Below are 72089 nucleotides of genomic sequence, written 5' to 3'. Positions count from 1 at the left end.
CTTTGAACAGTATTATCTGAGAGCGGGACAGTTCCTATTACCTTAGCAGCTGCATCACCTAACATTCTCTTGCAAAGTATTATTGCTGATGGCAGTATACGTTCCTGAGCAATGGTGTGGTTTTCCCCACATGTAGCAACAATCTGAGCCAACTCGTAAGACGCAAGGGTTGCATTTTCATTTACATTTGCACCTCAGTGTTTGGTAATTGTTGTACGAGTAATTTTCAACTCTACTAATTTATTTTTGAAAAATCTAATGACTTACTGTTGTACCCTGTGTGCTTTGTTTCATGGTGGCACCGGAGTTTTGCTGGTTTTATACATTCATTCGAAAGGCTTTCACAGCAAATTACACATTGAGGTTTAGGCTGTTGCTCAGTTCCAATGAACGTAAAACCGATTTCCAAATAATCAGAGTTATACTTTCTAATTTTTCCAATAAGGTTAACACTGATCTTGGAAGGGTTAGGTTCAAGGGACGCCATCGATTTAGGTTCAATGGACACTGTCAACTTCGGTTCGAGAGCCACTGACTTACTCGCTTGAACATCAAATGCATTATCTTGCTCAGCTGCAAATAGGCAGCGCGCGCAGTCTAACGGCATACAGCAGAACTATTTGCCTCTATCTCATTCTAGTTTTGCACTAGAATGTGCTAGTGTCCGTTGACTCTAGGAAGACGCTAGACGCAAAAGTTAGCGTTGCCGAAGCTCTGCTCTAGCAGGAGGCGGCCTAAACAAAAAATCTGTTATGATAAGAAATATATTTAATACATTTTTTATTCTAATAGCATCTTGCGGACCCCTCTGGCATAGCTCGCGGACTCCTGGGGGTCCGCGGAATACCTGTTGGGAGCCACTGGCATAGCCCATTAACGCTGAATTTCGCAGCACAATCCTAACTGATACGTACGTTGTACATCCCACATCGATTTCTGCTGTTATTCCACGCAGTGTTGCTTGTCTGTGAGCCCAGACAACTGTACACAAACACTGGTGCTCTCTGTCGTTAAGTAAAAGTCATCGAGCACTGCATTATCCGAAGTGAGTGTTAAGGCACGACATTTGGTATTCTCGACTCACTCTTGACACTATGGATCTCGGAATATTGAATTCCGTTATGATTTTCGAAATGGAATGTCCCACGCATCCAGCTCCAACTACCATTCCGCGTTCGAAATCTGCAAATTCTCGTCTTGTGACCGTAGTCGTGTTGGGAACCGTTTCACATGAAGCACCTAGGTACAAATAACAGCTCCGTCAAATCTCTGCCGCTTTATACCTTGTGTACGCCATCCTACAGCAATCTGTATACGTGCATTCCGCTATTCAGTGACTTTTGTCACCCCAGTGTAATACTATGCTGTGGATTGTGCAACTCGTTAACGCGTTCCTAAATATCCAAAACTGCGTCCCGCCTAACACCTGTAAGCCTGTAAATTTAAAACTGTGTGACTGAGCCTGTATGAATGCGAATTGTAATTGAATTCCGTTGACAGCCATGTGTAAATTTAAAGGTTTAGTGCTACATGGCAAGATTGCAGCGACTTAAATATTTTCGGGAAACGAGCACCCTTAAGTCTTGGGCAGTGCATAGACTTACCCCGTTAAGATGTGTGTCATTCACTTTCAGTCTCCTTCTAGAACTACAAACATCGACCTTATGAATTTTTATCACAGGAATTTACTTACCATTGGCAAAACAACAGTTCGAAAACTTGTGAATAATGATAAGGTACATAAGATTGCCATAGCGTGGACTTTGTAGGCAATATTTCTTCGAAAACGGAAAAAGTTATTTAAGAAACACGAAGTTAATGGCATCTTCTGTTCACCAACGGAACCGAAAGCTCTTCTGGGCTCAGACTATATTGTTTTCTGAAGGTTTATTGTCTATAATGTTCTATGTAGCTGTGGGAAATCATACTGTGGTGACAAATGTGTCGAACATCGTCGACACACACGTCTGGACCAGCCACAGAAATCTGCAGTGGCCGAGCGTTGTTGCAGTGGGGGCACAATGTGTACTACTAAAATACCAGAATGCTCTTGTCGACTTCTTAGTGCTGGGTCAGTGTGGTTAAGCATGAGGTGAAAATTCATAGTTCGATATCTGATGAAGAGAGGCACAGGATACCAACGAAGAACAACATTGGATCGAAAGCTGGAAAACTGGAAGTCTCATCGATCACAAAGGGGAGCTGATGGTCATACAAGGGATGAGCTACGGTAATTCGGATGACAAAGGCGAGGATAGTCACGTCAGCGCGGATGCGTGTGTCATGCGGCTCACGACAGAGGGAATTGGTTAGTCCGAAAGCAGGGCACAACATGACCAACCACTATTGCGAGTGCGCCCGAGCTCTTGCTTCATCGTCCGACATTTTGGCATAGCTGTCAGTCCTGTACCAACTCATCCACTTCCCAAACTGAGCACTATGGGACTTAACGGCTGAGGTCATCAGTCCCCTGGAACTCAGAACTACTTAAACCTAACTAACCTAAGGACATCACACACATCCATGCCCGAGGCAGGATTCGAACCTGCGACCTTAGCGGTCGCGCCGTTCCAGATGAAGCGCCTAGAACCGCTCGGCCACAAAGGCCGGCATCCACTTCCCACCCTCTCGTCCTAGAACACGTTCGGATCCGCTACATTAACAGCAAAATTGTTTCCAGCACCTAACTTTCCCAGCCATTAATCACAAATCGAGGTACACTGCTGAGCCACTGCACCTCTATGCCACCTTTCACGCACCTTCATGCCTCATCCATCCTGTCCGGACGGAATTTCAACCAACTCTCACGATGAAATCCGTCACGATGTATACCCGTCTTTCCAACCCTACAAACCACGTTCCGCATCTCACCTTTCTTCTACTTTGCTCCCTCCCACTTCCTCCACCTTGCTGATTTTGAGTCGCTTCCTGCGGTACCACAGAGGCCCATCGTCATACTCATCACTCCGTCTCTCCATAACCTTGATCATTTTATATGCATCACCAGCATCATCAATACACAACATAATCGACAGTATCATCGGTGATCTTATTTTCAACGTAATATGAAAACATTTAGAAAGTTTTCGATAAACTTCAATGTTGTCTACCAGTGTTCTCAAAAAATCTTAAAGTATTCATCTTTTTCTCTGTAAGAAACGTACATATTGTCCACCATTTTGTATTTTTTTAAGAAATCATCTCTTAGTGTCATCTGTTCTTATATATTTTAAACCATGTTTTCAATTTGTATTACCTATGGCTGAAGAGCAGTTTTCACGAGTTGCCAGCCCGACCCATTTTGGAAAACTAAAATAACAGTAAAGGAAAGAAACACAGATGAGGAGTGTGTTCGTCGTACCAGGAGGTGTTGGTCCGTTGCGCCGGTGAAATAGTTAGGCGATTTCACAACGACGTCTGACATCTGGTCCAAGAACCATTTCTCAAACGACATAATGTTGGGTGAAGTAAAAATGCTGCACTTGGAGGTCGGCACGCTATCTCTCATTTAGATTGAAGACGAAAGTGTATTTAACACAATCAGATCGGGTGCATTTTAAAAACAAATGTATGAAAACGAGGAGCTGGCAACACTGTCACATAGTACAGTGCATCAGAATGTACAGTGCGATACAGTGCGACGTGCACTATCCCACGTTACGGTACCAGCCGTCGCGGCTCGCTGGGTAGACTGCAGGAACATCAAACCGACATCCACCTTTGAGCTATCGTTCGAATCATCGTCAGGCTGCTTTAGATTCTTTGAATTGCATACATGTGTCTCAATAGGTATGGGAAGAGGAGGCTGGTTAAGCTTATAGGTGACAGTGTAGTGGGTGGTGGTGGTGGTAGTGGTATCACTCATGGAAAAATTCGTGTAGTAGTTGGTGTTTGAGCTGCACATTTTTTAGACTGAAGTCAGCTGATAGGTATACCTCTTAAAGGAAGTGCCTGTAACTAAGGGTTCACCTCCAGAGGCTGTAATGCTTCCAAGTAGAGAAGGATTTAGCATATTTCATCAAAATATGAGAGGTATACGAGATAAAGTTAGTGAACTGTTAATAGATGTTAACTCTGAAATTATTGGTATATCAGAGCACCACTTAAATAATTTGATAATTCAGAGGCTTCCTTTACCAGGCTACAGATTAGCTGGCTGTTTCTCAAGGAGTTCCTTGCGGGGTGGGGGAATGCCTCTGTACGTAAAAAAACAGTATTTCATTTGAGTCCATAGACGTATCACCACACTGTACTGAACAGATATTTGAAAGTTGTGCAGCATTATTTGAATTTAGGGAAACTAAACTTCTAAGTGCTGTTGTTTATATGTCCCCTAACTCTGACTTCAGAGCATTTTTGCTAAAGCTAGAGAGGGTTCTTGATTCACTTTGTAGGAAGTACCAGAAAGTAGTTATATGTGGTGACTTCAATATTAATTTTGTACATGATTGTGTAAGAAAAAGGATGTTGGTAGATCTCCTAAATTCATATGATCTGATGCAAACTGTGGTTCTTCCAACTAGGGTGCAGGGGAACAGTAGCACAGTCATAGACAATATTTTTATTCATTCTTCATTACTAGGTTGGCATTCTGTTAGTAAAAGGGCGAATGGTCTTTCAGACCATGATTCACAAATTTTAACACTAAAAGGTTTTTGTACTCAAACCAATGTATTTAATTACAAACTACGAAGGAAAGTTAATCCAACAGCAAGAGAGAGTTTTTCAAAACTTGTCAAGGAACAAGAGTGGCAAGATGTTTATAGTGTCGATAATATAGATGATAAATACAATGTTTTACATAACACATTTCTGTCGCTCTTTGAGAGTTGCTTTCCATTAGAACATTCTAAACGGGGTACTAGCAGTAATGGACAGCACGTTTGGCTGAGTAGTGGGATAAGGATATCATGTAGAACAAAGCAGGAATTATATAAAAATGTTAGAAGTAGTCACAATCAAGGTACAGTAGCCCATTACAAACAGTATTGTGAGATGCTTAAAAATGTTATTAGCAAGGCAAAAAGTATGTGGTATGCAAATAGAATAGCTAATTCACAGGATAAAATTAAAGCCATATGGTCAGTTGTGAAGGAAGTGTCAGGTCAGCAGCACAAAGTTAATGATATAAAGTCAGTTTGCAGTAATAATATTTCTGTTATTGATAAATCATATTTATGTAAAGTATTTAACAACTATTTTCTGAGCATTGCTGGTGAATTAAATAAAATTTCAGTTTCTACAGGATATCATATAAATTTCTTAGCAAATGCCTTTCCGAGATTGACGTCTGATATACTCCTCTATGATACAGACAAGAGGGAGATTGCGGCGTCAGGGATTTTCACCTGCCTCGAGATGACTGGGTGTTTGTGTTGTCCTCATCATTTCATCATCATCCAGGAAAGTGGCGAAGTTGGACTGAGCAAAGATTGGATAATTGTACGGGCGCTGATAACCACGCAGTTGAGCGCCCCACAGACCAAACATCATCATCATCATCATCATCAAGAGGGAGATTGAGTCAATAATTAAACCACTGAAGACTAAGGACCCTCATGGTTATGATGGAGTGTCTAGTAGAATATTAAAGTACTGTGCTGCACATGTTAGCCCTGTATTTAGCCATATATGTAATTTTTCCCTTAAGAATGGTCAGTTTCCTGAGCGATTAAAGTACTCAGTAGTAAAGCCGCTTTATAAAAACGGAGAGAGGGATAATGCAGATAATTTTAGAGCTATCTCTATGCCATCAGTGTTTGCAAAAGTTATCGAAAAGGCTGTGTATGTAAGGTTAATGGATCATTTAATATCACACGATTTGCTATCAAATGTACAGTTCGGCTTTAGAAGTCGTTTGACAACTGAAAATGCTATATTCTCTTTTCTCTGTGAGGTACTGGATGGAATAAACAAAAAGTTTCGAACGCTTGGCGTATTTTTTGATTTAACAAAGGCATTTGACTGTGTTCATCTCACAATATTGCTCCAGAAGTTGGACCATTACGGAATAAGGGGAGTAGCTCACAATTGGTTCACCTCTTACTTTAGCAACAGGCAGCAAAAGGTCATTATTCACAATACTGATAATTACTGTGATGTGCGATCCAATCGGGTTACTGTCAAGTGGGGGGTGCCCCAGGGATCAGTGTTAGGGCCACTCCTGTTCTTTATTTATGTAAATGATATGCCCTCTAGTATTATGGGGAACTATAAAATATTTCTGTTTGCTGATGACACTAGCTTGGTAGTAAAGGATGTTGTGTGCAACATTGACTCAGTTTCAAGTAGTCCAGTACATGACCTCAGTTCATGGCTTGTAGAAAATAAACTAACGTTAAATCACAGTAAGACTCAGTTTTTACAGTTTCTAACAAACAATTCAACAAAACCTAACGTTTTAATCTCACAGAACGGGCATATGATTAGTGAAACTGAACAGTTCAAATTCGTAGGTGTTCAGATAGATAGTAAGCTGTTGTGGAAAGCCCACGTTCAGGATCTTGTTCAAGGACTTAGTACTGCCATTTTCACTATTCGAACAGTATCGAAAGTGAGTGATCCTTTGACACGTAGATTAGTCTACTTTGATTATTTTCATTCACTTGTGTCGTATGGTATTATGTTTTTGGCCCGCATCTCGTGGTCGTGCGGTAGCGATCGCGCTTCCCACGTCCGGGTTCCCGGGTTCGATTCCCGGCGGAGTCAGGGATTTTCTCTGCCTCGTGATGGCTGGGTGTTGTGTGATGTCCTTAGGTTAGTTAGGTTTAAGTGGTTCTAAGTTCTAGAGGACTGATGACCATAGATGTTAAGTCCCATAGTGCTCAGAGCCATTTGAACCATTTATTATGTTTTGGGTAACTCTTCCCATTCTAGAAGGATATTTTTGGCTCAGAAACGGACGGTTCAGGCAATAAGTGGTGTGAGTTCACGAACCTCTTGTCGACCTCTGTTCACGAGTCTGGGTATTTTGAGATTGGCCTCTCAATATGTATATTCCTTATTGTCGTTTCTTATTACCAATATTAGTTTATTTCCAACAATAAGCAGCTTTCACTCGGTTAATACTCGGCAGAAGTCAAACCTCCATTTGGATCGGACTTCCTTAACTCTTGTGCAAGAAGGTGTGCAATATACTGCTGCAACTATTTTCAATAAGCTGCCACTCGAATTCAAAACTCTAAGCAGTAATCTACGCGCTTTCAAATCAGAACTGAAGAGTTTCATCATGGGTCACTCCTTCTATTCTCTCGAGGAGTTCCTTGAAAAATGAAGCTGATTCTCATTCTATAGCTGATAGCGTTTGTTTAAACTTACGGACAGATTTTCTTGCAGGTTCATGAATATTTATTTTTATCTGTTATTACTTTTATGTTGTAAGTGCATGTACTGACACATTCCATGACCTTGGAGATTTGCTCCTCAATTTGGTCCTACGGAACTTGACGTGTAAATAAATAAATAAATAACCGTACAGTGCGCACCCATAACTGATTGTCTCAAGTTTAGGTAGGGCCGCCTCCCGATGCGGTATGCAAAAAAGACTACGCCGATGTTCATTTGGTGCTAGGTGTACCCGACAACCAAGTAGCTGCTGCTGCTCGTGCGTACGCTGCATAGTACCCGCAAAGGCGCCATCCCATTAAGAATGTTTTTCATCGCCTGGAGCCACTCCTACGGACAACGTAATCTTCGTCCACAAGTAATGGACACTGGTCGTCTGAGGACTAAATGTTAACCACGAACAGTGGACGTCGTTCTTGAAACAGTTCACCAAATCACCTCGGCAAAGTACCCATGACATTGCAAAAATGTTTCAGATCCCTCAGACTCTGGTTGTTGAAGGGTTGTATGAAGAAGAACTGTATCCGTATCATCATACGTTAACTCAACACCAGCTGTACAGTTTTGTGAATGCTTTTGCACCAAGTGGAAGATACGAACATTTTATAAATGACGCGATACGGACTGACGAAGCCAGCTGCACTTGTGTAGATACACTACTGGCCATTAAAATTGCTACACCAAGGAGAAATGCAGATGATATATGGGTATTCATTGGACAAATATATTATACTAGAACTGACATGTGATTACTTTTTCACGCAATTTGGGTGCATAGATCCTGAGAAATCAGTACCCAGAACAGCCACCTCAGGCCGTAATAATGACCTTGATACGCCTGGGCATTGAGTCATACCCAGTTTGGATGGCGTGTACAGGTACAGCTGCCCATGCAGCTTCAACACGATACCACAGTTCATCAAGAGTAGTGACTGGCGTATTGTGACGAGCCAGTTGCTCGGCCACTATTGACCAGACGTTTTCAATTGGTGAGACATCTGGAGAATGTGCTGGCCAGGGCAGCAGTCGAACATTTTCTGCATCCAGGAAAGGCTGTACAGGACCTACAACATGCGGTCGTGCCTTATCCTGCTGAAATGTAGGGTTTCGCAGGGATGGAATCAAGGGTAGAGCACGGGTCGTCACACATCTGAAACGTAACGTCCACTGTTCAAAGGGCCGTCAATGCGAACAAGAGGTGACCGAGACGTGCAACCAGAGGCACCCCATACCATCACGCATTGTGACACGCCAGTATGGCGATGGCGAGTACACGCTTCCAAATTGCGTTCACCGCGATGTCGCCAAACACAGATGCGATCATCATGATGCTGTGAACAGAACCTGGATTCATCCAAAAAAATTACGTTTGGCCATTCGTGCACCCAGTTTCGTCGTTGAGTACGTCATCACAGCCGCTCCTGTCTGTGATGCAGCGTCAAGGGTAACCGCAGCCATGGTCTCCGAGCTGATAGTCCATGCTGCTGCAAACGTCGTCGAACTGTTCGTGCAGATGGTTGTTTTCTTGCAAACGTCCCCATCTGTTGACTCAGATATCGAGACGTGGCTACACAATCCGTTACAGCCATGCGGATAAGATGCCTGTCATCTCGAGTTCTAGTGATACGAGGCCGTTAGGATACAGCATGGCGTTCCGTATTACCCTCCTGAACCCACCGATTCCATATTCTGCTAACAGTCATTGGATCTCGACCAATGCGAGCAGCAATGTCGCGATACGATAAGCCGCAATCGCGATAGGCTACAATCCGACCTTTATCAAAGTCGGAAACGTGATGGTACGCATTTCTCCTCCTTACACGAGGCATCACAACAACGTTTCACCAGACAACGCCGGTCAACTGCTGTCTGTGTATGAGAAATCGGTTGGAAACTTTCCTCATGTCAGCACGTCGTAGGGGTCGCCACCGTCGCCAACGTTGTGTGAATGCTCGGGAAAGCTAATCATTTGCATATCACAGCATCTTCTTCCTGTCTGTTAAATTTCGTGTCTGTAGCACGTCATCTTCATGGTGTAGCAATTTGAATGGCTAGTAGTGTATTTTCTACCTCGTCAGCAGCCATTATAGATGAAAACTAAACCCGCATGTAAGCCATGAATGTGGCTTAGAGGCTCGTTTTCACGTAAACCCTTGTACTGGAATCATGGGACGAGTACTTTTGCGCCTTTACATTCTGCTGGACAAAGTTGAAAGCGCTCCCGTATCTTACTTTTCTATGCGATACTATGCCTAACGCATTAGAAAACGTCCCACTCGGTGTCGCGCTAGAACGCCCAGTGGGTAACGCAAAGTACCTAGAACACCGCACATAGTACACTAGCATATCTAAGCAACTGGCAGCGACGCCTTCTCCGTATCGAAGTACTGATTCACCAACAAACACTCACATCTCAGAGGGGGAAACCATGGCAATTTGGGGAGCTGCCAGTTGCTATGATATATATGTTCGATATGTGCGGCGTTCTACGTACTTTGCGTTGCCCACTAGACGTTCTATCGCGAAGCTACTAGTATTACTTATCGCCGTGCGCTAAAAACGCCAGAGCGGAAGTAGATAAGGGACTCAGCTCGCTGCTGACGGCCGGAAGTTGCGGTCTGATAACTGGCAGCTATGTAAGTGACGTTTCTGGTAAGACAGCGTCAGTCGTCGATCAGCCGCACGAGCGGCAGCGTCGACACAGACTATTTCAAATGGTTCAAATGGCTCTGAGCACTATGGGACTTAACATCTGTGGTCATCAGTCCCCTAGAACTTAGAACTACTTAAACCTAACTAACCTAAGGACATCACACACACCCATGCCCGAGGCAGGATTCGATACTTCGACCGTAGCAGTCGCGCGCACAGACTATTTATGCCGTGTTATTTTAGGAGCAGAAGGCAAGGCACGTGAGTTTATTATTTAGACGTTCGTTCCGTATTTCTCTTTATAAGCAGGACATCAATTTGTCGCATGTCAATAGCCCATCACATGACTCTGGGATCCATTAGTCTGCCTATAGCCCAGCAAAGAATAATCTTGCGACTGACGATTTTTCTGCAAACAAAGTGGTCATTTAAGTCTGTAAGAAGTTCACGATATTCTTAATGTTTAACTAAGGCAACAGTAACAGAAAGAAATACACAATATATCGGATTGTCGAGATGTAATTTGGATACAATTTGATGCTTGGACAAAAAAAAAAGTTTGGTGCGAACATGACTCGCACATCAGCAAGTATGCATATCCACTCGCCATGGCATTGTTGCTGTTATAGTCACGATGTAGCAGTAAAATTAATCTACTACAAACACCATGGTAGTCACTTGCAACAGATATTAACATCCGTCTCGTTTTGTACCTACATTTGTAGAAATTTCTAGATACCATGTATGTGTACTGTTATTCATCATTTGGACTTACAGCTCCTTGTGTTGACCGAGTTTTCAGTTAAAATTGTAGGATGTGAGGTCCGCTAGTACCGCAAAACACCGTTTCTTCTCAGTACCAAAACTGGTTTCAACAATACTGTGCCATCATCATTTGGTTTCCCACTTTATTTGTTCTGTAATGTGAACATTTTTATTAAACCATTACAAAACTATATATATGCTTAATTCAAACAATAGTTCGTTTCTTTTTGTTAATGCTTTTACACTTGGTGTGCATCATTTTTCCGGATCACTTGTGAGTTATTTACTACAAGTAACCTGTCATCTGCAACAAACGTTGATGACTTTACAAAACCACACACACACACACACACACACACACAAACAGGAAAAATGGATACACTACAGTCTGCAAAGACATTACAAACAGCTTAGAAGCGTACATGAAACACACACACACACAAAATTAAAATGTAAACAATATTCAGATTTGGCCCCGAAATCTCCGGTGAACAAATGAACACTGACTGGGCTGGGAAACACAACAAGCACTAACACACTGTGTTTTGGTGAATTAAAAAGTTCTTTTATGACTTTATTTGTGGAAAATACGTTTTATATTTACGTATGCATCACGACACCTCACGATGATGCGTAGAATAAAAGGGCTTGCCACACGAAAACCTAAGTAGAATCGAAAATAGGCGCGAAATGTCGCGACAAACTAAATTACGTTCTAGATGACAGGTTAACTCCCAGCAAAATTTATCATCAACTTCGTTTGGTTGCAGATGACAAGCCTGTGGTAAGTAATACACAAGTGATCTGTAAAAATTAAGCACACCAAGTGTTAAGGTATTAACGAAAGGTTAGGAACTATTGTTTGAACTAAGCATCAACACAAATTTGTAATCATTTAATAAAAATGTTAACATTATAGAATAAATAAAACGGAAACCCACTGATGATGGCACAATGGTACTGAAACCTGTTCCAGCACTGAGAAAAACGGTGTTTTGCATAATTGGCGGACCTCACATCCTACAATTTTATGTGTAGTGTGTTTAGATGCAGATTGAGTCACAAAACTGAAACAGAAAGAAGGTATATGCATTGCCATCTATGAGAAAGTCTCGGTGTGTGTCTCAGACACGTTCCAAATCAATTTTTCGACCTGAAACAACCTGGTGTTTTCCTAAAATATTTCGATGAGTGGTGTATAACTTGAATGTACAAACCTATAGACAGTGAATAACTGAAAGTCTTTCCCAGAGTAAACCCTAAACTAAAAGATAGTGATCTGCCCACAATATTTTCAAACACACCATTTTGTTTTTAGAGATATGTGTCTATTGTAAAAAGTCTTGCAGATGTAGAAGAAGACAACATGCAAACGGCTATTAGGGATACCATTGAAATCTATATCATCTGCAGCTGGACTAACTGGAAAGTCTGAGTACCGTAAGATTAGTTTTGGAAAACAGAACCATGAACGCAAATATGTCTGTGACGAAGGTAATATATGCTACACTTTCGTATTCAGCCAAGCGACTCTGACTCTTTGTTCCTCATTCACAAAAACATTTTGTAAGATTGATAAGTGTACTAGTAACTAAAAGTATAGCTTTTCCCTCGCTGCAGCACTGTTTACGTTTTTATGCGTCATGTATCACCAGGTGGTACCTTAATGTGATCCTGAAGTGCTATTACGTTAGGTAGTTTCTTATTTTGTGGTTATCAAACTAGTAGCTAATGGTATACCATGTTACGCTGAAACAGCTGTAATGTTGTCAAAGGCTCTTCCAGTCAGTTATCAGGTAGGTGCTAGCCAGAGTTGATATATTATACAGAAGTCTCAAATTCTCAAAGCACGGGCCTGCAGGTCTTTGGTTGCATATGTCTGTTCATTAGTGATGAAAAAACTTGAAGACTCACATGAGACATTTTAATATTTCTTCCTTTTCAATTAATCAGGTGTAAGCAACGAATGTTTCCTTATGTTTTGTATAATTGTATTAGCCAACCATTTCATTCGGTAGTTGCCTCACGAATCTGGTAAAGCTTACGTAGTGGTCTATTTCTGCAGTAAAGCGCTTCTCCAACTGGAATTCTTTCTTCATGTAGCCGTGGTTGGCTGCCACACTGGTATACAGTTACTTTGACTCTCCCCTATGAGTTCTTTCTCTTCCTACATCTCTCACTTGCTTTCCAGTTATGATTATGCCAGAGTTTATAGTCATTCTCAGAAACTGTTTTATTTATGATATCCACAGACGAAAGATGTTAAACTAAACTAAACTCCGTCCGAACAGGCCATGAAGGTCCAACGGTACTGACCGGCCGCCGTGTCATCCTTAGCCTATGGCGTCACTGGGTGCGGATGTGGAGGGGCATGTACTCAACATACCGCTCTCCCGACCGTATGTCAGTTTACGACACCGGAGGCGCTACTTCTCAATCAAGTAGCTCCTCAGTTTGCATCACAAGGGTTGAATGCATCCCGCTTGCCAACAGCAATCGGAAGACCGGATGGTCACCCATCCAAGTGGTAGACCAGCCCAAAAGCGCTCAACTTCGGTGATCTGCCGGGAATCGGTGTTACCACTGCGGCAAGGCTGTTGACAAGATGCACGCTACAAAGACCTCTGTACACACTCTGTATCATGATTAATATTTTTCAAAGCCTAAAATAATAAGCAACAAATGTGAGACTCCCATAAATGTAATGATTAAATTATCATAATAATTATCTTAAATGAGAAAGAGCAAATAATGACGAAAGAAAAGGAAAATCGCCATCCATTGAGCATCTCGTATAAAATGAAGATTGCGTAGCAGAAAAGTTCCTCTCCAACTAAAGCCTAGGTAAAATGGGCATTTGTCTGTTTTATCGAACTTTCATCACCAGTTTTAATATAATAAGCTACATTAAAGTATGATTCATCTGAAAATTTATTTTGGCACCAATGCACGCGATCCAGTCGAAGACGCACCTCGTACACGTATATTAATTCGTGATTACCTATTGTCGAAGCACTCAGAAATGCCGTCAGTATTGTAAGAGGTCCGCAGGACCGGTAGCTTAGGCACAGAACTGTAAATTGACACTTCCTGGTCACGTGATGTTCAGCAGGTGACGTATGCCTTCCGTCACGTCTCTTTCGTTGGTCCTGGTAAATTTAGGAATGACGTTATCGTTTGCTCAAAGCTTCACATGAGTGGAAATATTTTTCCAGTGAGGGATTGTTCAACAAATAATTTTTCACTCATCAGGGAAATGCAGTAGTCATGACCCGCACTAGTGATCAGTGAATGATTGCTTATACGAATCAGTAAGGCAGTGGAACTTGTAGTCAATCCTGCAACTTTGTCCGCTATTCGTTACAGCGCCATAGAAATTTGCTAGTCGTAAGAGTCTGCCAGTTTCTCCTCAAACTTCAAGTAGGTTAATTCACTAGGGTGTCACCTGAATTACCTCGTTATAGATCTGTACAGAAGCGCCCCAGCACAGGCCACTAATATGCCTGCACTCACTTGACCAGAAATCCTGTTCTTCCTAACACCGAAATACTACTTATTCCGCTATATCTAATTTCAATACATCCACTTCCCTTTTTTAAATTCTCTAGCCTACCTATCCGATTAATGGGTCCAACACACCACAATCCGACACGCTGAATGTCACTTTTGTTTTATCCTGATCACGACATCCTCCTGAGAAATCCTAGCGCGGATACCTGAATGGGGTACTATTTTACCTCAGGAATATTTTCCGCAACACGATGCCATCACCATTTAACGATAAGGTAAAGCTGCATGCTCTTGTCAGAAATAACCACTGTACTTTCCCCATGCTCTGAGACGTTCGCAGTGTCACCATAGGATAGCAGTGTTGGCTAGTTTTACAAGGTCAGATGAGTCACTCATCCAGACTGTGGCCCTTACATTATCATCCAGACTGCTGTGCCTGCATATGTAAGAAATTTGAAAGTAGGCATTGTGGGTAAACAAATAAGAGTTGTGGGTGATATAAATAGGTGTGTCGTCAGATAGCAAATTTAAATTTATGGCACATTTTGTGTTATTTACACTCGGGTGCTAGGGAGCGCAAGTGCTGCATATAATAATACATGAAATACTGCTACTGATTCGTAAAATACGTTAAATGCGTTGTCTCATTATAAATAATTTTCGCTCGGTAAGTAGTAAAATTAACCGCGCGCTGGACGAGCACGTCTACCGATCATTACTGGACTGCATGTACCACAGTGATTTGTTGTTTTAAACACAAATGGTCTACATCTTTGGTAGAACTGCAGTATTCGAGAAAGTAATTACATTAAATGATTAAATAAAGGTAAAAGTTATAATTTAAGTACAAAGTACTTTTTTGACAAGTTGCAACATTGTTGAGGAAACGAACATCTCTGAAATGGCTGGGCTAGCAGGAGAGAGCAGATTAGATTGTAGAAAGGGACAAAAATAAGTTGCTGTCAGTTGTACTCAACGTACAAATTCTATTTATCAACACACAATATTACACGGGTGCAAAACACTCAAAATTTTAAACGAACTCCTTTGATTATCTTTAGATCTGCTAAAGGCCAAACTCAAAATCCAAGACGCAAGGCCTAAGCAAGAAACTGAAATACACGGTTCTTCTGGAGGTTTCACCCAAAATTATTTTCTAAATCCTCAATCTCGTAAACAGGCTGAAGGCCTTAGCAATTTAATTTTAATGGAACTGTGCTGGACGCTGCATATTAAGCAATAAGAAGAGTATTAATCAAAAGGCAGAAGGCCTTATATTAAACCATTAAATGCTAAATTCGGCTGAAGGCGCCATACAAAAGCATATCAATCTGATGCCTTAAGGGCAAGACAACAATGCTAATTTAAGAGACGTTAAATCTGGGCTGAAGGGCGCACAAGAGCAAATAATTTAACGGCTTAAGCCCCAGAAAGAAGAGTCTCAATTTTGAAAAGCAGATGGCCGTATCTTAAAACATCTCATGTAAAATTCGGGTGAAGGTCCCATATAAAAGAATAACAATCTCATGCCTTAAGGCAAAGACAAGAACATTAATATAAGAGATATTGATACTCGGCTAAAGGCCACACTTCAGTCAAATAACTAAAACCCAGACAGGGAAATTACTATGTATCACACAAGGAACGGCGCTCAGACGTTTCAGGGGTTGGGCTGAGAGTGTAACACTAACGCCCGTTTAGGTGAGACAGGCAGCCTGTCCAACGACTTCTTAATCTGAAGGCAACCCACTCGGTAGACAGCCAAGCGACCAATCAACAAGATCAGTTCCGATCCACGCAAGCTGCAACACGACCACAAGATTTCAATACAATGAAACACAGAATACTGGTGCCCACAACGACCAACAACAACTCAGCAGTTGAACTACACGCCACACTGGACAGCAGCAACAAGACGAGGAAAATACACTGCCGAAAATGACGTCAATGACCATGGCAGGTAACCGGAACGTCAACGGCCACAAGGCTGAAAATACCACTGGTCAACATCAATAACATGGAATAAATTAGCTTAAGTTAAACTCCACTGGAAGACAGCTGGAATCTTGACCGACTCGAATACACACACGTTGTTGTTCGTGGGAATTTCAAAAAACCGAAAACCAGGATCAAACGAAGAAATGTAAACAGTTGAGGCTGTATAGTAGGTTAAATGAGGACTCAACTTTCATGTCCAAGATCGGTGGGCGACGAACTTCGTAGCACTCGCAAGCAGCACCTCATACTCCAACCGCGCGTGCACACCGCCAGCAGCCCCGGTCAGACTTGCTTGCTGCTCCACGCGAACCGACCGACTGGTCACGCACCGCCCAACCGCAAACTATATCTTCCACACCAAAGAGAGTACAGCAGTATTAGTATCGATACACGCTGCTGCTGTCACTCATGGAGAGGTCAGCAACATAACCACGGGAGAAATAAATCCACAGGACTGCAACCAAGGTTTAAGCCAAGACAAGGATGACTCGAGCCAGCCACGGCTCAGCCTCTTTAGCTGAAGTGAATAAATATTAACACTTAAAATTGGACCTCGTTTCATTCTATTTCTTGGTCAAAATGATGATAATACATAAACTGTAGTATGTAAATTTCACAGCCTATGCCAGTGTACGGTTTAGACTATCGTGATGTATACAATGCGACTGTAATTAATGCTCCAGTTCCAGAACGCTATAAAAGACGATCCACTGCTCAGAATTACGTAACATTTGTGCTAAATAATATCAAAAAACGGGAAACGTTATGCAAGCAACAAAAGAACGAAAATAAAGCAACAAAACTTTCACTAATAGATGCTGCAGCAAGCAGAACACTATGAAAAATAAAAGGAGTGGAATACAAGATTATTTCTCAGTTTGCGACTGATTGTGAGACTGTCTCAATGCAGGATCGCGCGCAAGAAGTGCGACAGAGCACCAGTAGCTCTGCGGAAGATCTGGGTCCTGAAGGGTAAGAGAAATAGCGTTGATCTGATGTCTGCCAAGGGTCTGGAGGAAATTATTGCGAAATTCAGAAAGGAAGGTTCTATTAAAGTTCAGTATGTCAGATGGAGGAAAACAATTGATCTGGATTCAGTAGAAGAAATGGCCACAGCACTGTAGGGGGGATCGAGTGGTGACGTGCAAACATGCAGTGTACGTGTAACACTTATATCGATTAGAAGTAGGCTTAGATTATGTAACTGTGTATCTGCAATTATGAAGTGTGTATTCTGTGTTATTTAAACTCCTTGATCTTTGGCAAGAAAATTAAAGTTTTGTCATGTATAAATGGAAAAAAAATATGTTAAAATGATAAATTATTACAGTATATGTATGGCTCTAGAATTTCTTGCTCGCATGGAGGTGGAAAATGAATGGTCAAGGAACATTCGGCGGAAAGACCAAGCTCATATCCATTTCCAAGGAGATGTAAATACTTTGTGTTGCCTTAGTAGAGCTCAGCTTTGCGCCTTGAAGCAAATATTAAAACATTATGGTAACACCTTAGGATATACCAGCATAGTACGAACTCAATTATAAAATATGGACAGTGGAAAATCCGCTCTCTCATAAACCGGTACCCTTTCATTCTACTGAGGTAGCTGTGTAGAGCGGGTTGACGGGATCGTTTATTGTGGAGGAGATGGGTATGATTACATGTACCGTCATTAATAAACACTGAGAGACATTCTGTAAATGTTATAATCAAGAACAGATGCCAACAGGTGTAGCTTAGTAGTAGATATCCTCACAGTAGTGAAGCAACTTAATCATTTAGGAAAAACAAGTCTTTCTGTGAAGACTATATACTAATTGGATTCCTTTCAGAATAGCTGATGAAATAGCTCCATTCCTAACGATCACATATAACAGCTCGCTCGACGAAGATCCCTACCCAAAGACTGAAAAGTTGCACAGGTCACACTAATATTCAAAAACGGCAGTAGAAGAAACCCACTAAAATACATATTGTTAACGTCAATATGCAGCAGGATTTTGGAACATATATTGTGCTCCAACATCATGAACGGGTTATTGACACACAGTCAACATGAAATTAGAAAACATCGATCTATTAAACTCAAACAGCCCTCTACTCTCACCAAGTGTTGAGTGCTACTGGCAAGGTATTTCAAATTGATTCCGTATTTCTGGATTTTCAGAAGTATTTGCACACTGTACCTCAGAAGCGCTTTGTGGTGAAGCAGCGTGTTGTGGAATATCGTCTCACTTATGTGCCTGTATTCGTGATTTCCTGTCAGACAGATCACAGTTCGTAGTAATTGACGGAAAGTCGTCAAGTAAAACAGAAGTGATTTCTGGCGTTTCAAAGGTAGTGTTACAGCCCCTACAGTGTTAGTTATCTATATAAATGATATAGGAAACAATCTGAGCACCAGTCTTAGGTCTTTACAAAAGGTATTTATGTGTGCGGTGCGAAAATTGGTGATTGACTCCAAATAATGAAAAGTGTGAGGTAACCCACACAATTGCTATGAGGAATCCGTTAAACTTCGGTTACTCGTTATATCAGTGAAACCTAAAGGCCATAAATTCCTAGGGATTATAATTACGAACAAGTTAAATTGGAGAGAACACGTTAAAAGTGGTAGTGGTGTGAGGAAGGCGTTTTATTGGCAGAACCACTGGAACATGCAACAGAGCTATTAAAGAGACTGCCTACATTACGCTTGTCCGTCCTCTTTTGGAGTACTGCTGTTCGGTAAAAAATGGAAATGAGCGTTTGGCGTCATTGGCCGAGAGGCCCCTTGCGTGGCAGGTCCGGCCGCCTTTGTGCCGTCTTGTTACATTCGACATCACACTGGGTGATCTGCGTGCCGGATAGGGATGAAACGATGATCAAGACAGCACAACACCCAGTCCTTGAGAGGAGAAAATCCCCGGCCCAGCCGAGAATCGAACCCAGGCCCGTAGGACTGTAATCCGTCACGCTGACCACTTTTTTTTTATTTGTCGTGTTGGGACGCACATAACTAAAAACGTGCTTATGGTTGTAGCAAAAGTCATAAAGAAAGAGAGCAAAGTGTGGGGCTAAGGATGTCATGAAACAAACCCTGAGGGTGGAATCCATACCACCATTAACAGGTGCTACATTTTGCACCGGATGGGAAACAAAAACTGCGGAAAAATATTGTCTCTTCGCACCGGGGATAAAAAGAGGAAATGGGGCACATACTACTATAGAGTACGTTGTACCGTGTAGTGTTCTATCATCGTATAACACAAATAATTGGAAAAATATTGTCTATACTTTGGGTTACGGAGCATTTTGTAATATCGTTCCTGCAAATTGATCCAAAAGTATAAAGTGTCCTTAGTGCCGGTTTGAAACAAATAATGCACCACATGTCCACGAAGCCACGTCATGGCATTAGTTTTCGTGTGTGGATAATACGTCTCATCCGGCAGTAATATAGTCTTGGGGTCGATATGATTCGGCGTTACTCGAAGGAAGTATGCTGACATTTGCCTCACTAAGTGCCACACTGCCGTAGACTCGCCACAGCTAAGACGGTGTTCATCGTTGTCTTGAACGCCACAGATCGTGCATGTGGGTGAGTCTACCATATGGATCGCATGTAGCCTTGATCTGGTCACCTGCTTACCGTTGACAGTCATATACCACATCGCTGTGACGTCAGTGTCCAGTGTTACGTGGTGAATTGTCCTCCATACTACTCGCCAGTTGACGTTCGGGTGCTTCCTCTCCACGACGTTATCGGGTCGTCCAAGTTGCAGGACCCGATTAGCCGTCTTTGCCGTCGCTGGTTGAGTCGCTGGTAATGCAAGTCGAACGTAACTGAGGTCGAGGTAAAAGACACCGACGTAGAAAAGCGAGGAGGGGACGTGGTGTATCGGCACAGGTGGCAACAGGGAGGGCGGTGCTAGTTCTTCTATTAACAAACCCGTCAGACTGTCCGGACGGCGGTGCCATAGCTTGACTAATGTGCTCACAAATAGGTCGACCGCTCTGTCATGAACGTGATAAAGGCCAAGCCCTCCCCGATCCAGGGGAAGGGTGAGAGTCTCATATTTTATCTTGAAAAGCATTTCTGAACTCACGAAGGACCCAAAAGCCGCAAGTATACTGCGATCTAACACCACCGGTGTATGTAATATCTGGGCGATGTGCGAACACTAAATGTGTGTTAACATACTGGGTCCGTTGACACTGTCCTCAAACAATCCGACCCCGATGTTCATCACTACCGATTCTGCGACGTTGATACGACTACCAGTGGCCATGCTATATGTCGCTATCCAATTTACTGCGCTAGTGGTGTCGTCGCCGTTGCGGATGACAATCACCAGGTCGTCAGCGTACGCTTTACATCGGAAAGTGTGGCCTCGTAACGTCATACCCGTTAGTCGTTGGCGCAGGCCGCATAGGAGTGGTTCCATGGCCACAGTGTAAAGTAAAGTGGACAGAGGGCAGACTTGGCGTATCGATCGAGAAATTGTGAGGGGCTGCGTAGGTCGGCCGTTGACGATCACCTTGGATGTCGCGCCACGGAGTAGTCGCATGACGACAGTGGCGAATGGCTGTGGGTACCGCATACGTTGGAGGACCGCTTCCAAATAGTCGTGGTCCACTCGGTCGAAAGCTTGGCTGAAATCGATTGCCGCCAGTGCACCCTTCAGACGACATGCTCTCGCCAGTGAGATCAAGTCACGATATTCACTGAGTGGTGTTTGAATATTATTGTCGCCTCATAATGACGTTCGATCGGGTGAGATAACGTTTCGTAAGGTCTGGTGTATCCGCGCCGCCAACAGGCGAGAAAAGATCGTAAAGTCGCAGTTCAATAGCGTCAACGGCGGTAGTCCTGCAGTCGTGAGCCACCGGACGGTTTTTGAATAGGAATAATCATCCCTTCCACAAGGGCGGCAAGGAGTGGCACTGCCGGGGATAGTAGCTCGCGACAGATGTCCGTCCATCGGGTGGCTAATAAATATTGAAAAGTCCGATAAGATTGCAAGGGGAGGCTATCAGGATCCGGAGACTTGTTGACAGCTCCTTTTTTAATGGCGTCGATCACTTCTTCGGTAATTTCTTCCATCAAGGCCGCTTCCATTGCCGGGGTGACGGTGTCGTAAATTGTCTCAGAGACGTCCTCCAGTGCTGTCGGATCAGGGGTCTGTGCGGAATTGAGCTGGTAATAATGATCGTAGAACGCTGTGTTTATGTCTTGTTGCGTGGTGAGGCGACGACCGCCCTCCGCGTCGATGAAGCGTATCACCGCTCGTTGGCGTCGTTTACGTTCACGAAGTACGTGGAACATCGACGGGCGTTTGCTCTTAGTCCGATCCTGCGTCCTCGAGCGGTTGACCGCCCCCTCCAGGTGGCGCCGCATATTAGCGATGATCTGAGCCTTAGCATGGTGGACCACCGTTTGTAGTTCCGGAGATGGCGTCATAGCGTCGCAATCGCGCTGTACCCTGAAGTAGAAGTCGAGTGTATGTCTGCGCCAAGCAGCGTGGTCGCGACCGTAGGTTATCAACGTTCGCCTCAGTGCCGGTTTAGCGCAGTCCAACCACCAGCGGATCGTCGTGGGATATGCATGGAGGAGAGTCTCATATGAATGCCACATATCCTCAACGGCTTGGCGATAATCCAGGTACGACAGGTGAGCGATTTTTAATTTCCACTGGCTGCGGCTTCTCCACACTTGTTCCCGCCGCAGGGTGACGGCACAAATGTAAGCTGAGTGGCCCGAGAAAGCTGCAGGCCACAGTTCCGCATCCTGTGTTCCAGCGGCGAGCGAACGTGAGACATAAATCCGGTCGATGCGACTGGAAGAGTGACTCGTGAAGTGTGTGAATCCCGGTTGGTGGCCGTGAAGATGTTCCAAAGTGTCCACCATCTGCACGTCTCGAATTAGCGTCTCGAGTTCCGGGCAGGGATTATGTCGTGGGAGTTGGTCCCTGAGCGCCAGTAAGCAATTGTAGTCACGTCCATACACCAGATGGTCGTGGAGGCCTTGGAAGAGCGGGGCGACGTCTTCCGCAAAGAATCGTGAACGTTCACGACGTTTGTCCGTCCCGGAAGGTGCTTAGATATTGAAAAGGCGGACACCTAATACTGTGAGTGCCATTCCTCTTGCCCCAGGCAGAAAGACGATATCATCCGCCACTATCCCTTCCCAAAGAAGTACAGCGACACCGCTGCCTGTGGGGGAAGCTGGAGAGACGCAAGCATCGTAACCGTACATGGCTGGGAGGTCGTCGACGTACTCTCCCTGGAGAAGGGATATATCGATGGAAGCAGAATTCAACATATTCCGAAGCAAGCATAACTTAGCGCGAGTCCATATAGTGTTGATGTTTATAGTCGCAACGCAATAAGTTTGAGGTCTATCCATAGCACCCGTGTTGGCCTTCAATACCCTTGTAAGGCTGTCTCGTCACTGTATCTAATGGCGGGAAAGGATCAACACTGGTGGGGTAAACTCCCCCGCGTGTCGTCCGACACGATGGGCAAGGAGTTTTCCTCACTGTCGTCTGCCCAGTCGCCATGAAATACCATCGTCTGTTGGTGGCTGTTTGTGACTGATGCGGCACTCGGCGCTGACCCCATCGGCTCTACTGATTGGGAATCGGCAGCGGCTGTCTGCTTGTGATCCTGCTGTTCTGTGAGGTCGGACGGACTGAAGCCCTCACCATGGCGATCAGTTGGGTAGGATGTTACTGCGGCCTTTGTACCGCCGGTACCGTCAACAACGGCAAGGATTGCTACCCTTGCAACCTCGGCATAATTTGAGAGGAAGGGTCGTCACCGTAGAAGGAGTCATAGCTTCACCTGTCGGGATTTGAGTAATACGACCGGCCGTGCCCTTCTTGGCTACAACCGGAGCAAGTGCGTCTGACAGTCATGCATAATGATCGTCCAACATACGCCGATGACTACATATGATGGTACATGTTTGGTCAGTTCAATTTTGATCTGTCGTACCCCGTTAAGAACGGGGTACATGGTAGAGGTGGTCCATTTTTCAGTCATATGGCTGACCACTCTGCCGTAAGGCTGGAAAGCCGCGGTGACTACGACCGGTGGTACTTCGAAAGGGAGTTCGAAGACGCGTATCGTACGGAGGCCAAGCGCCTCGTGATCGATAGAGACCGCCCCAATATAGTCATAAGAATGTTTGGATTTAAGATCGTTCGCATGTGCGCTCACGATTCTGTTGCACACCTCGTCACTTACTAACTTGACGTAGACAACACTGATCGAGATGGAGAGATGGATACCAATTATGTCACGCGGTTCAATTTTAACGTCGTCACGTAGAAGAAGTTCCACTTCAAAACCTCGCGGTCGTGCATGATCAGGTTGAAAACTGATGTTGATGTTGGTTTGTCTGTATGACTCTGCCATGCTGCGTCGGTAGTGATGGACTCTAAACTAGCGACAACGATGTAGTAAACAACAACGGGCACTCACGACCGAGCGCACGGGTCGTAAACAAGACGTCCTCGCTGCAGCGCTGCGGAAAGCAGACTGCACCACTCAGCTATCGGGGCGGACACTGCTGCTCGGTGTGGGATCCTCACTAGATTGGATCAACGGAGTACATCGACAAAGTTCAGAAACGAGCAGCACGTTTTCTGTTGTCCAGCAATAGGAAAGAGAGTGTAACTGACATGAAACAGGAGTTGGGATCGGACACCGTTAAAACAAAGGCGTTTTTCGTTGCGGTGGTACCTACTCACGGAATTTCAATCATCAACTTTGTCCTCCGAAAAAGAAAATATTTAATCGTCGCCGATTTACTTAGGGAGAAACGACCATCAAAGTAAAATCAGGGAAATCAAAGCGGGCTGGGAAAGACATTTGTGTTCGTTTTGTCCACGCGCTTTTCGAGATTAGAATAATAGAGAATTATTGTGAAGGTGGTTCGATGTACGCTTTACCAGACAAGTGTATTTTGCAGAATGTCCATGTAGATGAGACTCTTTTGCCCACCAACAGCGTTGATTTGTGTGTACGATCATTTTTATGCAAGATGGCGCTCCACCGCACATTGAAAAGCCAGTGAAGCAGCTGACGCAGAGGCCTTTTCGAAAAGCTAGAATTATCAGCCATCATTTCACCACAGCCTAGCCGTCCCCATCACCTGATCTTAATCTGTGTGACTTCAGAGACTCCGGTCTGTTGTGGAGGATGCTGTTTCTCGATTTCAACCTCTGGCAGATAACGGTGGACGGAATGGCTGGAGCTAGTCTCTCGGCAGTTAATAACCGATTTCATTGTTGCTTTTTTTGCGGTTTTTCGGTTCAGGACCATTAAAACTGATTTAATTGATGTTTTTATGCATTTTTTAAATCAATACAATTAAAAACCTATTTTATCCGATGTGGTACGACTCTGCCGTCGTTGATGGGCTTTCTTAAACTTACTTAACTAACAGTGTCACAACTGTTGAAAGTCAAACTTGAGTGCATCGTACTGCATAGTACGGTCGTTTGAGTAAGCATTTCACATCACTGTCGTATTATTGCGAGTCGTCTGTCAATTCAGGTCGAACTTATTTACATTATGACGTTTTCAACAACATCTTGTGGGAATTTTTTTTGGTAAAGTTTACCCATTATTTGATAAACTTTTGTTCCAATTTTATGTCACATGGAGCAGTGGTTGTTTTTTTTTTTTTTACAGCGATTTGAAGCTGGAATGTTAATTACAATTACGCTGCATTCGTAGCCGGCCGCGGTGGTCTAGCGGTTCTAGGCGCGCAGTCCGGAATCGCGCGACTGCTACGGTCGCAGGTTCGAAGCCTGCCTCGGGCATAGATGTGTGTGATGTCCTTAGGTTAGTAAGGTTTAAGTAGTTCTAAGTTGTAGGGGACTGATGACCACAGATGTTAAGTCCCATAGTGCTCAGAACCATTTTTTTTTTCTGCATTCGTACCTTCATCTTTCCTGATATTTATTGTTAGTCCCTCCAATTGCTTCACATCGTCCTTTATTGAAGTAACGTCATATTACAGGCAGTTAACCTCTCTCTCTTTCCCTCTCTCTCTCTCTTTCTCTCTCTCTCTCTCTCTCTCTCTCTCTCACACACACACACACACACACACACACACACACACATACGCACAAACAAACACATAGTCTGACAGATACACCAGTTACTGGAATCAAATGAATGTTCCACTCACATCGCCCAAAATAAGTGAACACAACTAACGGCATCCCCTTCATAAAGCGTACTGTCGCTCGTACCATATAAGACTCAGAGGAGATTTCCTGTTCTTTATCAGAGAACGAAGTCCGTCGTCACTGGCGTACAGATAGGATCAACAGTTCTCCAATTTAAATTATCTTTTCTATCTAAACTATCTTCCAGTCATTTCTGTAAGCCCTTAGCTCTGAATCGCATAAATTTACATCTGTCTTCCACAATTCCACAATGAACTGACCATTTTGCTCCTCCTTCGTCATTCCAGGAAAACTGTGTGTTTGCAAATACAATGCTGGGTGTCATACCTATCCAGACCTCTCGCTTGTCTCTAAGGGGAGTCAGTCATTTCTACAAATCTTATGTTCATATTTGGTAGACTCATAAATCCGTTTCCGTCCACGGCAACAATTTTGACTTCAAGAACTAAGTTTGCCCAAATTAATTTGGAAACCCTTCGATTTGAAAAAACAACTCTCTCTCTCTCTCTTTCTCTCTCTCTCTCTCTCTCTCTCTCTCTCACACACACACACAGACTGACAGATTTGTTGCAATTCAGATCCATATGTTATATTTGCAGCCCTGCAAAATTCGTATGATAAAAAATTACCAGTTTGCAATTTGTATTTGCGATAGATTTCCTAGTCTGATACCGAAAAATTCAATCTAATTTGTTAAGAAACGTACAATAATTTTTATGTTGGTTTCTAAAAACCGTATTAATAATATAACTGATAGATTCTCCTCAAATAGATACACATAAATGTTACAATGTTGTGAATTTTTACGAAGTGATGTCTCTGATGGAATTAGTCACAATGTGGTAGAGTTCTTTTGTGAGAAACAAGGAGAGAAACTGCTTGTAAAGCATGTAACACTTACATCCTCTGAGAAGGGCTGAAAGTTATCGTTTTGGCAGATGCAAGTAAATTAATAAAGGTCTACACACTTTCTGCTGGATTGATTGTATTTAATGCTGGTGCTGTATATTCTTACTCAGAAATCAGTGGTTTAAATTTGTGCATCTTCATTGTAAATACCACACAAAATATCCGTTGACCGGTATGATATTGTCACAGGCGTTGTTTGTAACGTGCATTATGCCATGCAAAGTGTTGTTCTGCAAAACTTTAGCATATTAACCAGATTTGATACGCGGTTCCTGCGCAGTTGTTGTTGACATTATTCTTGATGTTGTTGTCGATGGTGTTGCTGTATTTGTAGTTGGCTTGGCTTGGCTCTGAGCACTATGGGACTCAACTTCTGAGTGCATTAGTCCCCTAGGACTTAGAACTAGTTAAACCTAACTAACCTAAGGACATCACAAACATCCATGCCCGAGGCAGGATTCGAACCTGCGACCGTAGCGGTCTTGTGGTTCCAGATTACAGCGCCTTTAACCGCACGGCCAAAAAAAATGGCTCTGAGCACTATGGGACTTAACATCTATGGTCATCAGTCCCCTAGAACTTAGAACTACTTAAACCTAACTAACCTAAGGACAGCACACAACACCCAGCCATCACGAGGCAGAGAAAATCCCTGACCCCGCCGGGAATCGAACCCGGGAACCCGGGCGTGGGAAGCGAGAACGCTACCGCACGACCACGAGATGCGGGCCCGCACGGCCACTTCGGCCGGCTATTTGTAGTTGTTCTGTTTGTCGTAGTTGTAGTCTGGAATATAGAAGAATAATTTTAATCATCCAGAAACGAATATTTACTTCGCACACAAACAGTCATTTGTATTTTGCCTGCAATAAAAATGATTCAGTTTCCTCGGCTTCAGCAGTTTACTTAAATGTGTAAAAACATCTAATCATTCTACACTGCAAAAATGTAGTTACATACTGGCAGTTTCAGAGGCTTGGTTTCTGAAATACAACTATCTGCATCGAGACAACATTATATGGCCGTAAGCGATAACGTTATGTTATCCTCTTGTAGTGGAGGGAGAATAAAATTTCAGTTAATATTGGTTCGCTGTATTCTCCTACAGACGTGGTCCACTAGGTAATCACGTAATTTTGCTATTCGCACAGAGTGAATGGCTGACACTTTCTATGAACTCATTTACTTTGTTGCTACATAAGACAAACGTTTTTTGTGATAAGCTGAAGTGTATTGGAACAGCCCGTAAATAGAGCAGTGATCTACCGACATCCAACCACACGGGCATGGATGAAGTGAACGGTAGTTTCAACTGGCGATTGATTCTTCTTAATTTCTGCTGGACTACGGTACACAGTTTCAGTCTGTCAAGTAAAGGGATGTTCTGAATATGGGTACGAGTTGTTTTACGTTAGTAACATAGAAGTTTTCGATGATTTTGCCTCCACATTTCCTCACGACACTGGGACGTTACGAGGAACCGGCTTGTATTGTCTCGGTCACTGGCCTGCATTTGACGCTCGGCCAGCAGGCCTAAGTGGCAGCTAGCAGGGCAAGGAATGTGAGGCGTCCAAGTTCCTGAACAACTGGCTGACGGGTTTTTCCGAGTCCACAACGTGTTCGCTATCTGAAAGGGTAAAGACGACACAATAGCAGCAAAGATAGACGAAATGCAAGACGAAACACTTACAATTTAAACGGAAGCGTTACAGATCCTAAACGCATTATACAGATATACCAAGTACACCAGAAAAAGCTTCAGGCTAGACTCTAGACTGGTTATTATAGAATTCAGTATTCAAAATGAAATATTTACTCTGCCGGGGATTGTGTGCTGGTATGGAATTGTAGGCAGAATAAAACTGTGTGCCAGACCGATGCCGTACTCGGAAAGTTTCACTTGCTAAGAAGTGCTCTACCTACTGACCTACCCAGGTGCGGCTAACAACTCGTTCTCACAGATTTACTTCTGCTAGTACCTGTCTCCTACCTTCCAAACTTCGCAGGAGTTCTCCTGCGAAACGTGCAGGGCTAGCGCTCGTGGAAGAAAGGGTATTCCGGAGATATGGCTTAGCCACAGCCTGGGGGATGTCTCCAGATTGCAAATTTCTCTCAACAGCGGTGTGTACGCTGTTATGAAACTTCCTGGCAGATTAAAACTGATTGCCGGAGGGTAGGAGACCAGGTACTGCTGGAAGTAAAGCCGTGATGACCGGTCGTGAGTCGTGTTTAGATAGTTCAGTTAGCAGAGCACTTAATCGTGAAAGACAGAAGCCCCTAGTTTAGGTCTCGGTCCGACAAACAGTTTTAATGTGCCAGGAAGTTTAATCTCAGCGCTTGCTGCGATACTGATGTGAAGATGTGAGGACAGGTCATGAGACGTACCTGGGTAGTCCAGTCGGCAGAGCACTTGTCAGCAAAAGGTATAATTCCTGAGTTTTAGTTTCGGTCCGCCACACACTTTCAATCTGACAGGGAGTTTAAAATGGAGTATTGTTATACATTGGATCAGATTATAAAATTAATGACAAGTAACCTACTAGGGCATTCTGATCACATGATACATCGTCAGTAAACACCACAAGAAGCTACATTTAAAATCAGGCATATCTGTAAAGTGTAAGTCGGTATTCAAATTTAGCGGTTCACACTTCAACGTAACTCGAAGGGAGCATGAGCTCCTAGATCCTTACCGAATAATGCTAGAGGAAGAGTAACCACATTCTTTTTTTTATTTCGTAAGTGCATATAATTCTCCGAAACCTTTTTACCTTGGAAAACCGGATGTTGGCATACATTCGTGACTTTGTTAATAACTTAGTAACTACGTTGATATTTTAACGATTTCTTGTAAAATGGCCACAATAACTTTATCTGTTTCTTAGCGTTATATGTCTATGTATAACTGGCATTAATTTGAATGGTTGCCATTATTTAAGCAACTACTTTAGATTAAGTAGTGTGATGTGACAAAGAGCTTGTAAGGGAGAATGAAAGAGTGAGTCTTTTGTTTGTTATCTTTTTTTGGTGGGCCCTTTGCGGTGTTTTTGCCGTGAGACTGTACATCCAAGGAGTCACAGGCGAGCTAAATACTTCACCAATTTAGTGGACTATGAATAATTTCGTGAGCACGATTTCAGGAATTACTGGACGATAGGTTATTTGACTTGGCTTTCTGTGATTTACTTTGCGTAACTATATGAACATTTTGTTTATTGGACTGAGGGCAGCTGTGAAATCATTTTATCAACTGCAGTTAACACCTGTATTCATGTCTTACAGATTTTTGCATGGTTTTCACTCTGTCTGTCCACAAGATTTGAGTTGAAGTTGCGATTTACAGTCGGGAACTGCGTATTCGGATTCGAAATGTTTATGTTGTCTTCTCTTGAATTACTGTGCTCTTAATGCATTTTGCTCACACATATTTCTGTATACAATATTCTGCTCTCACTACATGCTGTTAAACTACATAATTATTTAATATTTAATTATTTTGCATTTGAATATGTAATCACTGTGAGGCCACCATTATGGTATGTGAGATTAAGGAACATTTATTTGGTTTCTAATATAACCTTATAGTTTCTTCAACAAGAATAATCCTATTGGAATCATCCAGTCATTTTTCCTCCTCTTTTCTACTTCTCGTTAACTTGCTTATTTGTGTTCTCTCACCGGGAGCAGCCTGCCGCCAAAGTCCGCCGTTCAGCTAATGGACACAAAATGGTAAGATGTATACCTCGGTGGTGAGATGTATTTTCCCAGGATCTCGAGTCCAGTGAGGTACAACTGCTACCATATGCTAGTATTCCTCGTTGGTTATTTCTGCACCATGACAATGGACATGACAAATGACAGGATTCTCGTAATGCCAACGGTTGATGGGAATCTGTTCATTTCCATCCGGTGGAAAGAATATCAACGATTCTTTAAAGTAAATTTTTAATTTATAATGCTTTTATGTTAAGTATTTCCAACAAATTTCAGTTAGCCCTCGCAATAAAGGTCAACAAACTGCCCGCTTGACCTTCACAGAATGATCTCCGTACTTGGTTGAGTACAATACTAACTCAAACGACAAAGCCTCATAAATCTCAGTAGCATGAAAAGAATTTGCACACTTCAGTACCTATCTTTTGATAGTATTAGACTGTTATGATTTTTAGATAACCCTCTGTGCAACACATACGATCTCCAAAGTAGGTCAAATATCTTTATATGTTCGTTGTTTTTTAATAGAAGTAATTATTTTTAATTATCGTTCCGAAGTCTGTCAGTAGTTACGGTTTAACTAACGTTAGAGATCCCGCAGATTATTCCATATATCATCCAACAGATCTTGAAATGGCTAAAGAACAGTAAATGTAGCCACATGTGCTTTAAATCAGTCCCTGTCAACTGGTGCTTTAAATTTGGAAACATTTTAGTGGTGCTACATTGCTCGTTTGGCGTCCGCGAAAATAATTTTGATACGTTATACATAAGTTAAGTGTCGTTAGTTTTTAATAATTTTTCACGATGGGTCATTTTTATTGAAGGTACCAAAAGAATGTTAATTATTGAGAATGAACTTTTGAGCAACATAAATTCGACGTACATGTTCTCTCTCAAATTTTCTCTGCTTGGATTTGAATAGTATTTGGATAAAGTTTTTACTTTACAATGGAATAAACATTCAAGGACGTGCAATTTTCTTTTTCGAAGATAGGAATTTCGTATTAAACGGGCAAAAGTTATACATTAATAACAAAATGAAATTATGTTGCTAAACACAAATAATAACTCCAACAAAATCAAGTATTTTCTTTTTCATGTATTTTTCTCTACTTGTGTGAACTGTACAATATAGGATTGCCGCCTATGCTCCTCTCCTAGCATCTAATATAATACTGAATTGTCTACAAGTAACAGCAGAAATCGTGCTCAACGCTCCGATGCCTTAAAACAGACCCATTTCAGAGGAAAATAGATGAAAGGTAACAGCGAAGATTGCTCAGTAATGTATGACAAGCAAAATTCACTCGAAGGTACTACAATTTAATTCTTCTTAACTGCGGAGTGTCTAGCTTAAATTAATATAAATTTTGTAAGGTTTGGAATTGATATTTTATCGTTCACTGGGAACAGAGATGCTCAAATCCCATACAGCTACATCAAACCCAGTACAAGCTTTGATATCACTGAGTGCCCAAATGTTGAACATCGCACCCTTTAAGCCACGTATCTAGGTGAAAACAACTACTTCACATTCAGTACGAGCTAATTTAGCAATGAGGCTCTAAATTTTATGCTAATAGGATCTAAACCATATTATACATATGTGACGAGTCAGGTGAGTTATTAACTAATCCTGATGTCCATAACGTGAACTATCATAAAATAACTAAATTAAAAAGAAAGAGAGAGGAAATCCCGGTAATCAGCAAAAAAGTTACTTTGTGGTATGGCGAAATATAAAGTGTTAAAATTTGGAACGTTCATCATTTTGAGAAAGGCGGTTGTATCTTTTATAAATGTTGTACACAGTAAATCAAATTGAGTTTAAAAAATTAGATATAAAGCCTTCAATACATTACCAGAATACACATATTATTGCTTCTATGTTTTCATATAAGTTTAGAAGCATAAACGGCGAATATCTTAGTAAATAAGACACTAGGTGAGTCGAGAAATATGAGTTTTACTTATAATTCGTACCTGTGTTCTTTGGTTTAGGCACTGGATATTGCAACCATCGATGAAAAACTCGCTATAAAGGGAAGCTGTAAAATGAAAAAAAAAAAACTTTGTTATTCACTTCAGTAAGCCACTTAATTATTCTGTAATACTAGACACAATCCTATGTACAGCTTCATAATAAAACATGACGTCATCTAATCCGTTTCTGGTATCGAAACATCGATTCATACTCAGAATTAAATACATAAGACAAGATCTGTAGTTTCTGGGATATTTTTAAAATCGTAGTCATTCAACTCCATATCTGAGAATTTCGCATCGACAAAATTACAACGAGAATTAACTGAAACACAGAAACAGTGTTCCTCTTTCAGCTTCTTGATACATTGCACTACAGCAAGTTCAGAGTTTATAGATACAAAAAATGGAAGTACGTTCTGCCGGTTAAATTTTTCCTCCTGAATTTTTTACAGTTTGTGTTAGCCTATCGTTTTAAAAGGCTGTTTCCTGTTTTGCACGACGGAATCAATGGAGCGAGACATGAAATCAACATACACAATCTTAGATGAGGTAAGAGTCTTTTCGATGAAAGCCTGGGCCTTTTCGCGAAATATTATGTCTTATTTGCAATGGAGATAAGCACTACAACAAGTATTATTACAGTTAAGAAGAATCAGAAAAATTACAAGGATCATTAGAGATGATAACGCCTGACTAGGTAGGTTTCGCAAAACCTGAAGATAAAACCTGCAGGTTACTTCTGTACTCATGTGCTGCTGATGCAAATATAAAGCCGTTCCAACTCAAATGGTGACTTCACCTTCTAGATGTGAACCCTGCCTGTCGAGGCTCTGATGGCCGAGTATAGCTGGTGGAACCGCAACACCTGGTGCAGAGGAAATAATGTACCACTCCGCAACTCGAGGGAGCTTAGATTGGCATCCCTGTCACTAGCATTATTTATTATCGTTTGGCCTTCGATACACAGATATGTCAAGTCTCACACAGTTCAAATAGGTATAGCCATGCCAGTTAACGAGCATTGCGCTCTCATTTAAAAATATGGCCGAAGAGTGAGCCTTCAGGAGTTGTGAAACGAACCCTGAACTGTGTGCCATAAAGAGCGCAGATTCGACCGGGACGGGGAAATTCACAAGTGTCTATTGTGCTGAATGAGGCCTAGCCATTGAAGGTGTGTGAGTGAGAGACACAAGAACCTACGTAATAGGGAAATCCCATAGAAGCCGTTTGTGGCCACGGAGACGTAGCAGTGATAAATATGACGGACCTGAGATCGGACGTCAATGGAAACATTTATGAAAATTATTCAGTTATGTAGTAATTTAGGGAATGAAGCCACAGTAATTTTAATCTACCATCATCCATAAATTTTCATGGTGATCTCAGTAAAACTTGAATATTTATCATATCTATAGTAGTTTAGGATTTACTGTTAAAGTGAAATTAACAAGTTTTGCAACAAAGACCTGAATGATCAAATATGAACGCTTTGATCGATCTTAACGATCGACGTTTCCTCCAGAAGCGCTTCATTAAAATGACAAATTTTGTAACTATCAACACTGTAACTGTATTTGCTTAAATCATATGGTAAATTTAAATAATAAGTATTTTCAGTTAAGCATCAGGTCATCATTTCCGCTACAATTCTTACCCTCTACAGTCCCCTCCAATATCATGGAAGTTCTTCCTTGATGTCGTGTAACTGCATAAAGGAGAGACTGATATCTGAATGAACAGAAGAGGTGGTTAATGTGTAACAATGTAATTACTGATATATGATGTGGCGGTCATAATTGTAAAGATTACGTCTCACATAATTTCCTAGTAATGACTTTGAAACACAGCGTGTCACAGTCCGAGCACTGGAAGTTTACGACATCGACAACTACAGCATCACTTGAATGTAGAAGTGACTCGTAGAGCGTGTAGTTATTTAAATCTGAAGCTACTGAACCATCTGAAGATGGAAATTTTTCTGCAATATAGTATTTCGTAGCAGTGTAAACTATGTGTTAAACTACATTATTGACCTGTGTCTTTATCGTCAGGAATGGGTCCCTGCCTCCAAGAAACCTACTGACATGTCCAGTATCATAAATATCTAACAATATTTAACAGTTACTTCATATTTGGTTTCTTTGAAGAATTCTTCTAATTCTTCTGGAAATTTAATTTAACTAAGAGCCATTTTTCCGTGTACCGACCTTCAGGTTAGTGTTATTTTATTTGAAAGCAATTAATCTATTTTGTTTGAACCCTGGCGCAAACAGGTTGAATATTGAATGAAAATTCATTTTTCTTCTGATATAACTGTGTGTTGATTGCTTGGAGTGCAATACTTGAATATTGTTTGAGGGGTTGGTATATCATAATGCCATAATTCATTTAGTTGGTGGGAAACTTCCGTTTTTTCCGTTGTGTTTAACATGTTGTTGTTGTTGTTGTTGTGGTGTTCAGTCCAGAGACTGGTTTGATGCAGCTCTCCATGCTACTCTATCCTGTGCAAGCTTCTTCATTCCACAGTACCTAGTGCAGCCTACATTCTTCTGAATCTGCTTAGTGTATTTATCTCTTGGTCTCCCTCTATGATTTTTACCCTCCACGCTGCCCTCGAATGCTAAATTTGTGATCCCTTGATGCCTCAGGACATGTCCTACCAACCGATCCCTTCTTCTAGTCAAGTTGTGCCACAAGCTTCTCTTCTCCCCAATCCTATTCAATACCTCCTCATTAGTTACGTGATCTACCCACCTAATCTTCAACATTCGTCTGTAGCACCACATTTCGAAAGTTTCTATTCTCTTCTTGTCCAAGCAATTTATTGCCCATGCTTCACTTCCATACATGGCTACACTCCATACAAATACTTTCAGGAACGACTTCTTGACACTTAAATCTAAACTCGATGTTAACCAATTTCTCTTCTTCAGAAACGCTTTCCTTGCCATTGCCAGTCTACATTTTATATCCTCCCTACTTCCACCATCATCAGTTATTTGCTCCCCAAATAGCAAAACTGCTTTACTACTTTAAGTATCTTATTTCCTAATCTAATTCCCTCAGCATCACCCGACTTAATTCGACTACATTCCATTATCCTTGTTTTGCTTTTGTTGATGTTAATCTTATTCCCTCCTTTCAAGACACTGTCTATTCCGTTCAACTGCTCTTCCAAGTCCTTTGCTGTCTGTGACAGAATTATAATGTCTTCGGCGAACCTCTAAGTTTTTATTTCTCCTCCATGGATTTTAATACCTACTCAAAACTTTTCTTTTGTTTCCTTTATTGCTTGCTCAGTATACAGATTGAATAACATTGGGGATAGGCTACAACCATGTCTCACTCCCTTCGCAACCACTGCTTCCCTTTCATACCCCTCAACTCTTATAACTGCCATCTGATTTCTGTACAAATTGTAAGTAGCCTTTCGCTCCCTGTATTTTACCCCCGCCACTTTCAGAATTTGAAAGAGAGTATTCCAATCAACATTGTCAAAAGCTTTCTCTAAGTCTACAAATGCTAGAAACGTAGGGTTGCCTTTCCTTAATCTTTCTTCTAAGATAAGTGGTAGGGTCAGTGAGGCCTCACGCGTTCCAACATTTCTACGGAATCCAAACTGATCATCTGCGAGGTCGGCTGCTATCAGTTTTTCCATTCGTCTGTAAAGATTTCGTGTTAGTATTTTGCAGCTGTGGCTTACTAAACTGATAGTTCTGTAATTTTCACATCTGTCAACACCTGCTTTCTTTGGGATTGGAATTATTATATTCTTCTTGAAGTCTGAGGATATTTCGCCTGTCTCATACATCTTGCTCACCAGATGGTAGATTTTTGCCAGGAGTGGCTCTGCCAAGGCTGTCAGTAGTTCTAATGGAATGTGGTCTACTCCCGGGGCCCTGTTTCGACTCAGGTCTTTCAGTGTTCTGTCAAACTCTTCACACAGTATCATATCTCCCATTTCATCTTCATCTACATCCTCCTCCATTTCCATAATATTGTCCTCAAGTACATCGCCCTTGTATGGACCCTCTATATACTCCTTCCAACTCTCTGCTTTCCCTACTTTGCTGAGAACTGGGTTTCCATTAAAGCTCTTGATATTCATGCAAGTGGTTCTCCTTTCTCCAAAGGTCTCTTTAATTATCCTGTACGCAGTATCTATCTTACCCCTAGTGAGATAAGCCTCTATATCCTTACATTTGTCCTCTAGCAATCCTTGCTTAGCAATTTTCCACTTCCTGTCGATCTCATTTTTGAGACGATTGTATTCCTTTTTGCCTGCTTCATTTACTGCATTTTTATATTTTCTCCTTTCATCAATTAAATTCAGTATTCCTTCTGTTACCCAAGGGTTTCTACTAGCCCTCGTCTTTTTATCTATTTGACCCTCTGCTGCCTTCACTATTTCATCCCTCAAAGTTACCCATTCTTCTCCTACTGTATTTCTTTCCCCCATTCCTGTCAGTTGTTCCCTTATGCTCTACCTGAAACTCTGTACAATCTCAGGTTCTTACAGTTTATCCAGATCCCATCTCCTGATATTCCCTCCTTTTTGCTGTTTCTTCAGTTTTAATTTACACTTCATAACCAGTAGATTGTGGTCAGAGTCCACATCTGCCCCTGTAAATGTCTTACAATTTAAAACCTGGTTCCCAAATCCCTGTCTTACTATTATATAATCTATCTGATGCCTTTTAATATCTCCAGGGTTCTTCTATGTATACAACCTTCTTTAACGATTCTTAAACCAAGTGTTAGCTATGATTAAGTCATGCTCTGCGCAAAATCCTACTAGGTGGATTCCTCTTTCATTTCTTAGCCCCAATCCATATTCACCTACAATGTTTCCTTCTCTCCCTTTTCCTATGCTTGAATTCCAGATACCCCTGACTATTAAATTGTCGTCTCCCTTCACAACCTGAATAATTTCCTTTATCTCATCATACATTTCATTAATTTCTTCGTCATCTGCAGAGCTAGTTGGCCTATAAGCTTGTACTACTTTAGTAGGCGTGGGCTTCGTGTCTATCTTGGCCACAATAATGTGTTCACTATGCTATTTGTAGTAGCTTACCCGTACTCCAATTTTTTTATTCATTATTGAACCTACTCCTGCATTACCCCTATTTGATTTTGTATTTATAACCCTGTATTCACCTGACCAAATATCTTGTTCCTCCTGCCACCGAACGTCACTAATTCCCACTATGTCTAACTTTAACCTATCCATTTCCCTTTTTAATTTTTCTAACCCATTTGGCTGATTAAGGGATCTGACATTCCACGTTCCGATCCGTAGAACGCCAGTTTTCTTTCTCCTGATAACAGTGTCCTCCTGAGTAGTCTCTGCCCGGAGATCCGAATGGGGCACTATTTTACCTGCGGAATATTTTACCCAAGGGGACGCCATCATCATTTAATCATACAGTAAAGCTGCATGCCCTCGGGAAAAATTACGGCTGTAGCTTCCCCTTGCTTTCAGCCGTTTGCAGTACCAGAAGAGCAAGGCTATTTTGGTTAGTGTTACAAGGCCAGATCAGTCAATCATCCAGACTGTTGCCCCTGAACTACTGAAAAGGCTGCTGCCTCTCTTCATGAACCACACGTTTGTCTGGCCTCTCAACAGATACCCCTCCGTTGTGGATGCACCTACGGTACGGCTATCTGTATTGTTGAGGCACGCAAGCCTCCCCACCAACACCAAGGTCCGTGGTTCATGCGGGGAGGGTGTTTAACATATTTAAAAATAAATTTGTCTACGTGAAGGCTAGTGTGCAACGTCGTTTGTGTTGTAAATAGGCTGTACAGATTTTTTATTGGTAACGCCACGTAGCGCTCTGTATGAAAATCACTGGCTGTGCTGCGTGCAGTCTGTGGCTGTTTTGCATTGTTGTTGGCTATTGTAGCGTTGGGCAGTTGGCTGTTAACAGTTCGTAGTGTTGTGCAGCTGGAGGTGAGCAGCCAGCAGTGGTGGATGTGGGGAGAGAAATGGCGGAGTTTTGAAATTTGTAAGATTGGATGTCATGAACTGCTATATATATAATGACTATTAAGGTAAATTCATTGTTTGTTCTCTATCTAAATCTTTCATTTGCTAACTGTGCCTATCAGTAATTAGTGCCTTCAGTAGTTTGAATCTATTACTTAGCTGGCAGTAGTGGCGCTCGCTGTATTGCAGTAGCTTGAGTAGCGAAGATTTTTGTGAGGTTAGTGATTTGTGAAAGGTATAGTTTAATGTTAGTTAGGGCCATTCTTTTGTAGGAATTATTAAAAGTCAGATTGCGTTGGGCTATTGTGTGTCAGTTTAGTGTTGAACAGAATAGGTAAAGAGCGAAATGTCTGAGTGCGTTCAGTTCTGCTCAGCTGTTTGAAAATCAAATAACGTAAGGGATTTACCAGCACAGTAATTCACTAATTTTACTAAGGGGATATTTCATATGTCGACCCTTAGCCGAGGATACCTCACTGGAATCTTCTGATTTTATCTTGTAGTTTGTGTAATTAGTGTAGCTTTTGTTTATTGCTAGCGCGTAATTGTAGAGAAAATCTCCTTTGTAGTTGCAGTCTTTCATTGTTGTACAGTACAACAGTTGTGGCATGCATGTAAATTTGCACCAACTATTTCGCAGCTGCGCTTGCCATTAACGAGATATTATTTTCAGTGCTATGTTCTCTTACTTTTGCTCTTCAAATTGTGCTTTTCTGTGTTATCGTGTGAAATATTGTGACAATAATGGCGGTTGAAAAACGTGACACTAGGTTCCAAGGTAAACTGAGAAATAATAGTGATGACGAGCGTAGCTTATCAGCACCACTGTGTAATGAATTAACTAATGTTCAAAGCAATAATTTGGTAATTGTGCATAGGGAAATGGAGCGGGCTGCAAATAGTGGTGTAGGCAGTGAATCAATTAGTGAACAGGGAAGCATTATCGAACGATCGGTCGGCAACAGCTTGCCTCAGAAATCCGAAATGACAGGACACAATCTTGCAAATACTGTAGATTCGGGTTTTGCGTCCTCGCCGTTTTCTCAAATAATTCAAGGCACATTTTCTGCTTTTCAAAATGCGAGTATTGCCGGTTCAAATACATTGCCGAATAGCACTGACGAACATGTTTCAGGCACCAGTGCATTGTTATTACAATTAATGCAACAAATGGGACAAAAGCTTCAAAAGGTAGACACAATGGAACAAAATCTTCAAAAGTTAGACACAATGGAACAAAATCAGAGACAAACACAGCAAAAGCTTCAAAAGTTAGACACCACACTTGAACAAACACGTGAAGATTTAACTACTGAGTTACACAACATTGAATCGAAATGTAAAAAAGTCTATAATGACGTAAAAACACAAATTTGTGACCATTTTCAACTAATTTTTTCGCGGCATGAAAATGTATTACAGAATCACGAAGCAGCCATAAAAGAACTGCAAACCATTGTTCATGAAAATCATGAGGCCTTGTGGGCTAAAATTGACTCAGTTGCATCTACCGATTCGGTTACGCTACTTGCAAAAACTCAGGAAAACTTAAAGGACACAGTAGATACTCTGAAAATTGGAGAAAATTGGAGAAAATTGGAGAAAATTAGTTCATTATCAGAGAAAGTAGCCGAACTTTCGGATCGGTTCACTAACTTATCCACAAAGGTAGATGATAATCTGAATGACGCAAGACCGGTAGTCTTTAATGACCCAGCAGAATATGAACAAATTAAGAAATTCAAACAAAATCAGAATCAAATTAATACGCAACACAAAAGAGAAATCCGGGAAGTACAAGATCAGTTGGCACACGTAATACAAAAATTACATATTTCAGAGTACACTTGCGCTCCAACACGGGAAGAGAGACTTGAAAATACGGAAAAGCCACAAAATAATAACACAGGGCATTTCGGAAGCTATGAAAGAAATTGGCAAGGTGCACAGAAATCTGAGATGGAACCGCCGACACGAAGTAACAATGACCGATATGCTACTCGCCGACACGATGATTTTGACTATAAGCTGTTCATTACTACAAGTAAATTCAAAACATTTAAGAATTCTGGCAACGACATTCATCCACAAGCGTGGCTCCATCAATTCTTTCATTGTTTTCCTTTCAAATTGTCATCAGAGCACAGATTAGAATTTATGTGTGGCTACTTAGAGAATGAACCAGCTGAAACAATGTGATCGCTCATTCACGATTGTCACAGTGAAGGAGAATTTTATCATGCCTTCCTCTCAGCATATTGATCTCAAGCTACACAAGACGGAGTAAAACATAGCATCATAATGACGAAACATTTCGAACAGTCTGAATTTCCAGTCTTGTGAAATATTTTGAAGACATGTTGCACAGTAAGGTACCTGTCAAACCCTTATAGCCCCTCAGAACTCATCCGCATTTGCTTAATCAAATTGCCTGAACTTTTACGACATACTATTTTGGCAGGACGTTGCAAAGACGACATTGATGCTTTTCAGGGACTCTTACAAAAATTAGAAATTGACACTGACAATCGCGCGACGCGAAAACAGGAACACAACAATTACAGGTCACATCCGTGGCAATTCTGCGATGAAAGAAATAATAACTGGACACAACATGGCTATTCTTACAACGCAAATCGTGAACAAAACAGACACCACCCATATGACAACCACTGGCAGAGTAATAGTTACAGAGAAAGATCGCATTTCCGTAGTAATGAATATGACAGAGACAAGCATAGAAACAGACAATATGGCAACCAGAACTATTATTATCACGGGAGACAGAATAACTTCAGATGCAACGGTCCACTGTGCAGTGGTAATTCAGGGAGAAATTCTTTACCACTTAACCGACAAGAAAGAAACTACAAAAACTACCGACATGGCGACAGACAATATAATCATAACGAGAGACCTGAATTTCATCAGAACTGGCGGGATTCAAACAGTGCTGGGCTCTGTCGGCAAGGTGAAGTTGTGGAAGTGAGGTCTCCTAATCCCAATAACGACGCACACCAACAAAGAAGTAGCAGACAATGACTCGCACCACAGGCAGCCACGTGCGCTGGCTGGCTCAGAGAAAAATAACATAGACGCTAACCTTGAGAAATATTTGAGCATTCTTTGCCGATGTACCATATACCACATGGGAATTCCGTTGAATCTGGAGCTCTGCATAGTAGGAAGAGTAAAAGATTGCACCACATTTCACATGTAAAACCGTTTATTGAGAGATAATCTGTTTTTTTAACTTAGTCCTTGCTATAAAATTTTTCACTTCATGCTACTAGTACAGTTTGTCACACTGAGAAACCGTTAACATGCAAAAATGTTTTGAAGTTAACTATCCAGTCTAGAAACTAGGGAACATATTTAGACAGTATTTACGAATGCATTGTTATAGTGAACAGACATCACAATGTTATTGTGTGCGTACATTCTTGCTTGTTAGTTGCACGATTACACAATGACTATAAGGATTACATACTTAGAACATATACTGGTACTGCTAATGACATTTTAATGCAACATTTAGGTTTACTTGAAAATATATTCTGGATTTAAAGTACTTTCTGAGAGATACCGGATGACACAGTGGTTAGTTTATTTGACAGCTACACGATTATAAGGCGACGCTACTAATGTGTGACAAAATTTACATTGTTGCCTTTGCAGTGTATCTGCACAGTTATTCTGAATTCTTGTGGAAAGTAAAACATGTTTTAGTAGTAACTTTTGTGGTATAGCTACAATGAGACAGCCTTTTTCGTAGCACAACAACACATTACATTATAGTACTTTCTTGATCACAGTAAGGTATGTAATAACTACGATATCTATACGCAAAGCATTTCACTCTTGTCAATTACGAGGTAAGTACATTGACTTCTACAGAACTTTGCTTATGGACGACGATAATTACTACACTTAGCACATTTGTACCGTTAAGTAGTGACAGAGATTATCTTACAACAAGACTCACAGTTTAGCGCTACAGTACACGTATTTTAGTGACTGATTTTGTACTTAAAACATTTATTTTTGAAGATTTATGAATTAAATGATACAAAGGTTTTCTGTGATACATTTCATTCCATTGCTGTAATCTGTAACACCTGACGGTATAATTACATTAATCCTCAGGGGGGTACATGCCTACTCTGTGTAACATGTGTTTGGCAAGCACAAGGAGGCCTAGCTAATGTGGTATTTGCTTATAAAACTTTACACATCGGTGCTATATTTCTCTAACACATAAATTTCACAGCTATGTGATCATTTAACTGAGAGAGACAAACATTTATTTTACTACATCAGTGGCAGATGTTTATGTAATTAATCAGTTGGATAACTTCACACTTATGAAATTGTGTTTTGTATGTACTTTGTGAACTCTTCACATTTTTTCAAAACCAATGTGATACTATGAGAGCTTTGAATGATGTATTTGGTATGAGGTCATGATTTTTAAAGTACGTTTGAGGTAGATGACACTATTGAAATGAGCAGAGAATATTTTTTAGGGTTTGAAATTATTGCAGAAAGCTATGACGTTTTTGAGATTTGGCTGAGTTTTTATGATGTTATTATTACGATGACAATGTGTATTATGCTGTTGAGGTATGTTTATGATCAATAAGCTTATGCTACATGAAGAATTTAATTATGTTACGTATTTATTATGAATAAATATTGAAGAAGTGTCGACGAACACGTATCTGTGTAACAAGGTAAAGAGTAATGAGTAGTGGTTAGGCACCCTGATTTGAGTAAACAGATGTTGGAGACCAAGAATTGTACTTTAAGAGATATGAAATGTGTGTAAATGCGTGAATGTATCACAATGCCGCCGAAAAGTTTTAGGACACTGTTACATTTATAGGATTTTGTTTCTACACATTTCTACTGTAATTTCTCGACTTGTAAAATTTTATTTGTATTGTGTCACTGTAGCGGAAACTTCTGTTGCAAATTTTGGAAAGAAAGCTAAGTGACCTCGACGTAATGCGTCGTTGACGCCCAGCTGTGCGTCGCATGGAGAAAAAGCCACTAGGTGGTGAAAAAACTGGCCATTAACCTCCATATTGACAGTTCTTTGTAGAAAGCATCACAAATACGACACGCTCAAACTTGAAAACATGATTACACTGTAGAGGTCTTAATTAATGATATTAACTGAAACGAAATGATGAGAAACATTTTACATCTATTGTCTTTCTAGTTGAGAGATTGCTCATTTTGTTTAATATCTGGTTTCCAGCTGTGTTGCAGCATTGCCTTTATAAAATAAAATAAAATAAAGTGCATTTGCTAATGTGAACACTTTCCGCCAACAGATCTATTAAATAATAATTTTATGATCCATTTTCTTCGAAAAAGGAGCACTTGGAATGGAAAGAACAATAAGAAGGGATTAATAACAGTAACTGCATACATAATTTTCTTTTCAACTACTTGGTAATTTTTTTGGTAGAGTAAGTTATCGTGATGCATCACTCTAGTGTTAAGATGTGACATAGGTATTAAATATGCCCAATTTTACTATAATATTTTTTCTGCATGTGAGTTTGTCATGTTTAGATATAAGTTACTGCATTTGCTGCTGCTGTTTTTCCAGGCATAGTGCTACTATATTTCACTTTGTATTACTCTGTTAATCCAGTTTTACTACTGATTTATTTTTCGTGTTGCTGCACATTGACTCATATTAGTTGTAATGCTGCATTTTCTCTGTTAATTTATATTTACTGCTGCTTGCTTTGCCAATTTGCATTTTTTTTGTCATTGCTGTTTGCGTTAATTGTTTTGTGATGCTGCATTGCCTCGTCACTTACTTTAGCATCTGAGCTCATTAGATTTAAGTTAGCTTCAGATGGGGTAGGCTATATAAGAGAACGAGTTGTGATGAATTGGAAGAAGTGCATTGAGAAGCTATAAGAAAATGGTTTGGCCAAATAAGTATTTTGAAAGAGGATATGAACAAAAAAGTAGGGGTTAGCGACAACTGATTTAGGTAGGATTTTCTTGGAAATAAATGATGAGGTAAGATAATGGAAAATAAATAATGAGGTAAGAAATATGTGAACATATAAATACAGAAAGCATGCTTGGATAGGATTTTTTTTGGTGGAAACAAATGTTGAAATATGACGAAAGATCTATGGAAAGAAGTTTTGAGTTGGACTGCAGTACCAAATGTTACACTGAAAACAAACCCTGCCATTCCCCTTGTGTTATCCCACTATGTGTTTGTGTACCCTTGGGTATTTGTGTTTTCCTGTCTTTATGTGTTTAGCTAATAAGATTTATGTTGTAGAATTTTTCTAGTACTAAGCTACATTCACTATGATGAGGAATACTGTTATCCTCAAATATAATTTGCATTAATAATATGTTGTTTTCTTTGTTAAGATTTTTATTGACATTATTAATTCTGTTGTGTTTCAATTCTCATGTGTGAAATTAATGTTTCGAAAACTATTCTCATTATTTTATATATTTACTTATGCCATAATTCCTGTAACACTGATGTGTCTGTTTATTTGTATTCTTTTGTAAAGCCTGTACTACTACAAATGTTATCTGTATTGTTATGTTCTTTAATGATGTATTTTGTACCTTTGTTATTGTATTCTCATGTTATAAAATTTTAATTGACACCAGTTCATCAAATTAAGTATCATTTAATAGCGCACATTTCTGTTGCTCATAATATATGTACAGTATGTGAGAAGTTGGGACTGTTAGTGCTTGCACGAATGTTGATAATTCAGCAAGGGACTGTTTAACAGCATTGCTGGTTCTAAGGACAACAAAAAAAAAACTTTGTGAGTGCACAAGTGGTGGTTTATGGACTTGCTATATTCTCTGCAAGACTCTTCAATGGTGATTGTGGACCTGCACAGTCACAGCAGACGGCTGCTGGCCATCTCTACAAGGACTACAGTGGGTCTGCATCTTTGATGGCCCAACAATACCATTATCTCTACAAAGACTGCAGTGAGTCTGTACCTCTGGTGGCACACCAATACCATAATCTCTACCAGGACTACTGTGGGTCTGCTCTGTGATGAACTACCTACCAATATTCTTCAAAACTTCGACTTACTCAGCTGTGGGTTTGCTCTGTTGTGGACCATTACCTGTCTGCATATCAAGAGCCAGCACTGTCTTTCTGTTGGAAGGACAACTCTACTTCTTCAACACTGCATGGAAATCCACAACTTCCATGTGGGTTTTCTTGAATGCTCAGACTTTGAGAAAAAAAAGAAACACTGCAATTTTACTGTGATGAATGATCAGGACTGTCTTTATGGACTGTGAGAAAATTTTAGCTTTTGATCAACATTGTATCAGTAAGTGTGTGCATTTGATTTCTTTGTTATTGTAATTATGAAAAGTTTTTTCAAATCTGTATTGGCCAGTGCCCAAAACAATTTGTAAAATTTTTTGTGGGGAGCGTGGGGGCTATGTAAGTAGGATGTATAGGCTTTTTTTTGGTAACGCCACGTAGCGCTCTGTATGAAAATCACGGGCTGTGCTGCATGCAGTCTGTGGCTAGTTTGCATTGTTGTTGGCTATTGTAGCGTTGGGCAGTTGGCTGTTAACAGCACGTAGTGTTGCACAGTTGGAGCTGAGCCGAAGCAGTGGTGGATGTGGGGAGAGAAATAGCGGAGTTTTGAAATTTGTAAGACTGGATGTCATGAACTGCTATATATATTATGAGTATTAAGGAGAATACATTGTTTGTTCTCTATCAAAATCTTTCATTTGCTAACTATGCCTATCAGTAGTTAGTGCCTTCAGTAGTTTGAATCTTTTATTTAGCTGGCAGTAGTGGCGCTCGCTGTATTGCAGTTTCTTGAGTAACGAAGATTTTTGTGAGGTAAGTGATTTGTGACAGGTATAGTTTAATGTTAGTCAGGGCCATTCTTTTGTAGGGATTATTAAAAGTCAGATACCGTTGCGCTAAAAATATTGTGTGTCAGTTTAAGCACAGTCGTATACAGTTTTTTTAAGGGGACGTTTCAGTGTGCTGTCGTGTTCAAGGTCATTTCATCGTGACGGTAATCACTGAACATTTTATGCATTAAGAGTGTTCCTTCCAAATATTTGAACTGTGTTTCGAACATACTAAATTGAGTAACCACATTGAATATTTAGGCAGTATGATACAAAATTACTTAATCGAATTGTACACACTATCGTATATTATGTATGTCACTGCTATAATCAAATGATTCTGCAGTGAAGTCTGTCGTGGTGTACTGGGGCTGTATTATTTCACATACACCATTGTTCATGTCAGGCATCTAGGTTATTTGGCCAAATATTAATAGTTATTTCCCTGTAAGATCTGTACCACATTTAACCCTTTTATCAATCAATAATATCATATCAAAAATATTATATTTGAGAGAGTTGTCATTGCCATTCTCAGCAGGCAGTTATGTAGATTTGACCATTTGTGTTCGGCAGTTTTCGGAATGATAGCGTTGCTCCAGAAGTCCTTAGGTGCGCGCTCGCTCAGCCTAGTGATTTGGCTAGGTGTGGGAATGTTACAAAGTAACTTCATTGTCTTAGTAGGAGGCTTTAATGCTAGAACTCTTAATGAACTGTTAGATAATGTATGAGATGTAAAGGAAGATATACCTTATATTCGTAACTTATCTCAGATAAGAAATACTAATTCTTGTTCTCAGCATCAAATGATTCCTGATATGGACAGTAAGAGGTCAGACATAATGGAAAACACCAAAATAGTTCACAAACCCCAGAGCTTAGCGAATTCAGAAAAAAAACATTTGCTATGGATGTGGTAGAAAGATAAGCAAAAGAATAGAAATTACAGGTAGGAAACATATTGTCTACAAGAAAAGTCTGTATGACATCTATATCAGAAGCAAATAATAGTAACAGCCATTTCAGTAGAACTAGTTAATGACTTTGAAGAGAAATGTAAGAATATGAAGAACATAAACGAAATCGCTGAAAGTTTTGGGACCAAAATAAATAAGTCTGTAAAATGATGGTATGAAAGCGTCGAAAGTAAAGCAAAGAACAGAAATCTGTCAAATGAGGCTAAACGATTTATTAATAGAAGCTGCAACAGGGAAGCTGTGATACATACAATTCTCACACAACTCTAACATAAAAACACACATATATGAGTGTCGGAATGCAGCTTTCAAGATATTAAAACAAAAATCTCACATTTCAGGTGAGAGGCACAGCAACAATCCACATAATATTAGAGGAACAATGCAGGAAGAAGTAGGATCAGATATAGAAGAAAATACTGCAGCGGATAAAATAGAGCAGGAAAAATCAGTACAACCTCCAAAAAGGAAACGAAAAGAAAAGAACCAGGAGGCAGCAATCGTATTAATGATAAATTAGTTGCATACCTACAAAACAAAAAAGTGGACTTTGGTGTATCACTTCACATTACTCTAGAGCTTTCTTTGTTGATATAGACTTTTAAAATAACATGCTAAATTTGATCTGAAGATTCCTAGATAGCAATTAATTAAGCGAATTAAACTAGAAAGTACTGAGGACTTCCACATTACCTCTGCTGTAGTACCTTTCGTGAGACACTGAAAACACATCTCTGTCATATCAAGTGCCAAAATTAAAATTGTTATTATTTAGTGAATCCTTGTTTAACAGGTAAATAGCATCAATCATACGCAAGAACATCAAACAATTATAGAATTGTGCATAATTACACATACCTGCAGTGAAAATACTGTCGGCATTGCGAATCTGAGTTGCCAGGTTCAAACATTCTGTAGAACAGGAGACCTGTGCGGTGGTGATGCCTAATAAAAAAGAAAAACATTGTAACTCTTCAGGCTTTCCCGGCGAGATCTTGACATGTGGAATAATCGGGTCTACTGCCGGATGTTTGTGTCGCTTTGGCACAATATTTCGGCCACGTAACTCGTTGCCTTCTTCAGGCGCTACCTGAGACTGCTGCATTGGAAGATCTTGTCCTGTATTTATGCCCAAAGCGTGCTGGGTGGTCTCTGGGAATAAATAATGGGCAAGATCCTCCAATACGGCAGTCTCAGGTAGCACCTGAAGAAGGCAACGAGTTACGTGACCGAAATATTGTGCCAGTGCGACACAAACATCCGGCAATAGACCCGATTATTCCACACGTCAAGAAAAACGTTGTGAAAACGTTGTGAAAAAGACTACATGGCTCTTGCAGACTATACAGTGTACAACGGGTACATGTGCAGGTATTTCTATTGATAACCGAGGATGGTGTACTGATAAACATTACTTCAATATTTATGTGATTTACAGAATAATAATTAGAGCTATTACAAGTTATGTATTATTTGGTTGGCTAGTACCTCCAACAACATGTGCCAAGAGCAAACCATTATGCTTATGTTCCCCTGAGCAGCAGGTCATGTCTTAAAGTGGGGCTGTGTGGATATAAAACGGTCAACCTACACTAACAGGCATAGTCCTCTCAGTGGTGCATATACAGCAGTATAGAAAACATCAGCTCATAAAGCTTGTGATATGTGTGGTAGAAGACCATTCGATGTAGGGAAATTAGAAAACCACCACATTAATCTATATGCATATCAAGGCACCACATATAAAAACATCTGCGCTTACACTCTGCATCGTCACTGGGAACATAATTTAATTTGTTACTGACACAAATTTAATTTGTTACTAACACAACCTCCCCCCACATCAACCATGGACTTTGTCATTGGTGGGGAGGCTTGCATGCCTCAGCGATACAGATAGCCGTACCGTAGGTGCAACCACAACGGAGGGGTATCGGTTGAGAGGCCAGGCAACCATGTGGTCCCTGAAGAGGGGCAGCGGCCTTGATAGTAGTTGCAGGGGCAACAGTCTGGACGATTGACAGATCTGGCCTTGTAACACTAACCAAAACAGCCTTGCTGTGCTGGTACTGCGAACGGCTGGAAGCAAGAGGAAATTACAGCCGTAATTTTTCCCCAGGGCATGCAGCTTTACTGTATGGTTAAATGATGATGAGGTAAAATAGTCCCCCATTCGGATCTCCAGGTGGGGACTACTCAAGAGGACATCGTTATCAGGATAAAGAAAACTGACGTTCTATGGAGCGGAGCATGGGATGTCAGATCCCTTAATCGGGCAGGTAGGTTTGAAAATTTAAGGGAGAAATGGATAGGTTAAAGTTAGATATAATGGGAGTTAGTGAAGGTGGCAGGAGGAACAAGACTTTTTGTCAGGTGAATACAGCGTTATAAGTAAAAATTCAAACAGGGATAATGTAGGAGTAGTTTTCATAATGAACAAAAAATAGGAGTGCAGGTACGCTACTACAAACAGCATAGTGAACGCCTTATTGTGGTCAACATAGACATGAAGCCCACGCCTACTACAGTAGTACAAGTTTATATGCCAACTGCTAGCCGAAGTGGCCGTGCGGTTAAAGGCGCTGCAGTCTGGAACCGCAAGACCGCTACGGTCGCAGGTTCGAAACCTGCCTCGGGCATGGATGTTTGTGATGTCCTTAGGTTAGTTAGGTTTAACTAGTTCTAGGTTCTAGGGGACTAATGACCTCAGCAGTTGAGTCCCATAGTGCTCAGAGCCATTTTATATGCCAACTAGCCCCGCAGATGACGAAGAATTTGATTAAATGTATGATAAGATAAAAGAAATTATTCAAATAGTGAAGGGAGATGAAATGTTAATAGTCATGGGTGACTGGAATTCGATAGTAGGAACTGGGAGGGAAGGAAACGTAATAGGTAAATCTGGATATGGGGTAAGAAATGAAGGAGGAAGCCACCTGGTAGAATTTTGTGCAGAGCATAACTTAATCATAGCTAACACTTGGTTCAAGAATCATGAAAGAATGCTGTATACATGGAAGAAGCCTGGAGATACTGGAAGGTATCAGACAGATTGTATAATAGTAAGACAGAGATTTAAGAACCAGGTTGGAAATTGTAAGACATTTCCATGGGCAGATGTTTACTCTGACCACAATCTACTGGTTATGAACTGTAGATTAAAACTCAAGAAACTGCAAAAATGTGGGAATTTAAGGAGATGGGACCTGCATAAACTGACTAAACCAGAGGTTGTACAGAATTTCAGGGAGAGTATAAGGGAACAATTGACAGGAATGGGAGAAAGAAATACAATAGAGGAAGAATAGGTAGCTTTGAGGGATGAAACAGTGAAGGCTGCAGAGGATCAAGTAGGTAAAAAGATGAGGGCTAGCAGAAACCCTAGTTTAACAGAAGAGATATTGATTTTAATTGATGAAAGGTGAAAATACAAAAATGCTGTAAATGAAGCAGGCAAAAAGGAATACAAAACTCGCAAAAATGATATCGACAGGAAGTGCAAAATGGCTAAGCAAGAATGGCTGGAGGACAAATGTAGGGTTGTAGAGGCTTACCTCACTAGGGGTAAGATAGATACTGCCTAAAGGAAAATTAAAGAGACCTTTGGGGAAAAGAGAACCACTTCTATGAATATGAGCTCATATGGAAACCAAGTTCTAAGCAAAGAACGGAATCAGGAAGGTGGAAGGAGTACATAGAGGGTGTATCCAAGGGCGATGTACTTGAAGACAATATTATGGAAAAGGAAGAGGATGTAGATGAAGATGAAATAGGAGATATGTTACTGTGTCAAGAGTTTGACAGAGCACTGATGTACCTGAGTCGAAACAAGGCCCGTGGAGTTGACCACATTCCATCAGAACTACTGACAGCCTTGGGAGATCGAGTCCTGACGAAACTCCACCATCTGGTGAGCCAGATGTATGAGACAGGCAAAATTCCCTCCGACTTCAGGAAGAATATAGTAATTCCAATCCCAATCAGGTGTTGACAGATGTGAAAATTATCGAACTATCAGTTTAATAAGTCACAGCTGCAAAACACTAACGCGAATTCTTTACAGACGAATGGAAAAACTACTGGAAGTCGACCTCGGGGAGGATCAGTTTGGATTCCCCAGAAATATTGGAACACGTGAGGCAATACTGACCCTACGACTTACCCTAGAAGATAGATTAAGGAAAGGCTAACATATGTTTCTAGCATTAGTAAACTTAGAGAAAGCTTTTGACAATGTTGACTGGAACACTCTCTTTCAAATTCTGAAGGCGGCATGGGTAAAATACAGGGAGCGAAAGGCTATTTACAATTTGTACGGAATCCAGACGGCAGTTATAAGTGTCTAGGGACATGAAAGGGAAGTAGTGGTTGGGAAAGGAGTGAGACATGGTTGTAGCCTATCCCTGATGTTATTCAATCTGTATATTGAGCAAGCAGTAAAGGAAACAAAAGAAAAATTCTGAGCAGGTATTAAAATCCATATAGAAGAAATACAAATTTTGAGGTTCGCCAATGACTTTGTAGTTCTGTCAGAGACAGCAAAGGACTTGGATGAGCAGTTGAACGGAATGGACAGTATCTTGAAAGGAGGATATAAGATGAACATCAACAAAACAAAACGAGGGTAATGGAATGTAGTCGAATTAAGTCAGGTGATGCTGAGGGAATTAGATTAGGAAATGAGACACATCAGTAGTAAAGGAGTTTTGGTATTTTGGGAGAAAAATAACGGATGATGGTCGAAGTTGAGAGACTGGCAATGGCAAGGAAAGCGTTTCTGAAGAAGAGAAGCTTGATAACATCAAGTATAGATTTAAGTGTCAGGAAGTCGTTCCTGAAAGGATTTGTGTGGAGTGTAGCCATGTGCGGAAGTGAAACGTGGACGGTAAATGGTTTGGACCAGAAGAGAATAGAAGGTTTGGAAATGTGGTGCTACCGAAGAATGCTGAAGATTAAATGGGTAGATCACATAACTAATGAGGAGGTATTGAATTAACTAGAAGAAGGGGTAGGTTGGTAGGACATGTTCTGAGGCATCAAGGTATCATCATTTTAGTATTGGATGGCAGTGTGGAGGGTAAATCGGTAGAGGAAGACCAAGAGATGAATACACTGAGCAGATTCAGAAGTATGCAGGTTGCAATAGGACTTGAAGGTGAAGAAACTTGCACAGGATAGAGTAGCATGGAGAGCTGCATCAAACCAGTCTCAGGACTGAAAACCACAACAACAACACAAACTCAACACAAGGTATGCAAAAAGCCCAATTGAACGTAAGAACATTTGTCTCCAAAATGGCTTCTTTTTGGACCCACATTCACTGGAACGTAGTGTTAGCATTACCTGTATCATACTGGGTTGAAGTAACAGAACCAGTTGATGAAATTTAGTTGTTAAGTTTGCTACGAACAACAACTACATGGACAGCAAAAATAATGAACGGGATAGTAAAAATAACAAGCAATAATTTGATGCATCAAATAATATGTGAAAAAGAAGACCAGAACTTGCAATGTAGCTGTTACGGAAATCTTACGATTAGTCTGCATTACTGTATTGCCAATTTGACTTACTGTAGTGAGACATCTACTTCAAAAGGGAGAACTGCTCAGGAACTGATGGTCGCTCAGTGAGCAGTCGATAGATGCACGTTGACAGTTACTAGGAAAGATCGGAAAACAATCAATTCTAACAATGAACAGGTGGGAGAGCAACACGTAGTCACGACTGTAATAAAAATGAAATGACAGTGACATGTAGCCAGAGGAATGTATGTTAGGCGGACAAAGAGAGTTCCTTACTAAGATGCAAGAGAATAAGAAGACGACACCCTTCCGGAAGGTGTGATGGCATTGTTTGGCCGTTAAAAGAGTCTCCATTGAGTACTGAGTGAAAGAGGTAGGGAGAGCTTAAATGCACCCCTGTGATGGTTAAGTGTACCAGCTGGGCTAGACTCCAATATCCATTTCGAAAACCTACGACATAAAGTGTAAGCATCCTCACAATTGCATTGAGATGTTATATGCACCCAGGCCATTTGTTGAAATCTGGGGTTTTGGACTAATAGAAACCAAAGCGACTGAATCGTTGGCCAAGGTTATAACAGACTGTCCCACCGTACCGGAAGTTGATAGAGCAGATTAACGAGCTGTAGTTTATGTACTATGACCTAACTATCTGGAGACAATGGGTGAGGTTGACAGAAAACATGTCGTTCACACCTCACACGTTAACTTAAAGAAGAATTTTTGCGTGACATTGTAGCGAACTACAAAATTCGCCAGGGAAGGCGATATAATTTCACTACTGTTTACGACATGGCTAGCAGGATTGTAAATGTTTTGTTGCGAATGGAGAGCCAGAAATCTACTTTAGTACATCTCTGTTAAAAACGCCCTGAGACTTTTTGTTTTATGCGTGTATGTAGAGATTTCTGGTTCTCAATTTACAGGAGTAGAAAATGTAGCGCAATCCGTGTGAAAAACATTAGGTGCCCAGATGAATACCTGCCACATTTAACGTTAGTCCTTGACTCTTATTTATAAACATTCCGATAATATCACAGTCCAATATACACTACGTGATCAAAAGTAGGCCTATACGCACACCCTCAAAATCATATGTTTTTCATTTTAGTTGCATTGTGTTGTCACCAACGGTCAGGTACGCCATATCAGGGACCTAAGTAGTTATTAGACATCGTGAGAGAGCAGAATGGGTTGCTCCGCGGAACTCACGGTCTTCGGACGTGGTCAGGTGATTGGGTGTCACTTGCGTCATACGTCGGTACGTGAGATTTCCACATTCCTAAACATCCCTAGGTCCACTGTTTCCCATGTGATAGTGAAGTGGAAACGTGAAGGGACACGTACAGCACAAAAGCGTACAGGCCGACCTCGTCTGTTGACTGACAGGGACTGCCGACAGTTGAAGAGGGCCGTAATGTGTAATAGGCAGACGTCTATCCAGACCATCTCACAGGAATTTCAAACTGCCTCATGAATCACTGCAAGTTCTATGACAGTTAGGCGGGAGGTGAGAACACTGGGATTTCATGTTCGAGCTGCTGCTCATAAGCCACACATCACGCCGGTCAGTGCCAAACGAGTCCTCGCTTGGTGCAAGAAGCGTAACCGGCCGAAGCGGCCGAGCGGTTCTAGGCGCTGCAGTCTGGAACCGCGAGACCGCTACGGTCGCAGGTTCGAATCCTGCCTCGGGCATGGATGTTTTTGATGTCCGTAGGTTAGTTAGGTTTATCTAGTTCTAGGTTCTAGGGGCTAATGACCTCAGAAGTTGAGTCCCATAGTGCTCAGAGCCCTTTTGCAAGAAGCGTAAACATTGTACGATTGAAGAGTAGAAATACGTTGTGTGAAGTGACGAACCACGGTACGCGATGTGGCAATCCAATGGCAGGGTGTGGGTATGGGGATTGCCACGTGAACCTCATCTGCCAGCGTGTGTAATGCCGTCAGCAAAATTCGGAGGCGGTGATATTAGGGTGTGGTCGTGTTTCTCATGGAGTGTGCTCGCACCCCTTTTTGTTTTGGGTGGCATTATCACAGAACAGGCCTACACTGATGTTTTAAACACCTCATTGCTTCCCACTGTTGATGAGCAGTTCGGGGAATGCAACTGCATCTTTCGAAATTGGTTCAAATGGCTCTGAGCACTATGGGACTTAACATCTATGGTCATCATTCCCCTAGAACTTAGAACTACTTAAACCTAACTAACCTAAGGACATCACACAACACCCAGTCATCACGAGACAGAGACAATCACTGACCCCGCCGGGAATTGAACACGGGAACCCGGGCTCGGGAAGCGAGAACGCTACCGCACGACCACGAACTGCGGACTTGCGTCTTTCAACACGACGGAGTACATGTTCACAATGTCGCGGAGTAATTACACCACAGTAACATCCCTGTAATGAACTGGCCTGCACTGAGCCCTCACCCGAATCCTACGGTACTCCTCTGGGATATTTTGGTACGCCGACTTCATGTCAGGACTCAGCGACTGACATTGATACCTCTTCTCAGTGCAGCACTCCGTGAAGACTTGGCTATCATTCCCCGAGAAAATTTCCAGCACGTTATTGAAAGTATGCCTGCGAGAGTGCAATCTGTCATCAAGGCTAAGGATGGGACAACACCATACTGAATCCTCGCAGTACCGATGGAAGGCGCCACGATCTTGTAAGTCATTTTCAGCCAGGTGTCCGGACACCTTTGATCACATAGTGTACTTCCGATATTTTCTGTATGCTACGAAATATCAGCATGTTACATGTTATGGAATTTTGATTTTATCCTACAGGAGTACATCTGCTATGCTAGATTTATGTACGTGCCGACTTCATTTGTCAAAACAGTTAAAAACTGAACTCTACTTAATGCACTCAAGCAGTAGTGATTTTTTTCACGTTACCCGTGCCACGTGAACAGTACTCACGTTGACCATCCCACGGAAACAGTGATTATTTCGGAATAGAGTGTAAACCAAAATAAGACTATACTGCCCCCGAATCGGCCATGAAGGCCTAAAGGAACCGATTGGCCGCCGTGTCATCCTCAGCCTACAGGCTTCACTGAATGCGGATACGGAGGAGCATGTGGTCAGCATACCGCTCTCCCGGCCGTATCCCAGTTTCCAAGACTGGAGCCGCTACTTCTCAATCAAGTAGCTCCTCAGTTTGCCTCACAAGGGCTGAATGCCTGAGTGCACCCCGCTTGCCAACAGCGCTCGCCGACCATCCAAGTGCTAGCCCAGCCCGATAGCGCCCAACTTCGGTGATGTGACGGGAACCTGTATTACCACTGCGGCAAGGCCGACGGTGTAATAGAGGGTAGGCTGTGTGTTAATTCATTGCATAGACTATCCCCATTTGAAAATTCACCCAAACCAGTCCAGCTGCTTCAACGTGAAAGAGTACCAATGTCCTATCTTAACGACGAAAGGTAGTAATCAACTTCTACCTTGGTGCAGCGTAAATTTTATTATATTTGTACATGCAATAACGTCGTCTGCACTCACGTGTCTGCCTGTTACCGGCGAATACCCTTGCGTATCATAATCAAATCCAGCTTCACCACGCCCTACTTACAACGTATGAAGGCACGGCATCTTTGCGTCATAAAGCATATAAATGACACCGTCGTCGCGAGTCTCCAAGTGTCTCAGAAGCTGTATTGTACGCCTGACGCCCAGCGTTTAAAATGCAACGGGCTTGTATGAAAATACGAATTTGAGACTTTGAGGACTGTATAAGCATTATATTCATTTCGTTGAGTCGTACTATGTAGTACTTGTGAACTAGTAAAAGCGTTTTCACAAGCACTACACCCTGCGGACGTTCGAGTCCTCCCACGGGCATGGGTGTGTGTGTTTGTCGTTAGGATAATTTAGGTTAAGTAGTGAGTAAGCTTAGGGACTGATGACCTTAGCAGTTAAGTCCCATAAGATTTCACGCACATTTGAACATATGAACAAACACTACACAATTAAAATATCAAAGAGTAAAATAACTTTGTCTAAGAGTAATTATGCCCGCTCGGTTGGTCGTGAGGTGTAACGCACGGCTTTCCGGGCGGGAAGGAGCGCCTTGTCCCCGGCACGAATCCGCCCGGTGGATTTGTGTCGAGGTTCGGTGAACTGGCCAGTCTGTGGATGGTTTTTAGGCGGTTTTCCATCTGTCTCGGCGAATGCGGTCTGGATCCCCTTATTCCGCCTCAGTTAAAATATGTCGGCGATTGCTGCGCAAACAAGTTCTGCACGTACGCGGACACCACCATTACTCCACCACGCAAACATAGGTGTTACACTCGTCTGGAGTGAGACGTTCTCTGCGGAGTCCACCGGGGGCCGCACAGAACAATAACACTGGGCTCGGTGTGGGGCGGCGGAGGGGTGAAGTGGACTGCGGTAGTCATCGTGGGGTTGTGGACCACTGATGCTGCGGCGGGGACAGAGCCTCTGCGTTGCTTCTAGGTCCCCCGTTAACATACAATACAATACAATAAAATGCAAGAGAAATTATTGTCCCACTTTTCGTGTTATATTCTTAAAAACAATAATCATCTTGTACTACACACTTCTGAAGGTAGCCTGTGTGTTAATTGAGGATATAAGCTGATTCCAAGTTTCTTCCACGTTTAGGGGCGAAGGACTAACAAACATAATCACACATAAACTTTCGCATTTGTTCTATTGTTTTACATATGCGATTTAGAAGGAAGTAGAAGAATTTAGAAGTATATTCTCTTGAAGCGTATTCCACTAGGGAAAAGTAGATACCGCCTACATTAAGAGAATTGTAGAGAAAAGAGTAGCAGCTCTACGACAGTCAAGAGCTCAAATGTCAACCCAGTGCCAAGCAAAAATGGGATCTGAAAGATTTGAGGAGTATATAGAGGCTGCAATTAGGAAATATGAATTTGAAGGCTGTTTCATAGAAACGGAAGAGGATGTCGATGAAGATTAGATGGAACCAATGTGAAAAAATTTGGCGGAGCACTGAAAGAACTACTTTGAAGCGAGGTCCCTTGAGTGGACGACATCCCGTGAGAACTACTGATAGCCTTTGGAGAGCCAGCCATGAGAAAACTATTCCATCTGCTGAGCAAGATGTATGAAACAAGAGGAATACCCTCAACTTTAAGAAGAATTCAGTAATTGCAATTCCAAAGAAGGCAGCTGCTCACTCGTGTGAAAATTACCGCACTATCAGCTTAATAGGTCACTGTTGTTCAATATTAAGAGAATTCCTTACAGAAGAATGAAAAAAACTGGTTGAAGCTGACCTCAAGGAAGATCAGCTTGGATTTCGCGGAGATACAGGGACACGGGATGTAGTATTGACGCTACGACTTATTTTAGAAGATAGGTTAGAGAAAAGCAAACCTGTGTTTATAGCATTTGGAGACTTAGAGAAAGCTTTTGACATTTTTGACTGGAATACTCTCTTTGAAATTCTGAAGATAGCTGAGATAAAATACAGGCAATGAAAGACTATTTCTAACTTGTATTAAACCACATGGCAGTTTTCAAAGTCATGGGCATGAAAGGGAATCAGAGGTCTGAAAGAATCGAGACAGGATTACAGCGTAACCCCAGCGTTATTCAATCTGTACATTGACAAGAGGAAAAGGATAGCAAAGAAGAAACTGGAGTAGGAGTAAAGCTTCATTGTAATTCTGGCAGGGACAGCAAAAGATTTGGAAGAGTACTTAGACAGAAAGGACAGTGTCTTGAAATGGGGATAAGAGACTACAACGTCAACAAAAAACAAGACTATGATAACGGAATGTAGTCGAAGTAAATCCGGCGATTCTGGGGGAATTACATTAGGAAACGAGATACTCAAAGTGGTAGTTAGGCATTTCTATTTGGGGAGCAAAATAGCTCATGATGGAGAAGTAGTGAGAATACAGAAAATGGCAACGAAAGCAGTCGGAAGCAGAGGAATTTGTTTACATCGATTATAAAATTAAGCGATAGGCAGTCATTTCTGACGGTATCTGTCTGGAGTGTAGCCATATGTGTATGAAAGTGAAACATGGGCGACAATCAGTTCACATAAGAAGAGCGTAGAACCTCATGCAATGTGGACCTACAGGAGAATGCTGTAGATTAGATAGGTAGATCACGTAACTAATCATAGGGTAGTGACTATAATTTGGGAGACAAGAAATTTATGGAGCTACATGATAAAAGAAGCGAACGGTTTATAGTTCTTAGACATCAAGGAGTCACCAGTTTAGTACTGGAGGGACGTTTGAGGGGTAAAAGTTGTAGAGGGAGGCCAAGAGATGATTACACTAAGCAGATTCAGAAGGATAAAAGTTGCAGTAATGAATCAGAGATGAAGAGGCTTGCACTGGATAGAGTAGCATGGAGAGCTGCGTCAAACCAGTCTTTGGAGTGAAGACCGCAACAACAACAATACATGCGATAAAGACTGCATATCTCTATGAGTGAGATTTTCCGATTATGCTTCAAGCCACTACTAAAGCATGCAATGAAAATTTATTGGAGACGTACATTAGTTTGATTGGAAAATCAACAAAAATGAAGGGAAACTTGTTAAAATTGATACTTTTTGAGAGAATTTGTCTTTGCTGTAAGATAACATCAACCAGCAACAAGATTCCGTTGGCTGTCGAAATCAATTTTTAGCTTGCTGCCCTCATTCATTATCAATATCCAAGAAAGGAAACAAGTAATGAGAATGAAGATTGATAAATTTGATCATTATCTACACGATATTTCTTTTATTTGTTTAACTGCCATATAGCTTCATAAAATGGAAAATGTTTTCAAGTACCACGATAGATAAATGACATTCTCTGTCCAACATATCGCTGGTGCCAGTAGCTATTCTTGCTTCTGCTGCTGATCACGGTTTTAACGAGATTAAACGTCTCAGAACGAAACCCGATCTGCTGCGCCTAAATTAAATTCTGTGTACAAATATGAGAAAGTTTTCTAAACGTTTGCGTATCGTATATCTGAGGAGGACGTGGGTGCCAGTCCGGTATTGACCTCGTGAGATGTGGGATGTGGGAAACCGCGAAAAAAGCGCAGTCAAGTCGGTCGTCACACCGGCCCTTGTCGATAATCCGCCGGGCAGATTCGAAAGGGGGCCCTCTTTCTAACCCCGGAAGGGAGCACATTAATACTCATGGCTACCCGGGTGGGTATGTTTCCGTATACAAATCATCTTGTTTAGCAGTTAATCTAGAAATTAACTCCCACATGAGCTGTCTAGAAGTTCACCTGCGTTTTTGATAACTGACCACAAGAGAAAAGTATTTTTAGGTTATCTGAAAAACAAATGTGAGTAGTAGCTCATTTCAAAATAGTTGGAATAAAACTTCCCAACAAACACACATGCCGATGTGCAACTTCGTATTTTCGTGATATATTTACCGATCTTTATTTTGGGTCTGCAGCGGCACAAACTTAAATACTCGCGTGTAAACTAATGGATGCCTCTGGTGTAGATTTAGCGGGTCGGCGCACTCAGAAGACGGCAGGAAAATGTATGGCCATTATATTCATTGATGTGCTGTGGCCGTACTCCCAAAATCAAATGGATAATTTAGTGTATTATTTCGGGCGTCTCATAGTGTAATCCGTAATTAGCGTAACTGCTATAGTATTGTAAGACGGTGCAAATTACTGTTTACCGTCTTCCACGAGGTAACTGCCTATTGGGAAGTATTTGTCCTGTTTGCAGCAAAAGGAAATCGCATAAAATGGAAAAGTGTTATACTGGACAAAAAGATCGTTTGCCATCAAACGACGTACGTATGTACGCAAGTGAGAAATTACGCTCTTACATATGAGAAACCAGTTTTCATACAGTGAAGAAAAACTTGAAACGAAAGAGAAATAAGGTGGACGAGTATACTACATACTACTTCATTTAGCCTGTAAGGAAAATAAATTATTAAATAAAATTGGCTTTCGGGACATTCCCGTGCAACCATCTCAACAGCAGACGATACGGCAATGTGTTTCAGCAATTTAGAACTTTCATAAGGACCAAGCCGTACCTTAGTACGAGGTTGCATAGGCTTAGACTAGTCCTCCCACGCAATACATGCGATCTTTTTGTCGCAAATGACGGTAGGATTATAGGGATAACACAATACTCAGTAGCTGTGCGGATAAAACCTCCTACCCCGATGGGAATCGAACACGGACCCCTTCATCAAACAATTTTGTAGGTTTTGTAAGTATTTCTATTAGACTTAAAAAACAGTTTTCAAGCGACAGGGTTACACTTCATACTTTCACCCCTTATTGACACTGACCGAAAACATGATCTGTTCTCCATATATTCACTGCAGCAAGCTGCGTGAGACATTTGCACGTTTACTGCTCAACTTCGAGTCACACTTTTTAATTTTAATGCTTCTTGAAGCAGTTTATAAATCGTTAACACAAAAATAATGAATACCTGGGGGCACCGACGTTTGGCTGCTTTAAGAAGTAATGATTCGCATGGGGCTAGTGGTCAATTTAGATGGCAACAGAGCTATAGAGACCTACATCTACGATAACGAAAGTACTCAGAATTATTGCTTTTTAAAAACAAGACTCAAATGTCTTTTAATGACAGACGAAGACCAAAAATTATGTTTCTCTTGACCGGACCGTAATTAAGCAATGGTGCGAAAAAGAAACAGTTACTTACCTACGCAAGCAGTGACTACGAGAACGGTAAACAGTGTTTTCTGCATCGCGGAAAGTATAGTGGCGTCCGGAACAGTGCTCTTTAAATACTTTTCACCGTCCATTGTTTTACAGAGGTCACCGTGATAGTTATTATCTGTCAAAAAAAAATGTCGTGAGTAAACCTTATACGTGCGTATCACCTAATTAGCGACCTGATATTCTATTAACTTCCTGATCAGGCAGGGGAATGCACCAACGGGAAGTCCATTATCTATTCATTTATGTCAATAAAACCGGTAAGACCAGTGTCTCAGCCCTGGCCAACTGAGACAGTTGACCGAGCGAGATGGCGCAGTGGTTAGCACACTGGACTCGCATTCGGGAGGACGACGGTTCAATCCCGTCTCCAGCCATCCTGATTTAGATTTTCCGTGATTTCCCTAAATCGTTGCAGGCAAATGCCGGGATGGTTCCTTTGAAAGGGCACGGCTGATTTCCTTACTCATCCTTCCCTAATTCGAGCTTGTGCTCCGTCTCTAATGGCCTCGTTGTCGACGGGACGTTAAAAAACACTAACCTAACCTGATACAGTTGATTTGTTGGAAACGCAGAACTTCCGTTGTCAAGGCCGAGAGAACAGTAAGACTAGTCACTAGTCACTATGTTCGCATTTGCCACATCTAGATCGACGGTGTATGACGTATGTGACAATCATCTGCAATGTTGTCGAGACGCTGAACATTTTAGGCGACATAATGTAGATGCGACGTCCATTTTGAACGTCACAAGCCACCAATCAACTCGTATGTATACATTTTTTGGAACATTTTCTCACTTTAAAATATTGTATACCAGAAAGTAAATGCAGCAAACGGGCTGTCCATTATGGTTCATAAAAAATGAGTTTTCGTGTTTCTAAAAATAATTATTTTGATTTTCTGCCATTGTAATAAGTGATGTTGTTGACAAACTTGTTAGGTGCGTTTTTTCCGTAATCCCCGAAGTGAAGAAATATCTAAAAAAAAAAGAATTTTGGGGTTTTCTGGGAAATGCTATCAGGCACATCACAAGCTCAGATTTTCACAAAAACAGATCTGTGAATACCTGAAGAATACAAGTGCCTTGATTTGTCTCATTTACCGAAGCTGGTATGAATTCACAGAAGTCCTCAAGTCTGGGACTCTCAATAGTTGCAGATTCGGTTACACGGTTTGATCGTCCAAATCTCTTGAGTCAAACCATCATACAGTAGTTTTTCATGACTGTTACTATGTGCAATAAATTACAGCTTTAAATTTCTTTTCTTCCTGTTCTTTCTTAGAATAGTGTAAAGGCAATGTCAATGGAATAAAAGTAGAATAAAAGTTGTATACGTCAGTTACTTGATTTAACAATTATCCCATTTGTTATCGGGTTACTCAACTATTGTATTATAAATGTACTCTTTCTTTTCTTTGATTAGGTGGTAATCCTATCTCGGTGTTATTGGGTCCATTAATTTTGAAATGATAAATTTCTTGCTTAAAGTAAGAACATATCTACGAAACGAATTTACAGCGTTTACTCGAAATTATGCTATTGTTGAGGAACATCGTAGTATTGCTCTACGAAAGTTATCTTTGGTATTATTTTTTAAGATATGAATTTCACTTGTCCAAAATCACATGAAAGCAGATTGTAAGCAAGAGATGCGCGCGATTAGCCGTGCGGTCTGAGGCGCTGCAGTCATGGAGTTTGCGTCTGGTCCAGGTGGAGGTTCGAGTCCTCCCTCGGGCATGGGTGTGTGTGTTTGTCCTTAGGATAATTTAGGTTAAGTAGTGTGTAAGCTTAGGGACTGATGACCTTAGCAGTTAAGTCCCATAAGATTTCTCACACGTTAGAACATTTGTAATCAAGAACACAGCAAAAAATTAAATTTAATTTATTTCAATATTCTCAGTCTGAATTAAGATGGGGATTTAACAGTCATTGTTCGTTATGCTGCCGTTAATGTACGTTCCTATACGCAGTTACGGGGCTAATGACTCTGTTGATGCCTTTTTATTTTGGCGCAAAAACAAATGAGGTCAAAAGCCTCATGTCATTGCCTTAGAACACTAATACCAAAAATGTTATGTGCGTTCACAATGATTAAATATATTGAGGGACACATAACAATATACACCACTCAAGGCTGTTTATGTCTTATGCTTTCCAAAGAAACGAATGAAACAGTACTATAAAACAAATAATTAATATTATTTTTCATTTACCCGGATCTACCATTTGTACCCAACATTTTATTGCACCCAGTTTGCTGTTTCAATTTGAATCACTTGTTTTGTTTACACATTTACTAATAGTCAGCGATTTGGTGTAGCTGTGTTTATTTTACTGTATGGTTTTTGTGTTTTGGTCAGGTATAGGTATTGACCAGCTACTGCGTTCGTAATACTGTATTGTTTTGATAATAAATTATACTTTGTCACAAAATTTCATACGAGTACGTAACCGCTTGAAACATCCATATTAGTGGAACAGTGTTCTGTTTTTCGATTTTTACTTACTGAAGGCGAGAAACCAGTGAATATATATTGCAGAATGTAAAAGTTTATGGTGAGGGTTGTATGAATTATGGAAATTTTTACATGTGGGTAGAGCAGTTCGAAAATGTTCGCGACTCAGTGACTGACGAGCACCGTTCTGGCAGACCAGTTGCAGTGCAAGGTGGGTCCCAAAGGATTTGATGCTGCTACTCAAGGAAACAAGCTTTAGAATGTGCACAGAGCTAAAGGGACGTTATGAAAGAGAAGGTGAACACTTCCTCAACAAAATTTTAACTTGTGGTGGAACTTGGATTCATATTATGAGCCAGAATCAAAAAGACAAAGCATGGAGTGGAACACACCAACTCACCTGTCACGACAAAATTCAAAACCCAAGTATCAGCAGGAAATGTCACGTTATCGGTGTTTTGGGATGCTAAATGTTCAGTTTTTTGTGATTATCTCGAAAAGCAGCGTGCAATGAACAGCTAGTATTACCCGGATTTCCTTTTAAACAAGGTGAAACCCGCCATGAGAGAGAGACGTCTTGGATCTCAGAGGAGAGCCGTGATTCTCCAGCAAAACAACGTACGTCCTCATATTACTCAATTAACCCTTGAAACCATGAACAAAATGTTTTGGGAAGTACTACCTCATCTCCCTTACAGTCCTGTCTAGGACATGAAGAAGTTTGTGGGGAGTTGGCTCAAACGTGAAGACAAAGAGTTCTTTGCAGCCGAAAAAAAAAGCTTGTATCCCGTTGGAACAAGTGCATAAATGCTCAAGGGGATTAATCTGAAACACAGAAAAAGTATTGTTTTGTAATAATAAATGTTTTTTCCTCAAGATCAATTTGTGTCGATTATTAATTAACACTCGTATATACATATATATAAGATTATGTATTTTAATTATACTGTTCGTTGCCTAACATTTAATTTACAATGTTAAATATATGTTCCTTGTATGACATAAACGAAAAGTACCCTGTTCAGCGGTTTCTCAGCCAACTTCAAGACTTCACAAGAAAACAAGCGTTATAACCATTTAACCTGTAACACTATGTTGTTTAATTATTTACTGTGCTCGACATTGTCCTTTGTTTAAAGTGTAATTTCAATGTTACGTAACAATTCTCATACACGACACTCGATGCAAATGAATGTATCCTTGCCAATAACGTTCAGTTACCTAAGAATCAGTGTCCCTTTAAGAGGCTAGTCAGTTGATTCACGATGATCGGATCGTGTAATAAGCCAAAACTAGTTTGAAATAAACAATAGTCAGTAGAACAAAAACGATGTGTTTGGTACTCAACCTTAAGTATGGAAGTGTTCAACCAAAAAATAACAGAAGAATCTGTAAACGGGAGGAAATTATTAGAGTATATAATATCTGTCGACAAAGCTGTCCAAGTTGATACGTTGAAGCGTGATTTACGTACATCAGTTCGTTAGCTATTGATACAATACAACGAGATAGCAAAACAAATACAGGGATTAGCAGTTCTCGAGAATCGCCAAATCCCAGTATTACTGTCAATGAGTTGACAAACGTACCCGAAGTACCAGCCTCGGCAGCACCTAACTATCATTCACCCAGCGAGTCAACTGGCATTAATGCTGACTTGAAATGTTACTTAAAGTTTAAAGCTCTCATATATTTAAACAGAATGGAAAAATGTCACCCACTGCATTTCTTTCCCAATTCAACGACGTATTTGTGCTTCATAGGGGAGAAAGACGAAAATCATACTGCTTGATGAGTTTCTTGGACGTTTCAGACCTACTTGAGATGGAATTTTTAAACAAGTACTGATAATCTGACTTGTAAGTATATATTCGCTCAGAAATTTATTTAACAAAACTGTTCTCCGATAATTTCACAGCTTTGTGCGAAACCAATTCACCATCAAGATTTCATGACATACGTTAAGGATATTGTTCCGAAACTATGTACACCTAAAACTATAAGGGAAGTTCAAAAGGAACGTGCTGGAGGCATAATTACAGAAACCAGTACCTGCTTGTTAGAAGTATTGACCACGGCTGTTGAGACACTTGTCCCACTGTGACACAAGGCTGTGATGGCTGTCTCAGAAAATTCCCGTGGCTGCGATGTTAACCATTTCTGCACGTACAGCTGGACGTCGCCATCCGACCACAACATCCTAAGCAGCGTGATCATGTGAATCCAAATGTTCAGACACAAGACGTTCAAGGTGATGCAGACAGACAATTCTAGGAATCATCTCCTCAACACTAGAAGTTAAAAAACTAACGCGCTTCCACGACAGAACATCGGGATTCGGCAACAATTCTTACAATAGTTATTTTATAACAAACTTCGATAATGCTATCTAAATATCGAGAGCAAATATCTAACATAAAATACAGGTAAGTTAGACTCAAAGCTATTTTAATAAAAACAATGTGATTGTTGTTATTTTTTAAAAGTTTTGCTGGCTTGCAGTGTAAGCTGTCTGTAAGCTTACGTAAACTTTCAACACAGGAATTCGTAAACTTTGAACATGAGGATTCGACTGCAAGAATATGTTGCAAAATCTGACAGTGAGACAGTAGCTTAAAATGGGGTATTTAATCATTCGTAGTAGTAATATTCAATTAATATTTCTCCTCTCTCATTCCTTGTCCCAAGCCCTTAATTGAGTTGTGTAACCAGTTTCGGCTAGTAATACTCTGTTCAAGAATCACAAGAGGGGAAGGTTTACTCGGAAAAGACCGGTTAATACGGGAAGATTTCAATCAGATTACATCATGGTCAGACAGAGATTTCGAAATCAGGTACTGGATTGTAAGGCGTAGCCAAAGAAAGATATAGACTGAGATCATAGTGTAGTAGTGATGAAGAGCGGGCAGACGTTTGAGACATTAGTGAGGAAGAAACAATACGCAAATAAGTGGGATACAGAAATACTAAGGAATCACTAGATACGCTAGTAGTGTATCTACGTTGGTTCTGGAAAACTTTGAAGACGTATATACGCAACGAGGACGCTTACTACACCGCACCACACACATGTCAGTCATCGCTCTCTGGCCCTTGTCCAAGGTCGGGCAGCCGTCCAGATGAGTCGGTTACGTACACGCACACACACACACACACACACACACACACACACACACACAATGTTTACAATTACAGTTTGCTTTGTGATCAAACACATTTGATTTGTTTCTTTAAAGGATACACACACACACACACACACACACACACACACACACACTCACTCACACACACATGCACATACACTCACACACACACACACACACACACACACACACACACACACACACACATGCACATACACTCACACACATACACACACACACACACACACACGCACACACACTCACACACACACACACAGACACACACACACACACACACGCACATTGTTTACATTTACAGTTTCCTCTGTGATCAGTACACACACACACACACACACACACACACACACACACACACACATACACAATGTTTACAATTACAGTTTTCTCCGTGTGTGTGTATAAGAGGTTAAAATTTGCATAATATAATATGGGAATGTTGTGAACTTCCCTTTCTTACGAATTATCAGTTCAAGTATTAAAAGGGTCGGTTTAGGCCGGTTGAGGTGGAAAAAAACACCTTGCCTGTGTCGTTTTTCCAGTGTGTTGTGAAAGTATAGGTAGGTTCGATTTGTGTACCACTGAAATAGGTCGATTGGTCAACCACTAACAAAGTTCGTTTTAAGTATCACAGAGATATTCCGTTCTGTGCACCACGTCCTGTGTACCACGATTGATCAAACTGTTGCCATCCTTCGACTTTACCAGAAGAGTGGCGGCGGCAAGGAGAACTGGAGCGAAGTGTAGCAGCCAAGTTTCCTCACCCCTTGCAATAATGGGAACTAAACCAAAAAGGTAGCAGGTAAGAGCTACCCTGCGAGCTTGCAAATTTTGGAAATGGAAGACGTACCACCAATATCTGCTGATATTTGGTAGCATTTGCTGAATGATCGTCGAAGAAGCACTGTTGGTACACATATAAGCCCCTTGGTTCATCTGGCCGGTCAGCTGCTCCACAGCTGCACGTCTACTCGCCTGTACACATCTCCACAGCTGTCATTCACCTCCGTCATCTATGGCCCGTAATGCACTACAGCTGCTTCGTCCCCGGTTTTGCGTAGTGCCTTTTTGCCGTGCACGGTATACTTTAACCATGGCAGCAAGCAAACTCAGCCGTTTCGGTAATGCTTCCACCCCTGGCAAAGAAACCAATGATGGACGTCAGATAAATCATTCCGTTTCCGCATTATGCCAACGACTGCACTGTTTTCCGCTTCATATACCCTCCACTGCTAGTGCCCCCAGCTGCCGTCTGTGAGTGGTTATTGCACGTTGACGTCGAACGTAGCCGGCGGTCACATTATTGTCACTGGAGCATGTATTTTGGGCATTGCCATGTGTAATAGTTGTGGTGCCGTTGAAAATCTATTAGTAATTATTATGTAAGACGTACGGAAACGTGTATGACGCTCCGTCTCTCACAATAGTGGAATTCTTAATGCAACAAAGTGACTTTTCCTTTCATATGGTCTGGAGGTCGACTATCCCTGTATTTCAGAAAACGTTCGTAGGTAATTACTTACAGTTTGCTGTGATCTGCGTTTCCTCTCATCTAGTGTGGAGGTCTCACTACCCCTATATTTCCGAAATAAAATTTAGTGTTCCGAACTGAGTGGCGATAGGTGGCCTTTGCAGATGAATCATGTTCCATCAGACACATAGCCGTGGGCGTGTATGGCGAGATACGTCTGAGAGCAACACTTACAAGCTGGAGGAGGGAGCTTTATTCTCTGTGGAATGATTTTGTGGCATACCTTGGGTGATCTCGTCATTCTGGAAGGCGTAATGGATCAACAAAAGTACGCATCTATCCCTGGAGGACCATGTCTTCTCATAAAGGCAATTTGTTTTTCCTAGGCATGATGAAATCTATGAGCAGGACGATGCAACATGTCACACAGCTCGCAGTGTACGTGTGTGGTTTGAAGAGCACCAGGATTTGTTTAGCCTACTCCCATGGCCACAAAACTCTCAGATTTTAAACGCAATTGAGAATCTATGGAACCACCTAGATTTGGGAGTTCGCGTCATGAATTCTAACGTAAAAATCTATCGCAGCTGACCCAGTGTGCGATTTGTGTTTTTACCAGTGGGGGGGGGGGGGGGGGGGGGATGTCTTAGGGGGATAGTATAATTAGATATGTTACTAGCTTGGACCGTGGCGTTACCCATGGTTAAACAGTTATTTATAAATAGATTTTAATGCCGAAACTCACTATTCACGCGTATGCACTATCGGAAAAGCCATCCCTTGTTGTATCTTTAAAAGAACATTATAGGTAAAGCTTATTTACAAAATCTTCTACATACAGGTATACGAGGGTAATTCAAAAAGTAAAGGCCCATTTGTGAAAAGCTGTACGTATTCTGATGATAGAATGAAACATGTTGTTTTTCGGTTGCATCTGTAATCAATTTTGCACCGCAGCAATGACGTCTTCATCACTTTCAAATCTTCTTCCCTGTAGTGCTTCCATTAAGGGTCCAAACATGTGAAAATCGCTTGGAGCCAGGTCTGGACTGTATGGTGGATGTTCGAGCACCTCGAATCTCAACTCCTTTGTAGCGTCGGCTGTCCGTTTGGCAGAATGTGGGCGAGCGTTATCTTGCTGCAGGATGACACCTCTTCACAATTTTCCACGACGTTTGGATCTGATTGCAGGTTTGTTTCGTACGCAACACATCACATCCACCATACAATACAGACCTGGCTCTAAAGCCTCGTTTACGCTGGAGCGGCGTCTTTCAACATTGTCGCATGCAACGGAAATATGGCGTGCGTCGTCTTGTAGCATGCTACAACAGCAACGTCTTGCGGCGTATGTTGCATGCGGCAGATTAATTTATACCAAAGCAACAGAATTTGTGCGAAACTTGGGTCGGTCTTGCAGTATAATGGATGATAAAAGTGATCGAAGCGGCGACTTACTTGGTACTAGCACATGCAGCTAACAACGGAAATGAAAACCAAAGGAAAAGAAAACGATGGTGAAAGACAAGAGTATTTAAAGAAGGTCCACGAAATAGTATCCTAGGAACTAGAAGCAGACGATGGTGAGTTATTTAGTAATTTTACGAGAATGTCGACTGAAGACTTTAATTACTTACTGCAGTTAACTACACCTCTTATTGCAAAGAAAAATAACAAGACAGTATTTCACCAAGAATTCGATGGGCCATCACATTACGATTTTTAGCCACTGGCGATTCATACAAGTCACTAATGTACTTATTTAAAGTATCATATTCTGCTATTTCCCTCAAAGTGCCAGAAGTATGTGAAGCTATTTCATTGGTGTTGAAGAATTACATAAAGGTAAGCACGCAACATTCAATACTTATTTCATTTAAGTAATGTTTTATTCACATTTTTAAACAAATTAAAATGGATATTAAAGAACTGCTAAAAATACTTATTTCGAAAATCGAATTAATTCGAGCTCTTCTGTTTCTGTTTGAACAAATTCGTCACAATTATTATTGTCCACATATACAATTTCACAGCTAGGTTTTGTAACCAATGTTTCGATGCTCGGAGTTTGCTGTTCATACTACCCCAAGGCCGCTTTAAAAAGAACATTTGAAAATAAGTGCTTGACATGTGTGGGAGGTACATGTTCTTCAAGAGCTATATCGCCGTCATCTTTTGATACTGTGACCTCTGTGTCATCAGTCTGAAAAAATAGGGAAAGTAATGAGTATCTTTTACTTTTCAGATTCCAAAGGATACTGAAGAATGGCAGAAGGTAGCAAGAAATTTCGAAGTGAAGTGGAATTTCCCTCACTGCACAGGAGCAAACATGGGCAAATTATGTGTCCTCCGAATACTGGAAGTGAATGCATCAACTGCAAAAAAACATTCAGCATTGTCCTTATGGCAATTGTAGACGCAAATTTCTGTTTTCAATATGTAAATGTTGGATGTCACAGGGACAGAAAGAGAGGGGAGGAGGAGATTGGCTTAGAGGCGGAGAGAAATTGACCTTAGTGAAGGGGAGAGTGACGGAGGGGGTCGGAGGTGATAGAGGAAAAAAGCAGATGGACAGAGAGAAGGGCAGGAGAAAATGGGGAGTGGGAAAAGAAGGAGATGGACATAAGGGGAAGGTAGAGACATCCGGCCAATGCCGAGTTTACTTACCTCATTTACAAAATTAACAAATCTTCATATGTTGTTAAATAACAACTTTGTAAATGATTCATGTAATGTACGATACTCAAATTCTACTAAAATATGAGCTGAATGAAATGTAAAATTAAAATTTTTGTGTTGTTTTGCGCTTAATTTTAACACTCTGATATTGTAAGTGAATGTTAATTTGTTAAGTTATCGTATTATGACAAAGCCACAGTAAAGTGTGGCCGGTTCAGCTAGTACTACAGTATATAATTAACCTACAGAGTTTAGTTGAAGACACGAGATGAATGAGACTGCTCCTGAGGATTCGAGTGTTTGCCTGTTGGTTTGTCAAGGGCGCTATGCTGCTGAGACTTGATCCACCTTCCTGGAAATTTTTCTGCATCGAAGCAATGCAGTGGAGGTCCATTTATTGAAATGAAAAGTAGATTTGAAAGGGTCGGAATTTGTAAGTGATTTCTCTGATCAGTCGGTGTTAAATTCATGGCACTAAATCCGCGTTCATTTTCAGTCGTAGATATAGGTATAACTTCGACTGCTTCCACAAGTTCTTTCACAGAATTGGGCATGTGTTGAGGATTTTTTTTTATAGATTCGAAAATCTTTAACAAGTGATGCACACGTGCTTTCACGTAATTTAAAATCTACCTTATTACACAAGCGAGAAATTGACGTGTCACCATAAAACAGACGTTCATAATCATCTGAAGGCCATGTATCTGAATTTAATACGGCGACATCTGAAAAGAAATCCAGGTCCTCAAAACGGCTTTTTATATTGTCTACCAGAGACTGAAAAAATTTCTTCCGAAATGTCTGAAATCTGTTATATTCATCACAAGATGGTTCTTTAATTAATACCCCTTTGAAAGTACGATTTTTCTCCAACTCTTTCACTATCATACTAATTCGTGGCGAGTCATTTGTTTTCAGTGTTTCAAGAGTTCTTATAGTCACGTCAATTTCCTGTTTTGCTTTAAGGACTGAAGAACTTCTGTTCTGCATAAAGAATGATAATACTTGCAGAGCTTCTAGGGCCTCATAAAGCATAACTAATTCCATTAAAAGCAACCACTTTGTGAGATGTTTTAGTAAACCTTCAAATTTAGATCTCTCCTGAGTTGATCTGGAACCATCATGACTCAGTTTTTCAAAAGATGGACAAGAGAAT

At 41.1% G+C, this 72089-nt stretch overlaps 1 long non-coding RNA gene across 1 annotated transcript; it reads right to left on the bottom strand.

Moving 5' to 3' along the window:
- Positions 1-32070: 32070 nt before the first annotated feature.
- LOC124544768 lies at positions 32071-61188 on the bottom strand. Its single transcript, XR_006967563.1, has 3 exons — positions 61147-61188; positions 47799-47885; positions 32071-32128 (listed from the first exon to the last, which is right to left on the bottom strand). It is a non-coding gene; the product is annotated as an uncharacterized LOC124544768 (long non-coding RNA).
- Positions 61189-72089: the final 10901 nt, after the last annotated feature.

This window comes from Schistocerca americana, chromosome 8 (assembly GCF_021461395.2).
Source record: "Schistocerca americana isolate TAMUIC-IGC-003095 chromosome 8, iqSchAmer2.1, whole genome shotgun sequence".
In the NCBI taxonomy this organism is placed as follows: Eukaryota; Metazoa; Arthropoda; class Insecta; order Orthoptera; family Acrididae; genus Schistocerca; species Schistocerca americana.
This window is presented reverse-complemented; position numbering and strand designations above follow the sequence as displayed.